Here is a 72089-nt window from a genome sequence, read left to right as displayed (position 1 = left end):
TAACAAATTTGTACATGTTTCCCAGTCAGAGGGGAATTATGAACTAATGTAGCTAAAATTTTATGATGCAACAGGAATAGCTAATCAGACTCACAGTAACATCAGTGGCTGTGTGAACCTCCCCTGCAGAATTTACACTTATAAAATAGATCCTTTTATCTGGAGATGTTTGTGCAAGTTTCATGACTGAAGACACAATGCACACTGCTTCTGAAAAAAATAAGCAAAGCGATTTTAATCCCTCTAGAGAGATCTATTTATACTGCTCTATAATTCATTCCCTTCCCAAAGGGAGAGTTGGGTATGTCATAACTGGCTGGGAGGAGATTTTTTCCACACACTACAATGCCATCGTTCTGAAGCCCCTAGAAGAACATGCCACTGCTGAATAATGGTACTATCACTGGCATTATTAATGAGATCCCATAACAAAAACAATAACAAAAACAGCATTAATTTAGATCACTTAGAGGCCTGCAGATGCTTGTCAACGACTTAGGTGTGTTACTGAAATTTGTGAACTTTACATGTATAATTTAATGAATCCAAGGGGGGGGGGGTGTATAATAACTATTTGAGATTACACAATGTAATACTGCACTCATATTACACATAACATCAAATGACACCCCTCATGTAGTCTAAATTACAAAGTTTAATAGTGAAGTTCAATAATTCTATTCAGGGCAGACCACCAAGTGAGTGCCCAGGTGATGAGTGTGAGTGTGATGAGTGTGAGTATAAGGGTGATGAATGTGAGTGAGATGGTGATGAGTGTGAGTATGAGGATGATGAGTGTGAGGGTGGTGATTATGAGTGTGATGATTGTGAGTTTGGGGGTGATGAGTGTGAGTGAGGGTGAAGAGTGTGAGTGAGGGTGATGAGTGTGAGGGTGATGAGTGTGTGATCAGTATGAGGGTAGTGAGTGTGAGGGTGATGAGTGTGAGTGAGAGGTTGATGAGTGTGAGGGTGGTGAGTGAGGGTGATGAGTGTGAGTGAGAGGGTGATGAGTGTGAGGTTGACGAGTGAGTGAGAGGGGGATGAGTGTCAGTGAGAGGTTGATGAGTGAGAGCGTAATCAGTGTGAGTGAGAGGTTGATGAGTGTGAGGGTGATGAGTGTGAGGAAGAGGTTGATGAGTGTGAGGGTGATGAGTGTGAGGGTGATGAGTGTGAGGGAGAGGTTGAGGAGTCTGAGGGTGATGAGTGTGAGTGAGAGGTTGATCAGTGTGAGGATAGTGAGTGTGAGGGTGATGCGTGTGAGTGAGAGGTTGATGAGTGTGAGGTTGACGAGTGTGAGTAAAAGGGTGATGAGTGTGAGGGTGATGAGTGTGAGTGAGAGGTTGATGAGTGAGAGGGTCGTGAGTGTGATGAGTGTGAGGGTGATGAGTGTGAGGTTGACAAGTGTGAGTAAAAGGGTGATGAGTGAGAGGGTGATGAGTGTGTGATCAGAGTGAGGGTAGTGAGTGTGAGGGTGATGAGTGTGAGTGAGAGGTTGATGAGTGTGAGATTGACGAGTGAGTGAAAGGGTGATGAGTGTGAGGATGATGAGTGTGAGTGTAAGGGTGATGAGTGTGAGGGTGAGGGTGTTGAGTGTGAGGGTGGTGAGTGTGAGTGAGAGGTTGATGAGTGAGAGGTTGACGAGTGTGAGTAAAAGGGTGATGAGTGTGATGAGTGATGAGTGTGAGTGAGAGGTTGATGAGTGAGAGGGTGGTGAGTGTGATGAGTGTGAGGGTGATGAGTGTGAGTGAGAGGTTGATGAGTGTGAGGTTGACGAGTGTGAGTAAAAGGGTGATGAGTGTGAGGGTGATGAGTGTGAGTGAGGGTGAAGAGTGTGAGGGTGATGAGTGTGTGATCAGTGTGAGGGTAGTGAGTGTGAGGGTGATGAGTGTGAGTGAGAGGTTGATGAGTGTGAGGTTGACGAGTGTGAGTAAAAGGGTGATGAGTGTGAGGGTGATGAGTGTGAGTGAGAGGTTGATGAGTGTGAGGTTGACGAGTGTGAGTAAAAGGGTGATGAGTGTGAGGGTGATGAGTGTGAGTGAGAGGTTGATGAGTGAGAAGGTGGTGAGTGTGATGAGTGTGAGTGAGAGGTTGATGAGTGTGAGGTTGACGAGTGTGAGTAAAAGGGTGATGAGTGTGAGGGTGATGAGTGTGATGAGTGATGAGTGTGAGTGAGAGGTTGATGAGTGAGAGGGTGGTGAGTGTGAGTGTGAGGGTGATGATTGTGAGTTTGGGGGTGATGAGTGTGAGTGAGGGTGAAGAGTGTGAGTGAGGGTGATGAGTGTGTGATCAGTATGAGGGTAGTGAGTGTGAGGGTGATGAGTGTGAGTGAGAGGTTGATGAGTGTGAGGGTGGTGAGTGAGGGTGATGAGTGTGAGTGAGAGGGTGATGAGTGTGAGGTTGACGAGTGAGTGAGAGGGGGATGAGTGTCAGTGAGAGGTTGATGAGTGAGAGCGTAATCAGTGTGAGTGAGAGGTTGATGAGTGTGAGGGTGATGAGTGTGAGGAAGAGGTTGATGAGTGTGAGGGTGATGAGTGTGAGGGTGATGAGTGTGAGGGAGAGGTTGAGGAGTCTGAGGGTGATGAGTGTGAGTGAGAGGTTGATCAGTGTGAGGGTAGTGAGTGTGAGGGTGATGAGTGTGAGTGAGAGGTTGATGAGTGTGAGGTTGACGAGTGTGAGTAAAAGGGAGATGAGTGTGAGGGTGATGAGTGTGATGAGGGTGATGAGTGTGAGTGAGAGGTTGATGAGTGAGAGGGTGGTGAGTGTGATGAGTGTGAGGGTGATGAGTGTGAGGTTGACAAGTGTGAGTAAAAGGGTGATGAGTGAGAGGGTGATGAGTGTGTGATCAGAGTGAGGGTAGTGAGTGTGAGGGTGATGAGTGTGAGTGAGAGGTTGATGAGTGTGAGATTGACGAGTGAGTGAAAGGGTGATGAGTGTGAGGATGATGAGTGTGAGTGTAAGGGTGATGAGTGTGAGGGTGAGGGTGTTGAGTGTGAGGGTGGTGAGTGTGAGTGAGAGGTTGATGAGTGAGAGGTTGACGAGTGTGAGTAAAAGGGTGATGAGTGTGATGAGTGATGAGTGTGAGTGAGAGGTTGATGAGTGAGAGGGTGGTGAGTGTGATGAGTGTGAGGGTGATGAGTGTGAGTGAGAGGTTGAGTGTGAGGTTGACGAGTGTGAGTAAAAGGGTGATGAGTGTGAGGGTGATGAGTGTGAGTGAGGGTGAAGAGTGTGAGGGTGATGAGTGTGTGATCAGTGTGAGGGTAGTGAGTGTGGGGGTGATGAGTGTGAGTGAGAGGTTGATGAGTGTGAGGTTGATGAGTGTGAGTAAAAGGGTGATGAGTGTGAGGGTGATGAGTGTGATGAGTGTGAGGGTGATGAGTGTGAGTGAGAGGTTGATGAGTGTGAGTTTGACGAGTGTGAGTAAAAGGGTGATGAGTGTGAGGGTGATGAGTGTGAGTGAGAGGTTGATGAGTGAGAAGGTGGTGAGTGTGATGAGTGTGAGTGAGAGGTTGATGAGTGTGAGGTTGACGAGTGTGAGTAAAAGGGTGATGAGTGTGAGGGTGATGAGTGTGATGAGTGATGAGTGTGAGTGAGAGGTTGATGAGTGAGAGGGTGGTGAGTGTGATGAGTGTGAGGGTGATGAGTGTGAGTGAGAGGTTGATGAGTGTGAGGTTGACGAGTGTGAGTAAAAGGGTGATGAGTGTGAGGGTGATGAGTGTGAGTGAGGGTGAAGAGTGTGAGGGTGATGAGTGTGTGATCAGTGTGAGGGTAGTGAGTGTGAGGGTGATGAGTGTGAGTGAGAGGTTGATGAGTGTGAGGTTGATGAGTGTGAGTAAAAGGGTGATGAGTGTGAGGGTGATGAGTGTGATGAGTGTGAGGGTGATGAGTGTGAGTGAGAGGTTGATGAGTGTGAGGTTGACGAGTGTGAGTGTGAGGGTGATGAGTGTGAGTGAGAGGTTGATGAGTGAGAAGGTGGTGAGTGTGATGAGTGTGAGTGAGAGGTTGATGAGTGTGAGGTTGACGAGTGTGAGTAAAAGGGTGATGAGTGTGAGGGTGATGAGTGTGATGAGTGATGAGTGTGAGTGAGAGGTTGATGAGTGAGAGGGTGGTGAGTGTGATGAGTGTGAGGGTGATGAGTGTGAGTGAGAGGTTGACGAGTGTGAGTAAAAGGGTGATGAGTGTGAGGGTGATGAGTGTGAGTGAGGGTGAAAAGTGTGAGGGTGATGAGTGTGTGATCAGTGTGAGGGTAGTGAGTGTGAGGGTGATGAGTGTGAGTGAGAGGTTGATGAGTGTGAGGTTGACGAGTGTGAGTAAAAGGGTGATGAGTGTGAGGGTGATGAGTGTGATGAGTGTGAGGTTGATGAGTGTGAGTGAGAGGTTGATGAGTGTGAGGTTGATGAGTGTGAGTAAAAGGGTGATGAGTGTGAGGGTGATGAGTGTGAGTGAGAGGTTGATGAGTGTGAGGTTGACGAGTGTGAGTAAAAGGGTGATGAGTGTGAGGGTGATGAGTGTGAGTGAGAGGTTGATGAGTGAGAAGGTGGTGAGTGTGATGAGTGTGAGTGAGAGGTTGATGAGTGTGATGTTGACGAGTGTGAGTAAAAGGGTGATGAGTGTGAGGGTGATGAGTGTGATGAGTGATGAGTGTGAGTGAGAGGTTGATGAGTGAGAGGGTGGTGAGTGTGATGAGTGTGAGGGTGATGAGTGTGAGTGAGAGGTTGATGAGTGTGAGGTTGACGAGTGTGAGTAAAAGGGTGATGAGTGTGAGGGTGATGAGTGTGAGTGAGGGTGAAGAGTGTGAGGGTGATGAGTGTGTGATCAGTGTGAGGGTAGTGAGTGTGAGGGTGATGAGTGTGAGTGAGAGGTTGATGAGTGTGAGGTTGATGAGTGTGAGTAAAAGGGTGATGAGTGTGAGGGTGATGAGTGTGATGAGTGTGAGGGTGATGAGTGTGAGTGAGAGGTTGATGAGTGTGAGGTTGACGAGTGTGAGTAAAAGGGTGATGAGTGTGAGGGTGATGAGTGTGAGTGAGAGGTTGATGAGTGAGAAGGTGGTGAGTGTGATGAGTGTGAGTGAGAGGTTGATGAGTGTGAGGTTGACAAGTGTGAGTAAAAGGGTGATGAGTGTGAGGGTGATGAGTGTGATGAGTGATGAGTGTGAGTGAGAGGTTGATGAGTGAGAGGGTGGTGAGTGTGATGAGTGTGAGGGTGATGAGTGTGAGTGAGAGGTTGACGAGTGTGAGTAAAAGGGTGATGAGTGTGAGGGTGATGAGTGTGAGTGAGGGTGAAGAGTGTGAGGGTGATGAGTGTGTGATCAGTGTGAGGGTGATGAGTGTGAGGGTGATGAGTGTGAGTGAGAGGTTGATGAGTGTGAGGTTGACGAGTGTGAGTAAAAGGGTGATGAGTGTGAGGGTGATGAGTGTGAGTGAGAGGTTGATGAGTGAGAAGGTGGTGAGTGTGATGAGTGTGAGTGAGAGGTTGATGAGTGTGAGGTTGACGAGTGTGAGTAAAAGGGTGATGAGTGTGAGGGTGATGAGTGTGATGAGTGATGAGTGTGAGTGAGAGGTTGATGAGTGAGAGGGTGGTGAGTGTGAGTGTGAGGGTGATGATTGTGAGTTTGGGGGTGATGAGTGTGAGTGAGGGTGAAGAGTGTGAGTGAGGGTGATGAGTGTGTGATCAGTATGAGGGTAGTGAGTGTGAGGGTGATGAGTGTGAGTGAGAGGTTGATGAGTGTGAGGGTGGTGAGTGAGGGTGATGAGTGTGAGTGAGAGGGTGATGAGTGTGAGGTTGACGAGTGAGTGAGAGGGGGATGAGTGTCAGTGAGAGGTTGATGAGTGAGAGCGTAATCAGTGTGAGTGAGAGGTTGATGAGTGTGAGGGTGATGAGTGTGAGGAAGAGGTTGATGAGTGTGAGGGTGATGAGTGTGAGGGTGATGAGTGTGAGGGAAAGGTTGAGGAGTCTGAGGGTGATGAGTGTGAGTGAGAGGTTGATCAGTGTGAGGGTAGTGAGTGTGAGGGTGATGAGTGTGAGTGAGAGGTTGATGAGTGTGAGGTTGACGAGTGTGAGTAAAAGGGAGATGAGTGTGAGGGTGATGAGTGTGATGAGGGTGATGAGTGTGAGTGAGAGGTTGATGAGTGAGAGGGTGGTGAGTGTGATGAGTGTGAGGGTGATGAGTGTGAGGTTGACAAGTGTGAGTAAAAGGGTGATGAGTGAGAGGGTGATGAGTGTGTGATCAGAGTGAGGGTAGTGAGTGTGAGGGTGATGAGTGTGAGTGAGAGGTTGATGAGTGTGAGATTGACGAGTGAGTGAAAGGGTGATGAGTGTGAGGATGATGAGTGTGAGTGTAAGGGTGATGAGTGTGAGGGTGAGGGTGTTGAGTGTGAGGGTGGTGAGTGTGAGTGAGAGGTTGATGAGTGAGAGGTTGACGAGTGTGAGTAAAAGGGTGATGAGTGTGATGAGTGATGAGTGTGAGTGAGAGGTTGATGAGTGAGAGGGTGGTGAGTGTGATGAGTGTGAGGGTGATGAGTGTGAGTGAGAGGTTGATGAGTGTGAGGTTGACGAGTGTGAGTAAAAGGGTGATGAGTGTGAGGGTGATGAGTGTGAGTGAGGGTGAAGAGTGTGAGGGTGATGAGTGTGTGATCAGTGTGAGGGTAGTGAGTGTGAGGGTGATGAGTGTGAGTGAGAGGTTGATGAGTGTGAGGTTGATGAGTGTGAGTAAAAGGGTGATGAGTGTGAGGGTGATGAGTGTGATGAGTGTGAGAGTGATGAGTGTGAGTGAGAGGTTGATGAGTGTGAGGTTGACGAGTGTGAGTAAAAGGGTGATGAGTGTGAGAGTGATGAGTGTGAGTGAGAGGTTGATGAGTGAGAAGGTGGTGAGTGTGATGAGTGTGAGTGAGAGGTTGATGAGTGTGAGGTTGACGAGTGTGAGTAAAAGGGTGATGAGTGTGAGGGTGATGAGTGTGATGAGTGATGAGTGTGAGTGAGAGGTTGATGAGTGAGAGGGTGGTGAGTGTGATGAGTGTGAGGGTGATGAGTGTGAGTGAGAGGTTGATGAGTGTGAGGTTGACGAGTGTGAGTAAAAGGGTGATGAGTGTGATGAGTGATGAGTGTGAGTGAGAGGGTGATGAGTGTGAGGGTGATGAGTGTGAGTGAGGGTGAAGAGTGTGAGGGTGATGAGTGTGTGATCAGTGTGAGGGTAGTGAGTGTGAGGGTGATGAGTGTGAGTGAGAGGTTGATGAGTGTGAGGTTGACGAGTGTGAGTAAAAGGGTGATGAGTGTGAGGGTGATGAGTGTGATGAGTGTGAGGGTGATGAGTGTGAGTGAGAGGTTGATGAGTGTAAGGGTGATGAGTGTGAGTGAGAGGTTGATGAGTGAGAGGGTGGTGAGTGTGATGAGTGTGAGGGTGATGAGTGTGAGTGAGAGGTTGATGAGTGTGAGGTTGACGAGTGTGAGTAAAAGGGTGATGAGTGTGAGGGTGATGAGTGTGAGTGAGAGGTTGATGAGTGAGAAGGTGGTGAGTGTGATGAGTGTGAGTGAGAGGTTGATGAGTGAGAAGGTGGTGAGTGTGATGAGTGTGAGTGAGAGGTTGATGAGTGTGAGGTTGACGAGTGTGAGTAAAAGGGTGATGAGTGTGAGGGTGATGAGTGTGATGAGTGATGAGTGTGAGTGAGAGGTTGATGAGTGAGAGGGTGGTGAGTGTGAGTGTGAGGGTGATGATTGTGAGTTTGGGGGTGATGAGTGTGAGTGAGGGTGAAGAGTGTGAGTGAGGGTGATGAGTGTGTGATCAGTATGAGGGTAGTGAGTGTGAGGGTGATGAGTGTGAGTGAGAGGTTGATGAGTGTGAGGGTGGTGAGTGAGGGTGATGAGTGTGAGTGAGAGGGTGATGAGTGTGAGGTTGACGAGTGAGTGAGAGGGGGATGAGTGTCAGTGAGAGGTTGATGAGTGAGAGCGTAATCAGTGTGAGTGAGAGGTTGATGAGTGTGAGGGTGATGAGTGTGAGGAAGAGGTTGATGAGTGTGAGGGTGATGAGTGTGAGGGTGATGAGTGTGAGGGAGAGGTTGAGGAGTCTGAGGGTGATGAGTGTGAGTGAGAGGTTGATCAGTGTGAGGGTAGTGAGTGTGAGGGTGATGAGTGTGAGTGAGAGGTTGATGAGTGTGAGGTTGACGAGTGTGAGTAAAAGGGAGATGAGTGTGAGGGTGATGAGTGTGATGAGGGTGATGAGTGTGAGTGAGAGGTTGATGAGTGAGAGGGTGGTGAGTGTGATGAGTGTGAGGGTGATGAGTGTGAGGTTGACAAGTGTGAGTAAAAGGGTGATGAGTGAGAGGGTGATGAGTGTGTGATCAGAGTGAGGGTAGTGAGTGTGAGGGTGATGAGTGTGAGTGAGAGGTTGATGAGTGTGAGATTGACGAGTGAGTGAAAGGGTGATGAGTGTGAGGATGATGAGTGTGAGTGTAAGGGTGATGAGTGTGAGGGTGAGGGTGTTGAGTGTGAGGGTGGTGAGTGTGAGTGAGAGGTTGATGAGTGAGAGGTTGACGAGTGTGAGTAAAAGGGTGATGAGTGTGATGAGTGATGAGTGTGAGTGAGAGGTTGATGAGTGAGAGGGTGGTGAGTGTGATGAGTGTGAGGGTGATGAGTGTGAGTGAGAGGTTGATGAGTGTGAGGTTGACGAGTGTGAGTAAAAGGGTGATGAGTGTGAGGGTGATGAGTGTGAGTGAGGGTGAAGAGTGTGAGGGTGATGAGTGTGTGATCAGTGTGAGGGTAGTGAGTGTGAGGGTGATGAGTGTGAGTGAGAGGTTGATGAGTGTGAGGTTGATGAGTGTGAGTAAAAGGGTGATGAGTGTGAGGGTGATGAGTGTGATGAGTGTGAGAGTGATGAGTGTGAGTGAGAGGTTGATGAGTGTGAGGTTGACGAGTGTGAGTAAAAGGGTGATGAGTGTGAGAGTGATGAGTGTGAGTGAGAGGTTGATGAGTGAGAAGGTGGTGAGTGTGATGAGTGTGAGTGAGAGGTTGATGAGTGTGAGGTTGACGAGTGTGAGTAAAAGGGTGATGAGTGTGAGGGTGATGAGTGTGATGAGTGATGAGTGTGAGTGAGAGGTTGATGAGTGAGAGGGTGGTGAGTGTGATGAGTGTGAGGGTGATGAGTGTGAGTGAGAGGTTGATGAGTGTGAGGTTGACGAGTGTGAGTAAAAGGGTGATGAGTGTGATGAGTGATGAGTGTGAGTGAGAGGGTGATGAGTGTGAGGGTGATGAGTGTGAGTGAGGGTGAAGAGTGTGAGGGTGATGAGTGTGTGATCAGTGTGAGGGTAGTGAGTGTGAGGGTGATGAGTGTGAGTGAGAGGTTGATGAGTGTGAGGTTGACGAGTGTGAGTAAAAGGGTGATGAGTGTGAGGGTGATGAGTGTGATGAGTGTGAGGGTGATGAGTGTGAGTGAGAGGTTGATGAGTGTAAGGGTGATGAGTGTGAGTGAGAGGTTGATGAGTGAGAGGGTGGTGAGTGTGATGAGTGTGAGGGTGATGAGTGTGAGTGAGAGGTTGATGAGTGTGAGGTTGACGAGTGTGAGTAAAAGGGTGATGAGTGTGAGGGTGATGAGTGTGAGTGAGAGGTTGATGAGTGAGAAGGTGGTGAGTGTGATGAGTGTGAGTGAGAGGTTGATGAGTGTGAGGTTGACGAGTGTGAGTAAAAGGGTGATGAGTGTGAGGGTGATGAGTGTGAGGTTGATGAGTGAGAAGGTGGTGAGTGTGATGAGTGTGAGTGAGAGGTTGATGAGTGTGAGGTTGACGAGTGTGAGTAAAAGGGTGATGAGTGTGAGGGTGATGAGTGTGAGTGAGGGGGGGGGGGTTGCACATGAAACTTTCTTGTCCCGAGCCCCAGCAAGACTGTCAACGGGCCTGCACACGATTATAAAGGAGTGCGTGTATAAAACATGGTGTGTGTATAAAACACATATGGTATATAAACCTAAAATGTTTATGTAATTTTTTTACCCGAAGATCAAACAGGAATAAAAAAAAAAAAATCATAACCAATAATAGGGTATATGCTAATTTATTGCAGATGTTTTTTTAACAAATGAACAGTATTCCCTCCAAAAATAAACATTTTGTACTGTAAATAAACAGTGACACCTCGTAAAGTGCGGGACATCCAGAGACACCCACTATCAATCTCTCCTCCATTTTGCAATCGGAACAAACAATCAGTAGGAACCAAAGTCAGAGGTGCGGGTTCGGAGGAGGGTGCAAACATACTTTCTGATTGGTAGTCGCCGCCGCGCGTCACTGCTCATTTGCATAAAGTTGAGCCGAGCTCAACTTGTTTGCGTCGCTCGATTCGCTCACTTCGCAACGCGACCGTCGCTGGGTGTCACTCACTCTCATTGAAAATGAATGACTTCCGGTCGCCGTGTCGCTCTCGTCGCTTTCGGTGTAAACGCACAGTAAGAGGGTGATGAGTGTGAGGATGGTGAGTGTGAGGGTGATGAGTGTACTCCTGAAGGTCACCAATACATACAACATCTTGGTGGATCTGTTACGTGGCCCAGAGTCTCTAGATGCTACATCCATGATCTCTTTATTAATAACCCAGAGGAAGAGAACAACCAAGCAGGAAGGTGTAATAATGTACCCAGATCAGTACGATCACACTAATCACCTCTGGATACAGCATCAGCCTTAGAGATCTTGATACCATGTGTAATATAACCTGGTCATTACCAAGAGCGAGCACCATTTCTCGTTTCTTCCTGTATTTTTCTTTCTGTACCTCATTACACATGAGGTTCTGTTTAGTTCACTCAGTAGAAGCAGTTCCAGTATTAAGGCACTAGGTGTTGTGCTAATCTCCCGCATGCCCTTTTGAAAGAATGCTTATGTAGCTCGTTCTACTACAGTGTATAAAAGATGCTCAGTGCCATTACGTGGCAAACATTTCATGGCATAGTGGTGAGCATAAGGCAAAAAATGTTTAATTATACAGAATAATAATAGCTTAATAACAATTTAAAAACGTTTACCAATTGAGCAGATTTGATTAATTTGTACAATGGTACTTTAGTGAGATTTCTGTGTTAATTAGCTAACTTGGATGATAACTAGCTAGTTAGTGGTATATGAATTAGCCATACACTGAACAAATGTATAATGAGTAGCCAAACAGCAAGAGATACCCCACCCCCAGCACCCATTTGTAGCTTGTGTAGCTAGTGCTACTGCAGTGTATGAAATAAGCTGTTATGTGGCTTTGTCTTTCAATTTCCAGCAGTACAATGAAGACTGTTTACACACATGGAGGCCCCTTTTAATGAGTGTAACACATCTATAAGAAATAGCAAGCTAAAAGCAAGTGAAGAACAGTGCTCACCTGGTTTTGAAGGGAGTGAGACACTGGGAGTGAGACATTGGGAGTGAGATATTGGGAGTGAGATATTGGGAGTGAGACATTGGGAGTTGGACATTGGGAGTGGGACATTGGGAGTGAGACATTGGGCTTGTCTGATACCCTTCAGATTCCTGTGGTTTGTGTAAGTGATGACAGGATGAAAAAATCCTTCAAGCCAGGGCCTTCTCACTCTTACAAGACTATCACTAAGAGTTCCCAGTTGCCTAGTATTTCATTCTGCATTGGCGAGATTTTAAGAGAACAAGGCAATCGCCAAGCTGCTGAGACAGCAAACACCAGATCCCCACCTCATTATCCAACTCAACCACAAAGGGCTTTGGCAGACCAGCTCTAGCCAGAACTGAGTGGTCGTGAATTGACATTTCAGGAGTTTCAGGGAAAGGTGCAACCACAGTGCTGAAGTTCTTGCAGGAAGCCTTGTAGACCTGCACTAAACCTAAGGTAAGGTTCAGTTGCTCTACTGCATCTAGGACCAGAGGAAGAGGACAAACGTCAGAACTTTTAGGCCTCTGTACTTCACAGTAGTTTGCAGTCTTCCATGTCAGAGATGGGCATTCGAGTGAGAGCTTCAACTCAAAGTAGGTCTTGAGTCGCCTACACAAAGACATTAGACTCGTCCCTAATAAATCTCGACTTGAACTCCTCCAAAATTACTTGTGAACAGTCAGTCTGTTATCCAGACACTGTGTGTGTGTGATAAAGAAAAAAAATAGTTTATTTCTGTGTTTATTTTGCCATTATTCCTTACATTTGGGATGCAATCCCTTTTCTCATTGTTGCATCACAACATCTGCTTATCGTGAGCAGGAAATCGGAGAGAATCATCAAATGTCAACAATGTAAAATGTGTTGCAGTTCCAGTGTTGGTGTGATGGCAGTTCCTCTGCAGTGGTTTTGCTCAACTCTGAAACCCTGATCCCAAGAAATGAGTCCCATTCTCTAAATGGTCAAACTGTTCAAGGAAGTGGAGTTACACTTGAATTGGTAGTGGTTCTTGTGTGTTGACGAGAGACAATTATGAGCCGTGACGGTCCGGTGGGTTAACCCTACCTGTGTTTGAATGGGATGGGGGACTTCCTGGCCTTGAGCCCAGAGGATGGTCATTCACAGGATGACTGAGAAGTGGTGGTGCACAAGAACGAATGGGAATTTAAGGCCACTCGCTGCTGAGTACAATTCCATGCACTTCCACAATCTAAACCTTGAAGAGAAGCATCATTGTTGCTCCAAACAGGCATACAAGCCCTTAAATGAAGCATTTCGGTTGCTTGGCTAACCACACTCACACACTGAAGGCAGTCCATCGTGGCACAGCAAAAGGCACACAGTGGTGCAAGTCTCCACAGTACAGAGTTCAGTCTGTAATCTTTATTATCATTCTCTAAAAAAGGATCTTGTGCATCCTAATTCCATGTGCGTAAGGCATCCAGTTGGCTGTGATATTGAAGAACTTCCTGAAGGGTGTGACTTTCTCTCACACAGCAAGTGATCCAGCCAAACAGCCAAGGGGTGAGCTAGTCTAGGGATAGAGAGTCATCGCAGCTGGTGAGTTTAGTGAATGCTTCTTTGTACTGTCCTAAACAAATAGCAGTGATCAATACACGGTCATTCCACCCCAACATCGCTGCCAAGCTGTAGCTTACTTGACAGTGCTGTCTCCTTGCTTAATTTCATCTGATACATTATCTACCAGCTAGATGTAACAGATTAAACAGTATCTACCAGCTAGATGTAACGGATTAAACATTTAAAACATTTAAAACATTTTTAACGGGTGTTAATTGCAGACTTCTCTGTTTAGTAAAATGTAACCATTCATACACTGGTGGCTGACAATGTGGTTTGCTGCATTTTCAAATAGGAAAGACACAAACAAACTACATTTTCATTCACTGTTCACGTAAAACATCACTTGTCAATGTATCGGGGTAGACATTGTTGCCGTATGTTATGATGTCACACTGAGTACTTCCAAAAAGCACAAGGAACTGTGTTAAATTGTGGGAAAAGTGTTAAATATGTCTTTTTATTTAATGTCTTAATATTTATTCTCACACATAAGTAAAGGCAATAAAAGACTTCATAATTCATTTTAAAAATTGATTACCGGTAATTAAGAATTAGAATAAAACCTCTCACATAACTAATGGAAGACAGTGTTAATGAACATGAGCTTGTAGTTTGCTGTTGTAGCATACATATTTTTAAATGAACACACACACACACACACACACACACACACACACACACACACACACATACACACAGACATATTCCAACTGAGCAAAGCACACACTGGACCCAGACAGCACGGACGGTGAGCAGCAAGGCTCAACTCTGTACAGTGTCTATGGCGGGGGGCCTATGGTGAACTCCTCCATTCCACACCATGTCACATGTCACAGTACGTCATCCCACATTGGTGATGTGTTTTGGAAGCGCTTGAACACCATTTCAATACGTCAGTGAGGTGCTCTGAAGAGCAGCATCACACCTCAATAACAGCAACAGCAGGATTACAGGTGCTATATCCACACTTCCATCTGAAAAGGCCATTCTGCGGACTTAAAACTGTGGCCTTTCAAAAGGCCCCACAGATCCTGATATTACAATACATGCTCCTTAAGGGGAACCTTTAGCAGCTATGTATAGATCACAGATACACACACCCAGCCTTTACCAGTGCGTCAGGGGGAATGTTCTGACAGCTGCAGTAACACAGCCCGTGCCTTCATCGACCTAATAGGATAGGTTCCTTACACCAACACCTGTCATCAATTATAGAGCAAGACGAGGCAGGAGAGAGATGCTCACGACATTACTGTACCACAGTGGCAGTTCTGACAACAGGAGACGCAGGATAGCCCGACTCGCAGCAGAGCACCGCGTTTACACTCTTTACCCAACCAGCAGCTGAACCACCATCATTCTGGCAGAATGCATTGCAGATCAACTAGCTGGTTCGTGTGTGTTCTTGTGTGTGTGTGTGTGTGTGTGTGTGTGTGTGTGTGTGTGTGTGTGACATCAAGCTCAGAGCTTTGCCTGCGTGTTCAAGGTTTTAATGAGCAGCTGATTTCACTCACCGTGAAAGGCAGCAGTGGGTGGCGTTTAAGGAACGATGGACCATCATTAACACTTTATACATTGTGATCATGTAGCCCACAAAGACCTCTGACATCACCACTCTACGCATCACTTTACACATGACGACAACCTTGCTGAAGAAATGACGTCCCTCCCTGAACCGGATCTATGATTCACCGATACGATCAATACCAGCTGAGACAGAAGGTACGTGGAGTTAACGCAACTGGATCTTCCAGGGTTATGTAAAGCCTAAAGTTTTATATGCAAACACTGTTGACCCAACCTGGAAAGCAAGTAGCATGTCAACGTAGGAGCTAGTACAGAGGCGTAACGTAGCGTTATTTACGTCTGTTATTAAAGGTATAGGTACGCGATCAAAGTCGAGAGTGCGAGAGCCATGCGTGAGCACACACACCCTCATCTTGCTAATCTTCCAGGCCCCTCACAGTAAGACGAAGTTAACCATTAGTGACTCACCGTGCAGGTACCTCTTCATGCGTCATTTGATTAATAGATTAATTTCCGTGTAACATGCTCTTATTCATTGTTTTCTCTGCTGGGACTCAACGGGGAAGCCTTGATTAATGGGACTGAGCGTAGAAATGGTAATCTGCACTTTTGAAATTCATGACCTACTTTTTTGCACTAGTTAAAAATTCTAGTGTTTCCTCTGGCCCAAGCCTTTCATATCACACCCTTGGTAACTATGCACCACAATGATGCAGAATGTCTGAGACGGAACGATGCATTTAGGTAAGCGTTCATTCCTTCAATCCGGTTTTATATAAGGTGTCATTTGTAAATATGCTGGACCACAGTTAAGAAGACAATTCTGGTTTCTAACTTGGCTCTTGCTATGAGCAGATTCTATTGCAGCAGTATATCTTGAATTGGTGCTTGTTTTTGCTATTCTGTAAATACGGAGAAAGCAATCAAAACCCAGAATGGTGCACAATAAGTTGCGTCCTCAGGACAGGTTTTGATTTAAAGCGTTTTCTCCTAGCACCTGTGTTTGCTCATCTTGATTTGAGAGATGTTAATTTCCTATAAGCAATTCAAACAGATTTGTGCTGTAAAATATATTTCTGACCTCCTTCAGACGTCAGTGGTTGCCAAGCGGTCGTGATTTCTCTACAGGACGCACAGACTTTTCTGCCCTTCAGGTTCAAACCGTTTTCTCTTCAGCCCCAGTTCATGGAGAAATCTTCAAACAGCGTTTGTGTGTGTGAGAGCAAGGGCAGCCAGCGACTAATTCCTCCACTCATTACCATATCAATTATACGAGAAGCCCGAGATACTATGGAGTTTAAAGAAAACATTTTTTACTGCAATGACTGAGCGTTCCATAAAGGATGACGACGAGCATTCAGGAGACGTGGCTTTCTCCTGACCTTGGACAGGAGACCCCTCCTGAAAACACGCGTTTGCTTCTGTGAATGTCTCCGGCATTACCTACAGCCCATGTCTTTCATTCTCCACAAGACTTCAACCTAAGCAGTGGTGGCTTTCTGCAGAGCTGAAAATGTGAAAAGAGTCCTACCAGCTTGTTTAAACATCTGAGGCTATACCTGGGTAAAGCACGGGCCAGCCAACAGCATTATCTTCCAGTCTTATATAGCATATTTGCCACAACATACAGTAACAACCAATTTATTTGACAAGTTGACATGATTAGTGTGTTTTGTGATCATAATCATAGTTGTTTAGTGTAAGTGTAGTTGTTTAGTGTAACTGTAGTCCCATTGTGTCAATACCTAACTGAGGAGAGGTTTTAACCTGCCAATCAGTTTTTATTTTTAGAAAAACCTCTTATGTATTTTGTCTTTGTTCTCTTCAGTGTCTGCGCTGCCAACCACGAAACCTTCCCCACGGCGGACACGTGCTCCTTTGACTAAAAGAGGAACAAAGCTCGATGTCTGCCGAGCTCACTGATTGTCTGTCATTCAGAACATGGCTGTATCGATGGGAGCAACGTTCACACAGCACTCTTCTCCCAAAAGCTGGCCTCTTTATAGAGGTGTAGGAAGCGCAATACATTCAAAGGACTGCTTCATATACACCATGCTTGCCATAGATTGCCTAGACAGAGATCGATACTTCCTCTCTGAGGCTCCCAAGCATTTCAGAACTTGGAGCTAATTAAAATTCCCCAGAAACTGCCTTCTGACATCTGCGATATTATTTTAGATCAACGTAACCTGCTTTCTGCGACCTTTTTTGCAGCAGAATATGGTCTGAAATTGATTCTGTTTCTCCGCATTTGAAGCTGAGGTAAACAGGAATTGCATCAGCTGAGGATGATGATAACTTTCAGTGCTGGCGAGGACACTTTGTGGTCTGAATATGTTTTCAAAGTAGTTGAAGAAGCTTGCTGGAAATTGCTGTGCTATGTTTTAGTTTTTCTCAACCTTTACCTAAAGGAGTTATTATTCCGTTGTTACTAGTTGGTGTTTGAGAATCATACTGTCAAGTAAATCAGGTTTTGCTTTGCAAATGGAATACCTTAAAATGCAATAAAGCACATTTTTAGAACTTCTAAACTACACATTTTAAAGGTCATCAGTTGTAGCTCTGGCCACGCTATAGCCCAACAACAGCAAGCGTAGGCAACAATTTATGCAGAATTTGCACCATAGGATAATATATGACCTTTGTGTGTCATGTTTACAATAGATGAGGGGGGGCTTTGATGTTGTACTATTTATTATTTTTTCTTTTTCTGACAGCTATTTTGGCTAATGGCTCCAAATGCTAGTGATGGTTTATAATGAAAGTAAAGGGGTTAAATAGTGCACATAGTTCATAAAGGGCAACTTGTGCTGGTTCGGCAGAGAAATGGGCGGATTTTACTTGTTAATTCGGAGATGTCTGTATCAACTGGGATTTTTTAGTTTGGACTCCATAAACTTAAGAATATTTAAATATTAAATATTTAATTTGTAGTTTTACCAGTGTTTGGCTATACATTATTTTCGATATATTATTTTATATGTACAGTAATAATTTGTATAGAATACTGTTTATCAGTGGTGACAGGGATGAGTTTTAGCTCTTAATCTGAGTCTTTACACATCACCAATTAAATTCACGACAACAGCCAGGTGAGACTTGATACTATAAAATTTTATTACATTAACAAAATAAAATGTTCATGATAGATCTGTTTCAGACATCCATTAGGGACCGTGTTCATAACAAAACGTATCATATCATTTCTGGCTTATTTTTAATGGAATGACAAACCTTGATGTGCGGCGTTTAAATTTTTCCCAGATGGATGCCCAAATGCTTCCGTATTTATAACAGGAACAAGCTGCCAAACACGTCTCCCATGCAAAAAGCATGAAACAAGTTTAGCAGCGGCATATTACCATTACTGCTGCGTTAGAGAGAAACAAATGGTGCCAGTTTAGAAATGTTCACTACTCAAACAAGTGTAGCATGAGAGAGAAGATGCCTACAAACACCTCATACGCACATTCAGACTTTCTCTCAGATGGGCGTAGAGTGTCTTTGATAGGAGTGAAAGTGCTCTGATGGCCCAGAGATGACAGTCACGGCTGGCGGGAGACGGAGGATGAGCACACCAGGTTCAGGCATCCGTGCATCACAGCAGTGTCTCCTACACAGAGAAACACGCCGTGAAAACACAGGCTGCTCCAACCAAAGCAGACGCTTACCCGTGTTCAGCAGCTCTGCGTTGAGTGATGTTACGAGTAAAGTTGTAAAAAGCAGAGATGGTGCTGATGGAGGCGTGTTCATCTGCACTGAATATGGCATCTAATTATGGGCAGGAGACTCCTGCAGGCAGAGCGGATGGCATCCCCACCAGTCTGGCTGTCAGCTGAATGTGCTCAGAGCCTCTAAAACAAACTCATCTACTGCCAAGGCTCTGCCTGTCACACAGGCCCCTCAGACAACTCCACTCAACACTGTTATCAAGTCCTTAGTTAGCGGAGAAACACTCCTGCTCTCCAGCAGAGCAAGAACAAAGCATCACGCAGCAGGGAGAAAGATGCTTCTACTCACAACAAACTCACGGCTGGCCCAAGCAGATAACGGCTAGATTGACCAATCAATCGTGGGGATGCTGTTAAGCACACATACACACATACACTGCGGTTGGTCAATAAGGAGATTAGGCCACAGGGGATGGGCTGGCTGTGAAATTAGCGCTTCAGTTTTGTCACTGTCACAGAAGTAGCAGTCTCAGCTGCAGTTCTTTAACCAGACCCACAACATCGGGGAACAGAACACACAGGTCCTCAATGCTGAAGCTAATCCATCTCAGTGCCTTTGATTAAAGTCATTTGAATATGCTCCCCCTAAACCTCTCTTATCAGCTTTATTGTATATAAACTGTTTTATAGTAAACTATCTCTCAGTCTTCACGTTTTAAATATCTGATACAGTGTTATGTGTCAGTTTGTTTTTGTCATGGCTTAGATGGTAATCCAGACAAATATATTTAAGCAGATGAAAGATGTATTTTAGTAATTACATGGATGTTAATGCTAGCAAGGCTGAATGCAATGCAAATAATGTGCAGAAACCAAATTTTTCTTTGTCTTTTTGCATTCTGTGTAAAACATTTTTAACATGCACAAAGGCAGTGTTGTGTTTGTGTGCAGAGGAATCTCATTTCAAAGGTTCCTATCTAGATTTTACAGCAGCTGGGCATGAAGCCCAAGGAGAGAAAAAGTAACACCTTGTTTCACACAAAATAGCAAATCCAGCACAATCTTGCTCATCACTTCATAAAAAGATGTCAAAAGAACATCTTGGATTATTTCCATCTAATCAGGGAAATGTCGTACTGATCCTGCTAATCTGTAAACATGCTGAAATGCTTTCAGTTCAGGTTGGTTGAAAAGTGAAACGCCCAAATCATCTTATTGTTCAGTGTAGTTGTAGGAGGAACTGGGTTGCTCTCCTTCGTGTTCCTACTCTGCAGGTCTTTGTATTTATTTCCAGAAGCTGTCCTAAAATAAGAGTGACATCCATACGAGCCATGACAGGGGAAATTTCCGGGCAGCGTTGAGCAGGGCGCATGGGGATTGGTTGGCTGATTAGGTCCATTCTATCCGGCTTAGATCACAGCACACAGCATTTACGTCATGGTGTTAATGCAAGAAAGTCAACACAACCGACTATTATCTCAGCACAGGTGATGTAAAGTTTTCCTGGCTTATTGTTAATGAGTCATTAACAACGGTGTTCAAAGTACATAAAGGTGCTTGCGCCATTTTGTGGACTTTAGCGCTATATTTAAAATGTTTAAATTTTGTGACTAAATAAATCTAAACTGTAGCTGAAATCAAACTAACATGCCTGCATTGGTATGTTTGATATCTAACTAAACTCAAATGCATGTTAACTAACTACCCAAACAACCACCCCTACACATTACATGCAGTGCACATGGTGCCGGGTTGCTTCATGCTAGTAAACAAGCACAACAAAACCAGGAAATAGTTAACCCAGCTTTTACTTAAATAATGCAAAATGAAACGGTTGAGGCATAATCCCATGTTTCTTTTAAAGCCCTTGAAAGAAATCTTCCATGAACTAGATTAAAGGGATGACATCTTGACCCTTGCAATTTGCTGACAAATTCACTTGCTGACAAATTCACTTGTATTTCTGCTTTAAATATTAACATTCTGATGAATTATTAAGAGAACAGAAAGAGCAGAGCGCTGCCCATGAACTAGAGAGCCTCCGTTTAGTCTTCCACTGATAATGCTCAACACCACAGTGCCAGTGGAACTAGCATTAACAGACGCAGGAGCACTACAGACTTGTGCAGCGTCCTCTGTGACTGTGAGCACAAGAGTCTTCAGCCCATTAACCTCGATGGTAAAACGTTATGATGGTATTCACAGGTATTCCCCTGCAGACTCACAAATGTCCATGCACAGACACACACACACACACACACACACACACACACACACACACACACACACACACACACACACACACACACAGAAACCTTCACGGTCTACATGGATCAACCACCACCACTCTGTGCTCTCCCACCAGGACTCTACCCAAGAGACGATCCTAATTACTGATATCTGATTATTTGGAGGGTGGGCCACACAACCTATACACACTTGTCTCTAAAGTGAAAGTACTATGCTAGTATAAATGTCCCACATCACTGGTGTCACGGTGTGCTGAGCATCCAACTAGAGGGACACACACAGTGACACACGCACAAGCACACGAATACACACACTGCATCAACCCCACTGCCAATCACCTAAATCAAAAGCACCTGTCCCTGTTTGCTCAGCCACACAACACTACAGACACCACCGCTCTTCATCGTCTACGCACGGTCTTCTGTGTCCTTTGCTCATCTTCGTCTCGTTTGCCTGGACATAAATGGAGAGCAGAGCCAGTCCTCACCACACCGGTGTCTCAGTCTCCTGCCCACGTCACAGTGGGGCTCTGCCCCTTTGCTTCTGACCTCGCCTTCCCTAATTATCCACTGTCCCTTTACGTGCCGCTGCCTGTTCTTCTGTGTTTGACCTTGGATTGTAAACAACATTGATAACAAGAAACGTGGAATGCAGTGCATGCATCCTGTTTCTCCAGGTTAAAGCACATGATGTAACACATATTTACCCAAATTACACTTCCACAAACAGCCAAAGGGTCTTTTTCCCTCATGCATGTTTGATTCAACTCAGTACACATTAAGATGAGTTCAAATACAGCAGCCACTCCCATGATACCATGTGCCTCCCTGCATGGCGTAATTAGTTTAAATGTACCATCTTAAATGTGAAAGAGTCTGAATGTGTCTGAATGTGTGTGGTGGGTCTGAATGTCTGTGGTGGTGGGTTTGAGTGTGGTGCTGGGTCTGAGTGTGTGGTTGTGGGTCTGATTGTGTGGTGGTGGTGGTGGGTCTGAGTGTGTGGTTGTGGGTCTGAGTGTGTGGTTGTGGGTCTGAATGTGTGTGGTGGTGGGTCTGAATGTGTGTGGTGGGTCTGAGTGTGTGGTTGTGGGTCTGAGTGTGTGGTTGTGGGTCTGAATGTGTGTGGTGGTGGGTCTGAGTGTGTGGTTGTGGGTCTGAGTGTGTGGTTGTGGGTCTGAATGTGTGTGGTGGGTCTGAATGTCTGTGGTGGTGGGTCTGAGTGTGTGGTTGTGGGTCTGAGTGTGTGGTTGTGGGTCTGAATGTGTGGTTGTGGGTCTGAATGTGTGTGTGGTGGGTCTGAATGTCTGTGGTGGTGGGTCTGAGTGTCTGTGGTGGTGGGTCTGAGTGTGTGTGGTGGTGGGTCTGAGTGTGTGGTGGTGGGTCTGAGTGTGTGGTTGTGGGTCTGAATGTGTGTGTGGTGGGTCTGAATGTGTGTGGAGGGTCTGAATGTGTGTGGCGAGTTTGAGTGCAAAAGACTGCATGCGAGAGGAGTTGAGGGGGTGTGCACATTTCCCCACACCAGCCAGCCTCCAAGTAGCCAACAGCATAGTGAACAGCATAGTGAACACCATGGTGAGCAGCATAGTGAACACCATGGTGAGCATCACGGTGAGCAGCATACTGAACAGCACGGTGAGCAGCATAGTGAACAGCACGGTGAGCAGCACGGTAAACAGCACGGTGAGCAGCACAGTAAACAGCACAGTGAACAGCACGGTGAACACCACGGTGAACACCACGGTGAGCATCATAGTGAACAGCATAGTGAACAGCACGATGAGCAGCATAGTGAACACCACAGTGAACAGCATAGTGAACAGCACGGTGAACAGCACTGTGAACAGCATAGTGAACAGCATAGTGAACAGCATAGTGAACAGCATAGTGAACAGCACGGTGCTCCATGGCTTAAGAGGCTCCACAAGGAGGCGATGTGCATGTGGCCCCTGAGAGAGGCGTGTTTTAGTTTCAATACCATTTTGCTCACTTGATGGGAGCATTGAAATAAGAGACGTACTCACTAATAGCTGCCTGTTCTGCTGCTCAGACACCGCAGTGAGTATTAACAGAAAACACGTCTGTATGTACAATCAAAGCAATGTGAAAGAAAAACATGCAAGTGTCAAAATGCTGATAAAGGAATGTGTTTCATTCAGTAGACTGTTGCATGGTGTCACGGTCAGTGGTGAAAACTGGAACAGATACAGAAGTTTCTATTTCCACACACACTACAGAGGTGTGCTTTAGATAATAGCTGTTGCTGCTATGACATATTTGCCATGGAAACAAGCCAGAATGTGTAATACTGCTGATGGCCTGTGACAATGTGGTTTTAAATGCCAACAATTCATTTCATACCGTTGCTCAGGAAATTACAGCCCCTGTCCCCGTGCTTGTTACGATACAGCCAGTGTTTGAAAGCACCGAAGTTTGCAGGACACAGACACTAATGGGAGGAAAGTTGTGATGAATGAGATGAGCTTTTCATCAGTTCTTCTAAGCCACACTCTTAAGTTTTAGGGGCAGTTTTGGCTTCTTGGCATCCAGAGGTAATTTGCATCATTATTTCTTCCTGTTCAATCACTCTATAATTCCGGCACAGGTTCTGTTGAAGACCTCAATTTCAATCATTGCACTAGTGATAGCAATCAGAGACTCCGCTCTGATTAACTATCCACCAACTGCATTTAATGTGGTTTCAACAAACACATTCGAAGGTGAAGACACTTTGTAAGCATGGTGTACTGCCTTCGTGGACGCCGTGTGATGTAAAAACCCCTCTCCGATCCCTCATTAATATGTAAATGTAGGCAATAAGTGTGTCTTCCTGTCATTAGTGAGTCATCAAACTTCTTTTTACACATTATGTTAATGAAGCGTGGAAATTACAAAAGAAGAGGAAACAACATTAAGCAGCAAGGGAGAAATGAGCCTATTCAGCCTTACGTGAGGTGTTACCCAAAAGTGCAAGTCAACACCATAATGGCTGCGTTTCCATCAGGAGACACGAACCTGCCTCACGCAGGACTGAAATGCTGTCAAGTATGTGCATCACCTCAAGCTAATACCACACATGACATTTTCCCCTCATTGCTGTCATTTAGCTGTCTGAGATGAATGTAGAGGCACTTGCAGTGAGTGGAAGGTGGAAACAACCAATGGTTGGTGATTGCTTGGCCTGACATATGATGTTAATGTTATACATTAAGAATTGTGGTGATGTTCGTGTATTCCTGTATCCTGAGACATTTAAACCATAAATTCATCTTCTATGTCTTGTCTTATTGTCTCGTCTTATTAGTGCTCAACACTAAATCCACAATCACAGATAAGACTAGTCAAGTCCACAAGAGAGCAATTTCATTCATTTCTAATATGCAATGATGGTAGATAGTCATTGGTGGTGAGAGCTACATTGCATGGTAGATTCATCACCTTAATCTTAACCTCTGGTAGACTCGTCTCATTGTCGGCAGCAGTAGAGAAGGCCTTGCTTACACTCTCCTTCAGTTATCCTGCGGGGAGCTCTTGTAGCTGCTGACGTGCGGAGGTAAGTGATCACAGGTTCTCCTCATCAGACTGGGGAGCCACACTCTGCAACCACATAGGGCCCAACGTGGGTGCTGAAGCGTACTGAAGGATGAGACTTCAGCACCATGGAGAGCGGCCAGCAGCCCTGGAGCGACGGTGATCCATATTTCTGAGGATGGCACTCAAACCTGCTGTCACAATATATATTGCCTCAGGGTAATGTACCAATTTTTACTTTAATACACACAAGCAATAGATAGTTTAGACTGATGAAAGGTTAAATATCCAGCTAAAGTAGCTCTGGAAATATGCGGTGAATTCATCAATTTATTTATTGATGTCAAGCTTTTCATCCCTAGTGATTCTGGCTCAGAAACACATATCTGACATTTTTGGAGAAATTAGTTTTTAATCAGCATGTACAACATCGTTCATTTCTCAGCAACAAAGCGCTCAGCTCAAAAGTTACTTGCATAATCACCTTTAAGCCAGAAAGCAAATGTGTCAAAGTCACACCTTGATGACTAGAGATAAGGATGACGATGACGATGATGACGATGATGACGATGATGACAATGATGACAATGATGACGATGATGATGCAAAGGACAGCAAGACACCAGGGTTGGGGTCAATTCCATATCATTTTTACCAGAGGAACCTAAATACTCCCTCCTTGTCTTTTGAGATCACATCTAGTCTCCAGTCCTCAGGGTAGTATACAATTTAAAACAAGTATTTGAAAAGCTGATTACATAGTTGAAAGAACACCTCTATATATGGTTATAAAATGTGTAATGGAGGTTTGGGTAATAGGACAGCAAATGTGTAGTCTTTTTTCTCCGCGGTTTTATAGAAAGGACACAAATACGTATTACTTAGATAATTAGGTTCAGTTAGATATATGACATTGTACTTTTTTAAAATGTAGGTTTAAGTTAAGTGCAAAGTGGCTGTGACTTAAAAATCAGAGAGAGAGCAAGAGAGAGAGAGACAACAAGAAAGAGAGAGAGACAGCGAGAAAGAGAGAGAGCATAAAAGACTAGACAGACATTTTCTGCGTTGTGTTGCTTTCTTTGTCACTTTTTTGTGTCTCACAAGGTGTCTCTTGCAGAGCAAAGATAAGATTATCTAAAGATCTCACCATAATTATGTGAGCACTGGAGATTGGAGACTGGACTTCTCCACATCAGGAGATCTCTATCTGCAGATTACAGGAAGGTAATCAGCCCACAACCTGCCTTTGCACACAGAGATCAAACCCCAACGGTATAATGTTGCTTGGCATATAGAAGTATTCAAAGTGTGCAGTTATTTAAAATATGTTTGAAGGAGCTTCATATATGTTCAGTCTTTGGTACTTGTTGAAGAAAATTTAACTGCTCAAGCATTTTGTCATCTTGACAGTTTGCCTCAATTTCCCTCAAGCCTATTTTTGAGCATTCATGCATAACCATATTGAGGATGCCCAGCTGTGAGAGTTACACCTTCAACATGTATGAGTGACAAGCATTCATGCTTTTGTGTGTACCTCTCTTACCTGGAGCCTGTGGACTATTGGACCATACTGCATTCTCTAGAATCTTAAATATTACATGCTTTATACATAGAATAGTTAGAATATTGTTTAAAGATGCACATGTGATTAATATAAACACTATTTCACTCACTTAGAGACCCAGTATATGCATCTAGCAACATCTCTTCTGAAGGACATCCACAATGCAACTAAACTGGTTTTTAATTTCCTCCCTGGGTCTTTCAATCACCAGTAGTTCACCAGTTTCACTATAGTAAATAATTTGTTATCCCAATACATGTACCAAGAATGCATAATCTCTTAGAGAGGAAGACGATGAAACATTTTTGTTAGGGCACCACAGTTGTTCTCATAGTTCAGAATGCTGAATGTAATTTGAAAGACTTGTCACACTGCTTTAACTCCATAATTACATAGTAGACTGACACTAATAATTTCCGACTAATGGGAATAATTTATGATGCATATAAGTAGAGCTCATTGATTTATCAAGGTCAGGAAGTTGATGATCTCTGCTAGTCAAGGATTGGTGGCTGTCCATAAAGACCCAGTTGCAGACATGTCGCTTCTGATCACCATGGCAAGCTGTGTGAACAGTCACGCCTGCGTTTCCCTGGGGTGTTTTACCACTGTTTATCTGGCTTAGACTTTTTTTCCCTTTTGAACCGTTACAGAACAACTTGTAGCCTTATTATGGACATTAGCAGTGCCTCATTTGTTTGGGGCATCCAATACCAGAGAGAAAAGAAAATAATAGAGCCCAACTTACTGTGCACACACAGGAGAGGCATTATTACTTTCTAAAAATAAGAAAGAAATGTTAATTGCATTGTTAGTAAATCCATACTGCTGGTTAAATGTGTTAAACCGCTGTCCCAGGTCCTAGATTTCAACATGACTTGGAGATCTGATGGTTGCACAGGCATTTAAACACCCCTCACATACCACCACCTTCATAGCATCAGCCATTCCCACCCACAGGCTACATGGAGAATCACAAGATTCCTTATCAAATTTGGATAAATATATTAGTAATAGATGTCTGTTAATTACAGTCAAAGGTCTGCGATTCACTGATGCTAAGGATTGTGCTACACTCAGATTCAGGTTTTCTCACATCATTAATAAAAACCGTGAAATATAACAAATAGCTTCAAGTAGTGAACTAAAGTCCTGTGATAATTGTTTCATTTGTCCTTAATTTCCCCCAGAATGAGAAGAGAGGAGAGGAGGGAAACGCTATTGTCGGTGATGGTGCTTTAATAAGTCTCACCACCACTACCTCACTTGGATGGGTTTGGAGTATTAAGCCCTACAAGCCCCTATCCCTTCAGGTTCTCAAATCAATTTATATGCAGATGATGTCCACTCTGTATCTTTCTCTTTCATAATTGGGCCCGTAATCTATAAAAGAGTGGGATGTACACTGGCTCCTATCACACTGTAGTGTGTGTGTGTGTGTGTGTGTGTGTGTCTAAGGAGGCCACTTCACTAAATACACACCAGAATCCATGGGGAGATAACACATGTTATATAAGAGACATGACTCCACATGCCTCATGAAAAATGCAGAATTATTGGGATTTTCAAAGGATGCCCTCTGCAGTGTTGATTTAAGAATGAATGACGTCTGTGAGGGATACTCATCTAATTTCTGCCCTGCACCTGGCCAATGAAGCTTGAAGTGAAACCTCCACATATGTAAGGGAAGTCTTTATTTATTTGTGGTCTGAAAATGGACATCTATTTTTTCCACTCTCATTGGAGCATCCATTTCATATCTGTCCAACATCTGCAGGCACTCTCCTCAGCATTAAGGCTTCATAAAGACGCACGTGTGTTTAATGCCCTGTAGACTGTAATTCCACTGCGGGAAGACGTCCTCCAGTCTTGATTTTTAATTTGCTTTAAATTGTCATCAAATTTTCTTTTTTCCTGGGTTCGATATCACTTAACTGTGTGCTCAGGCAGTTCCAGTGTTGAAAATCAATAGGACTTAGTCATCCCCACAAAAGGCCACACACCATGGCTCAATAGCACGCTGGTTTTGTTTGCCCATTCATACAGCCGGCAAAGACTTCCTCTAGAGCTTCAGTTCGGGAGGCCTAGATTCCTCCTACATGTATGGAAAGGTTGCATTTGAATGTTTAAAAGTAACTTCTGCTCAGGAATTTTTGCTAGATTGTTCCATTCGTACATTTTGTAGACTGTGAGAATCTCTAGAGCCCTTTTCAGAGTTCTGTGTGTCAAGTGTTCAAAATGAGTTTTCATAGATTGCATTTTCACTACATGACTCTAAGGGAACTTGACATGAGTCTTTGGGAGGCAAACGCATTTGTCTGTGCCAGAGTTTGTTAAGGCTCTATGAATGCTGCTTGTAGTGTCCCAAGGTGTTAGAAATACCTCAAGCAAGTAAATCTGTATGGTGAAAAAAAAATGACAAGTCATCTTGTTTACCTGTTGAAATTGTTTACTTCTCTGACAAATGTTACACCATCCATAAACCTCACTAAAATGCATCATTTGGGTGGGTTTCGTGTAAATAATGAGTTTCTCCAAATAGTTCCAATCGCTAAAGAAATGGTCCAAAGTGGCTAAACCGTGAGAGATGAAGGGTGAGATAAGTACTGATCCTGGAGGTCTTAGGAAGGAAAGGTGAATAACCATTATTGTTTAACGTGAATGTTTTTTTTTTCTTCAGTGAACTCATGTCACTGAAATTAAATGCTCCAGTTCAGAACAGTTTGAAATTAGATTCTTCAATTTGGACCCGCTTGAAACTAGACTCTCCAATATGTACCTTAGTTTAGTGTTATGTGATGTCTGTATCTGGTACAGCCTTACAGGGGAAATAAATGGAACAATGAGTAGCTATATGCACCATATACTGCTGGAACAACAGTAGAGGTGGTAGCTAAACCAGCTGCCTAATAGAGTTGCATCTCATCAAGGCCACAGTTTGAATCACTTCCTTGGCTGGTTGTCGAAGACAGTACAATATGTTCTGCTCTCTCAAAATGATTGCTTATTTATTAAATACTAACATAAATTCAACCAGTCTAATATTTGCAGATCATGCAGAGCTTGAGGTGTTCAATTGTGAGAAGCTCACCCCATAACATACTGATACAGAACTATTATGTCTTGTTTAATTGCACAATTAAACAAAAAAAAAATTAATTACCATTTTTGTTCAATTTAAATGACAATCATTCTAGAGGGAATTGTACTTATACAGTGATGCAATGAGCAGCTAGACATTATTAAGTTTTTTTTTTTTCAATTTCTTCTCATTAGTTAAGTCTTTCATCAGTGAGACTCTACCTAATGTCAAATTCAAATTGCCCAATGCTAAATTTGCATGAAATTATCCAACAAAATTCTTTTCTCTTTTCTTCAGGCTTTCTCTTCTAGTCAACAATTGAACAACGCTTGGATTTGCAGTTCAAAATGAATTTGTTAAACTGGTGACCTGACCTCAGCCTTGACCCCGCCCCCCAACGCCCCCGCCTGCCCACTAACCGCCCACTCCCACCATTGATCCCCATCACCTGTTTTCAGCGCTGGCTTCCACAGCTCTTATTGCTTTAGTGCGAAAACAGCCCACGTATGTATATTCACAAAGCAGTAACGCAAAGGGAACCTATTCAAGCATGCAGCCACACCACTTCTAGACCCCAACCACAACCAGAACAGCTGCATGGAACCTAGCAAGCAATCAGCAAGTGATCCCACTAAACATTTGTACAAATTAAAAACACTAATCGCTCAAATCCATGCGAATGAAGAAATTTCACAACAAAAAAAAAAGTGGCATGAACATGAAATCCTACACTGGCCCTAATCTTCATCATTTATCATTTTATATGAGTTGGAGTCATGAATTTTTATGAAAATGCATTCTGAGACCATGTTGGAATAAACCCAAACCAAATTTATTATAAAGGGCATCTAATGTATATATCACCCTGGTCTATTCATCATTTATATCCTTCTACCCCACGTCTATAGCTCATATGTGGAATAACCAGCATTTCTCAAATTCTGACACTTTTATCCTTGGAGAAAATAATCAGTACTCACACGTAGCCAGTTAGCTAGAAATTAGGTTTCTATTGTCCTACATGCGGTGATAAAGCCAAGGTGTCAGCATAGATGTCTGTATTGCTCTCAATCGGCAATAGGGACGTTTAAAAAGTCCTGATTTCATTCCAATCTCCCAGTTGTGTTCACCCTCACACTGACATCTCTGCCTCCCTCTTCCCAGGCTATTGTACGACACCAGCGTGAATAATAGTTGTCACGGATCCTTCTGGTGTTATTCCAGCTCTGTGCTGTATTGTGCCTCATGGTCTTTTGTACGTGTCTGCTGTGTGGGATGTTACCTCCAACAAATGTGTTCTTAATTAGACGGGCTCTTGGTTGGCTGCTGTAGTTGTGGCTGGATGTCCTCTGAGCCTCAACAAAGCCTGTACAGTTCACACAAGACAAAAGAAAGCTGTGTCTTCACCCTGGGGTTTCTCACACACTACACCGAGCGTAGCTTGAACACTGGCACAAATGAGAGCAATTGAACAAGTGTACAGTGAGGAAGCTAATCAGACTAATCAGACTTGTCGTTCATAGGGGAAGGCATTAGGCATGCAGCATTCTAAATTTTTGTATGTTGTATATTGTGCATAAATTTTCAATATAAGCTTTTCTCCGTACTCATTGGCCAACCACAACAATACAAATTCTGGATCGGTGTGACTGGTTTTATGTTCTCCAGTTCATAGGGTGGGGGGGTAGTGATTGTGTCATATTGCAATTACAATAATATTGTTGATTCATTATGTAGTGGGCAGACATCAATTTGAATGCAGCGTTGCGTCACATTACATGCAGTATTTGAAAGGAGTACTCAGAAAGGAGTGTTCAGAAAGGAGTGCACTGATAGACGTGTTGAGTTCACCACAGTGAGGAGTGCTGTAGTGTCGGTAATGTAAAGATCCATCATCTATTTACAATTTGTTCTTCAACATAAAAAGGGTAAAGATTTAAATCTACATTCAGGGAGGCAGAGTTACATAAAGAAGTCAAGAGTTCATGACAAGAGACCAAAGCATAGCTGAACAGAAGACTTACATGACATTAATGTATCTCGAGTAAACAGAGAGATATGGTACTGTAGGGGAAACACGAGTGAGACATCTGACGTGATCACAGGACGCTGACGTGTGTCTCAGACGTGTGCCGCTCTCTTTAGTAACTGTTAGAGGTGCGTAAAGCAGACTCCCAGCTGCAAAGGGGGGAGACGAGACATATTTCACATTTCTCAGGAACTTTTCAAAAAAGAAAAAAAAGCTTGAATGCTTGAATGTGAGTAATTGCGATATCAACACTAAAATAGTTCGCATTTTCTTAAGATGCAATCCATCACTATTTATTTACAAAAAAATGCCTTTTTCAAAAAGGAATTGCTCAAAATGTTGGCTTTGAGTGAAGAAATGAAGTGTGCGTGGACAATGTGTGCATAAAAAAACCAACCACATTAAGTTCTTTATTTAAAACTGTATTCAGTACAGTGCCTCTAGTAGGGGCTCTACTGATCAGTTATTATGTTCTTGTGGTGCACTGCAACTGGTAGAACGTGGCATGAGAATAAATGTAAGCACAGCTTTAGTGGTTTTAGCTTTAGTAGGTTTTTTTTTGCACTCATATCACTACTGCTAAGGCCTACTATGGCATAACAAATAAAACACCCGGGTTAAAGAAAGTGGCATTTCAAAAGGATTAGGTTAAGGGCATCACTGAAAGAGATTTATTTTATATTTCAGTTGTACAAGTTTTAAAAAATTTAAATCATCTTACAGGCAACAGGTTCAACAACATAAACCATGATCATCACTGTTGTTGATGATGTTCATAATGCTGATGGTACAACCATAAAATCTTTCATATTGTTCAAACCATTTTTGGTTTATGAATCCTCTCTCAATAAAATGCAATTTCTACACAAATATTTAGTCAGCTTAAGGTGAAAAGCTCAAACCAGTGGGCAAAAACATGATATCAAACCATGCAGCTGTGTTAGTGCCACACCTCATATACTGCAAAACTGACTTTTAGCTGGGATTACAGACTTTGGCCTGTTTGGAACACACATTTTGTGTCTGAGGGAAAATAATTGTGGATTCACTCCTTTAATACTCCACAGTAATGTTTGACTTTCACATGGTCCCAGCCATAGCACCATAGTCATAGTCTTTTATCCTGTTAGGCAATGTTTACCGGTGAGATTGTCTGCTTTTTCTCTGAAGCTATTTACACTGACCAAGCATTTGACTTATATTAGTTCATTAGCCAGCAACATTGCAGGTATAATTCCTAGCATGTCACACTATTTTTATGGCCTTTCAGTTTTAGTGTTTTTCAGCCGTGCATTTATGTCCTGCCTCCTGGGAGTTGAAGAGTTGCTCATTCCATTAACATGTTCTTTCCTCAATAACTTTGACTCAATTACCGGAGCAGTTAGCACCACCTTGGACTCTATTATCGCTAAGTGCTGAACAACTGAACACGGTCCGGGGAGTGCTGACACTTTCCGAGATGAGTAAAGATTTGTGATGACACACGGAAGAGTTATAGTCACCGAAGAATGGGCTAAAAGCATATTTTTTCTGAGAATTCTTGAGACAGTTGGAAATGCTGAGGTCAATATACTGAGGGAGACAGACATCAATATAGAAACCGGAAGAAAAAAAAAAAAGATCCACCGAAAAGCCGTCATTAAACTGACGTTGACAGCTGTTTTTACTGACTTGTGTTATCTAAAAGGAGGGTGGTGCTTAAAAAGCTATAGTTGTTCATTTTTATTGTTTCAGATGATTTTCTGTGTCTGCCTGCGACAAACTTTGTGAGCAATTGCATTGTTGAAAGCACATGAACTCAACATGGGGAGGATGTAAGTCTGCAGGAAGTAAATATTCAGAGGATAATTAAACTACGATCTTTGTGCCGCTTTCAATATGGTGGCAATCTGCTGTGCATTAACAGTTAGCCCTGGGTGATCATTACCCAGACTCCTTCTCAGCGGGTGTCTAGTGCTGAGTAACTGACATCTTTACAGAAAAAAGATGACAAAGCTGAGGGAAAAGAATTGAAATCAAATATATTCAGCATTGTCTGCCTGTATCTCCGGAGCCAGTAGCTATGAGCTGGTGTGATGCAATTCATTTCGTAAAGTTTTGGAAATAACAGTTTCAATCAAAGAAATGCTGAAATATGAAAAATCTGAATACCTTGTCTTTGTTTAGAGAGGCATCCATAATTAGTCATACTGTGTGACTGGTCATATTGTGTGTTGGAGAGCTCTGGACCAATCAAGAACGTTTTCCTTTCAGGCCTCTTTCCTCCACCTGAGAAAGAAACTCAGAAACGGGTGCTGATCAATCATTATGCCACAACCAGACTGCAGGTGACAGGCATGCCAGGTGAACCTTAAAATATACATGCAGCCATATATCAAGGGCATGACAGGTACATTACAGAAAGGCACCGGGGTGGCAAAGCCCATGTTCGGCTGATCCCAAGTCACAGACTCTGTCAAAAACAAACTTTCTCTCCCGCTGGCTGGACTGCATAGCTAACGGAGAAGACATAATGAATATGTCCCACTCGGCTTTTATGTTTCAGTCTCCTCACATGTAATTAGGAACACAACGCACACAGGTTGGGCACACGTCACACCAATGTCTATTGGACACACATGCTCAAATATAGGTGCAGATCACTTAACAACAACCAAATCAAATGATCCCAACGTGCTAAAGAATTTTATGCTAATTTTATTTTGTTTTTTTTTTTTTTTGGTAGCTGTACTGAATGCTGTTTGAATATTCCCTGCAGAGAACATGTTTTGTCTTATAGCTTTTGGCATTAATATTACCTTAGCAATGATAAAGGTTGACACCTGACCCCCTCCCACTCCCACGTCTTCACCTTCCTTCTGTCTCACATCAATCATGTTGCGTTCCATTCTCTGAGTTTAAATCACCACAGTCCCATTATACCATCAGAAAACATCAATCAGAAAGACTTTTAGAGTCAAATTGCTGCTAAAAAGAATTACTTTTCCAATATGGCACATTAGCATAATAGAGAAATATTCAATGTGATTTAATTAAGGGTATTACTGAGAGAGGAAATTACTGAAAGCATCTTATTCCATTCAGGGGTGACAGATGTGCGGTGATTGTGATGGCGGGGCAGGAGTGCAGGATGCGTGAGGGTGGTGGGCGTGAGCACTAGGGGGCGTGAGCACGCGGACGTGGAGGACTCACTCTTCTTCTGCCCTGCTGCCAGCTCCTGAGCTGTGGCCTCCAAGAACATCTGAGTGATGTGGCCTCTTTGCAGAAGAGACCAACTTCTGCTTTACTCCCGCAGGTATGAGCGCTGGGCGTCTTTATGAGCACGTGAACGGCTCCGTTTACCGTGCAGCAGCGAGATTGGAATGTCACCCAAAGAGGGAGACTGAACTCAGGCCAAAGGAGTCTGATGGCAAGGGGAATGTCAGCTTAAAACCTCATTCCTCATGTGGAGTCAGATATAAGCGCAGTGTTATTAATCTACAGGTAATTTTGGTTTGGTGAGCATAATTTTGCCATGCCCCGGTATAAATCCACTTCCCTTATGCCTCAGTTTTTATGCCATTAAGGTATATGGCCTTCAAGCAAGAGATCGATGTCACATGCTAGAATATTACCTTTTCGACATATTCGTTATACAAATAACTGTAGCATCGCCAGTGTAAACTTTAGGACCTGCCTTTGCTACAAGGAAATGACACCAACCTTTACACTCTTAACAACTAATTACCACCAATAGAGCACCATTATCTGCTGACCTGGGTGCACTTCTAAAATATATTTCTTTTTCCAATGCAGTAATCTGTTTTAATGAGTCCTTATAGACTTATTACATCCATTGGCTGTCTCATGGGCCTTGAACCACCGTGTTCACTCAGAGGAGAAAAGTACACAAAAAGTCTAGCATGTAATGTCAAGATAAATGGTGCTTTAGATAGTGTTTGATATATAGAAAAAACACATAACTAATGTTCTATGTTACTGGAGCCACAGCCACACTTTTGAATGGTAATGTATGCAGGTTCTGGCATTTGACCATGCATGCTGGCTTTTTAAATGTAAAACAAACTAGCAAGAGGCGAGATTTTATGCAAAGAAGCCGTTTATCTGCTGAAGGGCTCACTGTCAAACAGGCTTCAACCCAAGCAACAAAATGTAATACATGAAGTTTCCTTACAAAAAAAAAAATCTCCTTTTTCTTGCGTATGAAGTAATATTATACCAGGCAGGGAAGACATGTCCCTTTGTCCAGAGTAAATCTGTTAACTCACCTGCAAAAAAAATCTGAAAATGTAACGTTTGTATTGACAGGAAGTGACCGATATTTAATCTCAGTCATCTGTTGCTGTTTTATCGAGGGATACTAGATCCCCCCCATCCCCCTCACCCATGGGACGTTCCATGTGACTTTTCCTTTCTGACAGTGTATCTCCAAGTGCCTTGTGTATAAAACACTACATAATAAAAGCCCTCGATAGCACCATCGGTTTTCACAGAACAGTTGAAAAGGATATCAGTTTCTCTCCTTCAAGGGGTCAGGAAGCGTACTGCCTACTAATGTACAGAGTGGGACTGAAGCGTGGAGCGGTTCAGGAGCAAGTTCACCGGGATGCACCTCTACTTCTTTGTGATGGTGTGAAACGTATGATTATCTAATTAAAGGTGTACATTTGCCTCATCAGTCAATCGCTCGCATCACCACCAGGGAGTGAATTGCAAACCTGTGTGATGCCATGATGTAAATTTACTTGTGAAATCTTCAGCAGAATAATTAATTAAGGGGCGAAGGATTACAGTGGTTATGAAACCTCGTCATGCTGGAAGGGTAATACCATAGATCTGCAATCAGCTGCAAGAACAGAGGCCTTAATTACTGGTGTGAAGACGGCAGACTTGCCAGCTCCTTTCAACACAACTCAAACCCCTCTGAGAGCTAATACACAGCTGGCATTATATTGTTGAAGAGGAAGAGAGTGTGAACTAAGAGACTAACAAGAGGACCACATCTGCTGTGGGACAGAGAAAGACACGCTCGGTGACCTCAGCACAGAGCCGTTCCTGGCTGTCTAGTCAAGCAGGGCCTGCTTGAGATCTGCTGTATGAAAATCAGGCCTTAAACGCGGAGACACAAACCTCAGTGGGGCCTGGAGGAGCACAGACAACCTCTGCTCCTCCAGGCCTGCTGATTCTGTTTACACTGTGGCCATGGTGATGAGAGATAGTGGAATTTATTAATCTGAGGAATTCTATATCCTGTATAGAACTGGGGATATCAGAAATGTACATGTACACGCGCACACGCACACACACACACACACACACACACACACACACACACACACACACACAGGACAATAGAACGAGGGTAGCTATAAAAATCAAACATGGCTAAAACGGCACCATGTGCACACAGAGCAGAGTGTTGTATCTTAGCACATCCTTTCAGTGCTCTGGTGACTAATATAAATACGATTCCATTTGTATAATAGATTTACTAAAACAGCTCTACCTTCATGAAAGGAAATCAACTGTAACACCCACGGAAAGCATGACGGCACGAGACACGGGGAGGCAAAGAACGGCCACAGATGAGATCTCGCCCGACAACTTGAGGGGGTGTGGAGTATTAATTTGAACTTTATGTTAGATCATTTATTACAATCTGCACATAATAAGTCTTTTCCAGAAGAGGTTTGGATTCACCCAGAGGCAGTGGCCTCATTGTCCCACGCCTCATTGTCGGTGAGGCTCTTTTGTACTGCGGCACATTCAGTCGTGCATCCAGCCACTGGCTGCATCCTTCATCATTAAGCACCCCCCCCCCCCCCCCCCCCCTCAAGTCCAGCTCTAACGCTTTTACTCCACAACATCCATTTGTCGCTTCAGCGGTCAGCCATGTGTGCTGCATTTGCATGGGATTATCAGCTAATTGGATTCCCTTTTGTTTATTTGTGGTCTGATGAACGGACTGGCGGTGAAGCCGGCCGGCTGTGCTGCCTACCCCGGAGAGTCTCGCACGGGGCAGTAGCACAGCTCGGGCCGGGGCAGCACCTCTGGACGTGAGTGCACGTCGGACGCAGCACTGTAGCTGCGCGCTCTGAAAGCTCTATTCTGTTCCAATGTATGTAGCTGTCATCGGAAGAAAGCGTCCTCATAAAGTATCTACAATAAGCTTGCACAATAATAACTGTTTAAACAGCATGTCAGGAAATCTTTAAATCTATGAACCTGTAGATAAAAGGACACTATTTTGCATGTCAGTGGAGACCCAGATTCTCACAGGTGCAGACATTTATAATTTATAATATTATTCATTCAGTATTATTCATTTGTAATTCTATTGACCATCAGAGAAGAATAAATTTGCCTTTTGCCAGAAGGTTTATCACAAGAAGCCAGTCAGTAAGATTTTGCAGAACTATATATTTTCAGGTGAATCTGTAAACTGGCTCTTGGACATAAGCTATATTTTGATGTCATTAATTTAGAGGTTTGTGGCCCAAATTTGTTTCCTTATGTAACATGTTGGAGAAATAGGTTAGTCCCCATTCAGCCCTCATAGAAGACAGTTGGGGAGCACGCGGGGGGGGGGGGGGGGGGGGGGGGGGGGTCAATGGATATCCATCTATCTAAATTAACACATCATGTAGCATTCAGAGTTATAATCAATTTACTGACCCATGGGATTATGCAATGCTTAGCAATACTGTATGTTTGTGTCATTCCTATTGCATATTAAATATTCCCAATGTCCTAACGGCTAATTCTCAAAAAATTCACTTTGATTGCAAATATGTAAAAAATGAAATCAATCAAAATAATATTTATGTGTATATTTTATTCTCATTTTTATCATGTATTATTAAGAAGAATTATTATTGTTCCAACCTTCGACAAATCCATTATAGTCTGCATACAGGCAGTATGCTTTATGCAGTATGTAATATAAAAGGTAAACTATGAGCAATATATTTCTCTAAGATTCATTTTCATTTGTTTATTGGTCTTGTAATATATATTTGCTGTAAAAGCACCAACCTGGTCTAAATACCCTAAGCCCTAAATATTCATCCAAATTCATCCAACACCTACATTATGCCTACTAGGAGACATATCAACCATTAGCACAACACCACAAAGCAATAGAACAATCCTAATGTCACTAGTCATTGCCAAAAAATTCATCCCTATGAATTGGAAAACAAAAAATAACAAACATCAATCACTGGAAAAATCTTTTAATATAATATATACCCCCAGATACACACTTAGAGCCTACCATGAATACAGATACAGACTTAATCTAGACACAACTAACTCAAATATTACATCACAATAATTCAACATAAGCAAATTCAACTGTAGCAAATAAATCACAAGTTCATGATTCTAGTTCATTACTATTTTTTGATAAACAATATGGTATATTATATAGTATTGTATGATATTGTTATATTATATTATACTATATTGCATCATATTATACCATATTATATTATGTTTGTATGTATGTATAACCCCTCTTCCTTTTGTTTCTGTCTCCCTTTACACCCCCCTTTTCTTCTCCCTTTATTCCCCCCCCCCCACATTTAAATGTATAAAATTTATATATGTTTATATGATTGAATAAACAATAAACAATAAAGTATCAATAGTCCTCCGAAGAGAGGGGGTGGGGGGGAAAAAAAAACACCAACCTGGTGTCATTTTTGTAAAGTGTGAATTTGACTTTTTAAACTTTCCTCAGTGAAAATCCACGACAGGGCATAAGACACTGGATTTAGCTCTTAGAGATGAAGGGTTTATGTTGTCCAACATATTGATTAAGTGCCTTGGAAAGCCAAGGAGCCTCTTCAGTCCTGCTGTGCCAGTGAGGAGCAGTGCGTCTGTCTTCAACTCATGCGCCCTCATAGATCTTTCCAGTTTATTTTTACACTGATAGATCTTTCCATTGCATTTGGAGAGCTGACCCTTGTTTCATCCGATGATTGCAATTAAAACATGCTAAATGCATGAGCAAATCTCAGTGATCCTGCATTCATTCGAACCTGGTAGACTGGAGCGAGGAAATCAAATTTCATATGAGAAAGAAAACGTCAATTTCTGAAAGGTGACCAAGTCTTTGCAAATGTTTGTTTACTTCATAAAGACTCTTAGAGCAGTATGTGTGTGTGTGTGTATGCATAGGTGCGTGTGTGTCTGGCTATTGCTGAAGATGAAGAGAGGTCAGTGTTGTATAATTCATGTGCTCTAACTCATCTTGCTTTGCCTCCACTGGTAGGAAGGCTGTGGCCTTCAGAAACACACTGGATGCTCTCATAGTTCACAGGTCATGGTACTGGTGAGGTATTATGTGCATTTAAGTGCATTATATAATACGGGTCCCTATAAATAATCTAAGAACTGATGAGGTGGTCATGAATGTGCAGTATGACATTCAGCTGGTGCATTTGGTAGCACAGGTCCATACAGCAGCCTTAAAAATGACTGATCAAAGAGAAATAGAGAGGGACATATAGATGGATGGACAGATGGATGAATGGATATACACTACTCACAAAAAGTTTAATATTTGGCCTTCAGATGAGATTTCAGGATGAACCTAAAATGCTCTCTAACCTTTACATATTAATTTAATGTGATCTACATTTTTGAATGCACATTCAAAGTTCAGCTGTTCAAAGTTTCTGTACTTTTTGCACAACTTGCTATTCTCCAACAAGGAACTTAATGGCAAAATTCACAACAGGAATTTGTTCTATGAATTGACCAATACATTTCTGGTTTCCTGGTACATTTCCTTAGAGTGTCAGTATCACCAACAGGTTGCAGCTGAGATACAAAAAGACTGGAACCCAGCTGGCACACGACCGACCTTCAACGTTGAAATGTGGTTGAAATATGGTTGAAATACTGTCTGTTGTTGTTTCAATGTTGAAACGTAAATAAAATCATAAAAGTGAGTAGTGGGTATTGAGGTCACCCATCACACCACACAAAAAATGCATACAATGCAAAGTTCATCCCTATGTGAATTGTGTGAAGAAAAAAAAGAAAAAAAAAACACTATTGTTGAGCAAATCAGGATCACGTATCAGTGCTTTTCAAATTGAGAATTCACCAGCATAACCAGTAACTTCGTGGGTTTACCAAAAAATTGAAATGATCACTGCTAAGTCTCGTGAACACAGGCGCGGTTACTGTTTTCTAGATCAGGTGAATCTCTATCAGAGTGATCAAAAGTGAATGGTTCTTTATTCTTTATTCTTTATTAAAATGGTTGTAGGGGGAAAAGTGTTCATGATTCAAAGCTCAATAGCAAATCTGTGAGGCGGGATGACTTTTGCATGAATGGCTGCTAGTGGAACTGGCCCTCCTGTCTTCACTGATGATGTGACCAGCAGTAGTGGAATGAAATGTGAATTATACAGAAGAAAATTCGCCTGAAGTCAGTAGATGACACTTCACCTTGCTGCAGGACAATGATCCAAAACATACTGCTACAGTAAATATGGAGGTTTCAGGGTTTAAATGTGGCTGGTCTGTGTCTGCTCAGTCACCCTTTCCGAACCCCATTAAGAATTTTATTCATTTCAGTTGCTAAAGACCTTAGAAGACTCAAACGTCACAGTAACTTCACAGCTACTTGGGCCCACCAGACCATCACCCACATGTATTTTCAGGTCTGGGTCAATGTTATTTTTTCCTGTCATTTTCTATTACTAATTTGATGCTTTATTGAGTTAATACATTTTGTACAGTGATGTGCTGCATAAGCTGATTTTGCAAGCACAGCATGTCAGATAGCCACCTTATGCCAGATTACCACATTAGGCCAGATTACCACATTAGGCCAGATTACCACACTAGATACCACATTAATGGTCTTCATTCCAGTCACTGTTTTTTCACTCTTCAAATCATTTTCTTCAGGAAGAAAAAGAAAATATTTCCATTTCACCTTTGCAGTCTGATCTCTGATCAGTGGCCACACAGTTTCAAATAGCCATCCAAACATTTGGTCCACTTCCTGAAACATATTTATCCAGCACTTGCAACACAAACCAGTAACTTTTGATTTCAGTGATCCATGTTATTGGCTTGCACTTGCTCTGACAGGCTATTAATCTTGGAGGGTTTTTTTGTTCACCGCTGCTCCTATCAGTTGCTAAATTAGCAGTCAGGCTTTGTGTCCCCACTTTAGCATGAAATTGAGCATCACTGTTGTATTCATCATCTTCAAACTCCTTATCTTCTGTGCAGCACTGCCTTCAGAAACAGTTTTTTTTTTCTTCAGGAAATCCACGATAAGGATTTCCTTTCCCCACCAAAAACAACACTGCTCTATGGCTACAGGAGCTGGCCTCATGCACCGTGTTCCCACCAAGGCCTACGGCTAAGTCTTTATCCATAAAGTGAATCCGTACACAATCCAGAGGGGAAGATACAGCTCAAGAAAGAATGCAAAACATTCCCTTTTCTCTTCACCTTAAATGTTTACAAGCTGCTTACTTGTAGCAAATATCAATGCTGAGTTTTGAGCAGAATGCATTTTTGAGTGAATAAAGCATTTTTGGGGGTGGGGGCGTTGGGTGGGGACGTTGAGTGGAGGTAGCTACACCTACAGCGAATATTAAAATGAGTTCCCTGTTCTTGATGGTGGAGGATTTCACCCCACAAGCCCCTCTCATTCAATATGAATGTTACGCGACAATCATAAGCAGAGCTATTGATTATTTCTGGGAGAGACACCCCTGGGTGTAGTTTAATCTGAACCTTGATTAAAGCTGGCGATATGGCAAAGCCGATGGGCTCCGGGAGAGCAAGCATTAAACATGCTGCACCTCGGGTGGGGCCTCCACCCGCTTCAAGGAGACACAGCAGGCTTTGTGCAAGGACAAAATGGCAATAAATCCGTACATGGGTGAAAGCTGTTAAAAATGAATCAAGTCTCAGCTGATGACAGATAAGGCATTTCATGACAGATAGGTTCCTGGAGAATCACCTGCACACACCAGCAGGACTCTATTCTGTCACTCAGATAAGTGACGGGTGACGGGCGATAGTGATCTGTGTCAACATACCAACTAAAATGTGAAGACTTAAATGTGAAGACTTAAAATTGTATACTATTTGAGCATATCATTCAATTTACTCCGCTAATATTATATATATTCAATGATTATGGATAAGAAAGGAAAAGAATATAAGTTTTTGATTCAAGGAGCAAAAGACAATGATGTTCACAAGGACAGGACAATGAAATTGTGTTTAAAAGGTTATTTGAAATTCATAGCTGCTTTAGACAGACCTCGCAAAAACAAAGACGACAAAAACCCTTCTGAAGTGTCACAGTGAGACATCTGATGGTGAAATTAACACTATTTGCGGACTGAATCCTCTTCCTCCATTCATATAAAAATCCAAACATAAGCTTGGTAGTGTGTGTTGAAGTGTTTCAGTTTGATAGTTATACACTGTGCTTTTATTGGTGAACTTTCAAGCAAATGTACTTTGGAAATGTTCTTAGGAGTCATAGATTTTGTGTTTATAGAGAAAATCATCAAATTAACAAAAATAATTGGAAAAAGTACGTTCTTTATTGATCTTTAATTTGAGTTGCAGTTTATTGTACGTCCTTTCATTCAGTCATTTACATATTCCCATAAGCAGAATCATCCTTTTTCTGTATACATGTGTAAACCAAAATGTTTATATAAAAGACAAGTGGTTGCCAGGATCTATCAAACTAGAATCTCAGTCAGCCAAGGATAAATGACAGGAACTGACATCTACCTCTACAGGGCATCTCTGTGAACCTTAAACGTATTAACTGGGACAGAGAGAAAGTTAACAGCGTCTGTAGAGATTTTACATATTCTAATGACCTTTAATTGTTGAGGCTTAATCAGGACAGTTAATAAACTGAAAGTGTGGTCTGTGCTGAGCACAGATCCTGCTTTGGATCTGTGATGGATGGTTTTTGTTTGGGCCCATGTTGTCTGACTCCACGATATGAGGCCCAGTCACAGCCTGACAAATCAATACCTGTTTATGGCCCACCATTTTAGGGCAGAAGGCTGCACTGTGCAACACTGCCCAGCTTCTCATTTCTGCCTTTGCGTCTACATAAGAAGCTATTGATTAACTCCACCTCCAACTCCGGCTGGGTGATTTCCTTTCACCTCTAGTCACAGAGTTGGGACAGAGAGAGAGAGAGAGAGAGAGAGAGAGAGAGAGAGAGAGAGAGAGAGAGAGAGAGAGAGAGAGAGAGAGAGAGAGAGAGAGAGAGAGAGAGAGATGCAAGAGACCTTTACAAGTTCATTTTCTTTCCTCAAGTACCATATTCTCGCAGAGCGATGTGATGACATTAAAAGCACTGGGTGAATAAAATGGCATCTGTGGTACAGGACTGCAAAATCCATCAAAAATCACCTAGCCTCGCAGGGAGACAAACACGTTGCTCATCATTTATATTCATTATATAATACGTTTTCACAGTGAAAAATTATGTTCATTCAGATAATAATGAGTGGGCTTAGAATAAAAGCTTTAATGAAGGACACATCTGACTGATTGTTTGCAGTTTTTAATGACTGCAAATGTTTTACTCTAAATAATATGTTTATATTTTATATGTTATATGTTAGGAATCTAGTTAGTTAACAAACAGTGAAATTCAGTTACCATATAGAAAATAAGAAGTGTGTCTTTGTACCAGGTCATGTTGGTCAGTAGTGTGTGAGTGTGTGCACGTGAGTGTGTGTGTGTGTGTGTTCATAAGCTTGCAACGCAGGCTCCACTGGTGTGCTGGGTTTCATTAGAGGAGTCTGGGAGGTAAATCCACAGCTTTTGGTGTGAGAGAGGATGAACAGCTTTACTGCAAATGAGCTCCCTCGACTCACACACAAACACACATACATGCACAAACACACACACACACACACACACACCCGCACACACACCAAAAAAAGACACACGCGCACCAGCAGAAATACTGTCTCGCGCTCAGACATGATCAACCATCCCATTGTTCTCAATATAATCATGTTTTTAATAGAGTGCTTACTTCATATCTTCCCAATAGAGGTATTAAGTGCTATTATGATTCAGGTTTTCAATCTGTCTGTCTGTATTCTATAATGTGATCTTGGAAGAATGATAAAAATACAAACAAATCAACTGAAACAAAACACGCCCCAAGCCTAAAATTTGTGTTTCCAAACCATGTTAAGAAGAGTCATGCTGCAACATACGAACTCCCGCTGCCTGACGTTAAACTTTGTTTTAAAAAGAAGAAATCCTGGTGTAATGCCAAACTGGTGTAGTGCCATGTGTTGGTGCCACTGGTGAAGTGTACATCTATGTGCATCCACTAGACTCACCTGTAAGCTTAGACTATCATAATGGATCACAGAACCTTGTTTGGCAGAACTTTGTTGTTCACAGCAGACTCAATCTAGGCCAATAACTAGTTATTTTAACTCAATTTTCTCATATGAAGCACTCTAATAACATCTAAGGCAACTATATATGTATGTATTATGTATGAAATTTAGGATAATCAGTTTATTTACTTATCTTTATGAAAAGGAATTTTTATCAAGCTATTTCATATCGATAAAAAGAAAAAAAATTAAGTATATTATTGTTTTCTTGATTTACCAGCATTTTAAAGAAAGTTTGCATGCAGTGTAAACAGTCTATTTGAAGCACTGCACCCCATTAAGCAGAATAATTGCCTGGAAGTAAATGTGACTAATGTATCATTATTGCCTTGTTACAGGTCATGCATTTATTGTCAGTTTATATTTCAAAACTGAGGAGAAGACCTTACATTAAACCCACTTAATATAACCAACATCTGCAAAAGTTAACTAAAAACTGCTATCATGTTTAATGCAGCCAGTCTTTAAATGTTACAGACAACATTCATCACACACACACAAGTCACACACAAGTCATGAACAAAAATGCCTTTAATTGACTCTAGCTGACTTTCCTGGATATTGGTGATATACACTTGTGCTTTCAGTGTCCTATCAGCTGTATCACCTATCAGTAACGGTCCCCTTACGCTGCCTGCCATCACGCCAGTGCAGACATTTACATGAATGCAGGAGTGTATGAGGGCGGGCAAGGTTGCCAGATCCCCAGGAGAATCCTCTCTCCAGCCAAACATCAATCCATGTGTCAGCGTGAGGACCTTCAACTACCTGTGAATGCTGCAGTATGAGCCCCAGGCCACCAGATGTTGAACCAGCACCAGAGAAAATACATATAGTATTTTGGGACTCAGGAATTTCAACTTTAATAACAACTTAATTTTTGTAAAGTTAAGCATACACCAAGGGCCAGACAACAATATCACAAATGAGGTTGACATTACAGTACTCATATTGTACTCATATAATGCTAATATTGTGATGTGGACATGACAATTACTCATATTACAAATGAGGTTTCTGGGTCTTTAGATTAAACACATCTTTTGCCCACACAAACAAAGAGCTTACAGGTTTTTACTAATTTATTCATCGATCTTAAATACTGGGCCTTTACAGTGGTGGAAAACAACCGGTGACTCACACTGACCTTTCAACACCTCACGCTCACCTCAGGCTGCTGACTGGTAGTTGGACAACGTGTGTATTTACAAGAAGCCCAGAAACAACAACAAAAAAAAAACCTTAAACCAGGTGAACACCCACATACACAAGCCAACATCCAACGTGGTGAACTTTAGTTGTTATTCAGATGACGGTGAAGCTGCCTGAAGTTTGTTGAAGTGGGAGGTGATGGATGAGTTGGTGAAGACGGCCATTTACTGCAGATGGACTGCGGTACTCAAGGAGATCTGAGAGCACAAACTTCAAACTAACAGATGCACACAAACACTCACTAAGGAAATATATTATATATCTACCATTTAAAATGATGAGGAATGTCAATAATGTACATGACTCCCAAACAAGCCCTGTCCAGCTCTCCAGAGTCTCACTACTGCATCACTCCCACATCTCACTACTGCATCACTCCCACGTCTCACTACAGCATCACTCCCACGTCTCACTACTGCATCACTCCCACGTCTCACTACTGCATCACTCCCACGTCTCACTACTGCATCACTCCCACATTCTCACTACTGCATCACTCCCGCGTCTCACTACTGCATCACTCCCACATCTCACTACTGCATCACTCCCACGTCTCACTACAGCATCACTCCCACGTCTCACTACTGCATCACTCCCACGTCTCACTACTGCATCACTCCCGCGTCTCACTACTGCATCACTCCCGCGTCTCACTACTGCATCACTCCCGCGTCTCACTAATGCATCACTCCCGCGTCTCACTAATGCATCACTCCCACATCTCACTAATGCATCACTCCCACATCTCACTAATGCATCACTCCCACGTCTCACTACTGCATCACTCCCGCGTCTCACTAATGCATCACTCCCACGTCTCACTACTGCATCACTCCCACATTCTCTCTAACTTATTGCAATGTCTCCCGTTTCTAATCTGAAGTTTAGAATTGCCATAACCACAGTGCTTCAAGCCCTAGCAGTCTCCTTTCTTCTCTCCCTCACTGTGCATTACTCGTGTCCATATGGATTCTGTATGTCTGGGCTTGTTTGACTTTGTCTGTGATGCACTGCCAAGAACAACTCGTCAGCCCCTCACCACTGCTGCCCTAGAGCCTTACACGCCAAAGGCAAGATTCACTTATGTTACTCCACCCCACCCCTACACTCCACCACCACGCTTGATGTCCAACTCTATCGGCTAAAATGTGCAAAACAAGACAACAAGATTGCATCCCACTATTCATCTCCTCCATCAATGCCTTCAGACCAGCGCTCCTTACTGAGGGAGTTGGGAGAAATGGCCACGGTGATGTGTTCAATGGGCTGCTGGGTGTTCTGCTGAGCGCATGTGAATCAATTCACAGCTTGATGAAGTGGTGCACCCTTTACAGCGGCCCCTAGGAACTTGATAAAGTGGTGCACCCTTTACAGCGGCCCCTAGGTGCTTGATAAAGTGGTGCACTCTTTACAGCGGCCCCTAGGAGCTTGATAAAGTGGTGCACCCTTTACAGCGGCCCCTAGGTGCTTGATAAAGTGGTGCACCCTTTACAGCGGCCCCTAGGTGCTTGATAAAGTGGTGCACTCTTTACAGCGGCCCCTAGGAGCTTGATAAAGTGGTGCACCCTTTACAGCGGCCCCTAGGAGCTTGATAAAGTGGTGCACCCTTTACAGCGGCCCCTAGGAGCTTGATAAAGTGGTGCACCCTTTACAGCGGCCCCTAGGTGCTTGATGAAGTGGTGCACCCTTTACAGCGGCCCCTAGGAGCTTGATAAAGTGGTGCACCCTTTACAGCGGCCCCTAGGTGCTTGATAAAGTGGTGCACCCTTTACAGCGGCCCGTGTGTGCGTCACCTGAGAGGGCGGCACCTGAAAGAACGGCACTGCTCACGAGTAACCTGCAGCTGGACCAGCATGGCAGCCATTCATCTATTCACCATGTGAAATGAGGTGTTGGTTGGGCTGAGCGACACAGTGTCAAATGCCATTGCTTTTAAATGACAGAGGGACTAGAAGGAGATTGTTGTCTTCTGTGGAGCCGGAGGGAACAAGATGGAAAGTGACAGAAACAGAGAGCGAGAGAGAAAGAACATTAGAGAGATGTGGACAAGAACAATAAAAGCTACAAGAGCAGAGAAAGCTGAACTAATGCTAATCTATGAAATCCTTGAGTAAACATACCAATGACCTGAAAATATTGTGTTTTCCTCTGTTAAAGTGACCAGCAGGAGTCATTCTTCACTACACGCCTTAGAAGAGTGTGAAAGGTCAGGACAATGACAAGCTTCTAATCCAACGTCAATGTCTTTGAACACACGTGGCACAATTAACAACGTGGAACAAAAATATGACCCTGGGCACACCATCATCACTGACATGTATCTTCTAAAGTACTTTTATTCAAGGTAATCTTTTGCCTTCATTTATCATTTATAGAGTTGACAGTCTTATGACCACTACACCACTTTATCTCTTGTACAAAAAAAAAATTGCCATTTGTGTACGTGTGTATGCTGCCATCAGTTCTTCATGGCTTCAAACAAAGTCAATTTTTGACAAGGTTTTTGGTCTTAATTACTTTTTAGATCATCGTCTGACCCTTCCTCAGTCATACAAGGCTGGTTTATTCATTAATCATAGAAACAATGACATGTTCAAAACTACCCATGAGTGTAGCCACGCTCGGTGCCGTAACCTTGGAGAAGACGCCTTGGAAAACGTGCAAATTTGGAGCTCCAGTACCACAAAATGCCCCCACTTATATTTTGAACACATAAACAATGTACCGCATTTGGTTTGGCAACCACAGGAAAGAGGCCAGGCAGGTGAAGATGAGGAAGGTGAAGGTGAGGAAGGTGAGCCTATAATTTTTCTCTCCTTCGCTCCACGCTCATCTTCCATTTTCCCTTCCTGTGGGGAGTGAGGTGGGGGGCGGGGCCAGCCGCAGTCACCATGGCAGCTGAGCGAGGTGAAAACAGTCCCCCAGCGTGGAGCTTTTCACTGTACTCTCAGCCCCCCCTCCGCCTCCACTCTACCTCAAAGGTTACGCTCGGAATAATCAAAGAAAATGCCCCCACTGTTGTGCCACCGAGCACTGGACTCCGCCAGAGAGAGAAGATGAAGAGGAAAATGTTTAAAAAAAAAAAAAAAAAAAAAAAACATTAAGAAAAAAAAAAATTTAATGAACAGTTTCCAGAGCTACTGGGGACGAGTGTGGGTCCATCTGGCTAGATAAGCACCCCTACCTATATCTCTTGACTTGGTGAAACAGAGGCTAGGGTCACAGTCAGGGCCAGGAATGACAGCTCATGCCGTGCAGGGGGGCCACAGTTCCACTGTCCAACCCCTCCATTTACACAGACACCGAACCCGTTCACTGAAGCTCGTATCATTTTGAACATCACCGAAAGCACTTATGAGCGAAATTCACTTGATGTTGACGAAACAAGGCACTGAGTGGTTTGGAGCGCATGTTGCTTTTTTGAGGTGACCGGCTCACGCTACAAAGAGAGCAAGGCCTCCATGTGTGTGTCCATCACAGCAGAGCACTGATACCTCCACAGACACAAACACATTCCCCAATACAATCGCTTGTTGACTGGGTTGATTTTAGCTGCGATTACAGTACAGTGAGCATGATGCACACGGTGTAGCTATGGAGACTGCATGTGTGTCTGTGAGCTTGTGCTTAGTTTCTACAGCAATAGAGATTCACTGTAAGGTATTCTGGCGTGTGCGCACTCGCATGCAAATACGTAAGGTGTGTGTGTGTGGATACTGTCTTTTATAAGACACTTTTATTAGAAAGCTCTTTTTATTAATGTCCATAATTTCAAATCTGAATGGCTGCAAAATCTGAATTGTTCCTTTCCCACCTGTCAATTACATCTTTGTTTTTGTTATTCCATGTGCTTCGTAATTTTGATTCTAGTTTTCACACCGCCTGGTTTTGTTCTCCACTCCTCATTATTGTACTCACCTGGTTCTGTTTTGTTGCCTTGTTAGTCTGTGTATTTACACCCTACATGTTCTAGTGTGCTGGTTTTCATTTCTACTGCCTCCGTGGTATGTTCATCGTTCATTTATTACATACTGCTGTTTTTCTCTTTAGTCTGTTCAAGTACTGTATTTTTTTGTTATTATGTCTTCTAACTATCTACAATTTGGTAAACTGGATTTGGACCATCGAAACTATTCAGAATATGGATCAGCACCGAATAAATCTTACTTTTTTCAGCAAATGCGCCCCCCCTCTTGATTGCTGCCCGTTACAAGATCTGCGAAAGAAAAGGACATGATCAGGCAGGAGATATGCTATGGTGATGGTCAGTCAGACCTTTGATGCAGCCATTTCATTTCCTGTTATTGACCAGTTAAAAATACTGTTATAAAAATCTCTATTTTTGCTCCATATTCTGGGTCAATGTCCGGCAGTGCTGTCCAGTGGGCTGGAAATGTTAAAGATGTTTCTGAATACTTCAGAGATTTTCTCGCTGCTGCCGTCAGCAGCCATATAGTTAATAAAGACAAGTGAGCCTCTTCCCCTGGCAGATACACATGTCAATGTCACCATGTTTCACATATGAACTATACATCAGGAACAATAGCTATTTTTTTCCATCACTCTGGTACAGATTCATACTTTGAATGATGGTACTTTGTCTCATCTTCTCATAAATCCTTGTTCCAGAATTCTAAATGGTTGTTCTCAGAGTTGCGCAAAGTATACATAAATAAAACAAAAAAATATCTTTAAGGTAAAATGTTTTAACACATACAATTACAAATATAAACAATGAAAAGGCAGACTGTGACTGTAAAATGTTCTCAATCAGGAACAAGGCACAAGAAAACAAACGGAGTCAAGAAACAGGGGAAAAAGAGAGACTGTATCCCAGCAGAATCCCAGCAGAGCTGAGCATGCTAGCACAGTCTCCAGTCTGGCTTACAGAGACCATCACGGACAAGCACTGCACTCTGCCACTTTTGGGGATTAAAGACGTGAAAGCCATCGAGAGGCAGGTGTGTGCAATAATCAATAAACTGCTGATTGTGAAGGGGAAAGTGAGAGGGAGCTGTGATTGGTGTGAGAGGCCAGAATGGCCTGAACCCGAAACACAGACCTGGACCCGACACACAGACCTGGACCCGACACAGACCGTTACTGGGCTCAATTATCTAGCTAGGGACACAAACTAATTAACCTGAATCTAAAACAATGTGTGCATTCAAATCACTCTTGAATTTCTCTGCATAGTGGAATACACTCAAAATTCAGCCACTTTATGAGAAATTCCAAACCACAGGGAGTGAAAACTTCAGTTTGTAGAGAATTTCAAACTACACAGGGAACAGTGAAGCTGACGCACACATTTACCCATCGCAGCACAGAAACTAACTGCTCTACTATTGAGATAAAATTTAAAAAACCATGACAAATAGAACGTCTTCTGCACGATGACTTTACAGGGCCTTCCAAATAAAGGGATTTAATTAATTGCAGTTCCCTTGACTTGACCCACATCATGTGATTAGTGAGTAGGGGGTACAAGGTCACAGCTTGTGGGTCCATGTCAGGACATCACTGCTCCTGTGTTGACTAGCTAGCGTATTACCATTAGAGAGCTTGCTGGCTGATACTAGAAAGCCTGAAATTATAGAGGTGGTAGAATCACCCGAGAGGCCTTCCGTCTTCATTGTGTATTCCTACGTAACTGTCTTCATATCTTACTCAAACACAACAGCCTAGGCTGAAATGGATCTGAGTTGTGCTGGGAACATTCATTCAGCACTGCAGAGCTGGACATAACCTTGGTTACGCCACTGGGGGGGGGGGGGGGGGGGGGGGGGGGGGGGGGAATCTGGGGGATGTGTTTATCACATACATCCTCCTCATAAATGTTTTTTGGTCTGCTTGAGCGTTCTTGATCTATTTAACGGTTTTCCTTGAGGTTTGGATGTTTTCTTTCTAATACACTTGTTTTTCAAGGATCTGCCATATGACTGTTGTTTTTGACATGGTCAATTTATTCTGATTTTTCTACCACATCTACTACAAAATGTACATTTTGGAATGAACTCAAGAGCTTTTGTTGAGATACTGAACAGCTACACCACACAGGACAAGAAGCCAGCTGTATCCACTTCTCCAGATCATTCTTGATCACTAAAACAGGAGAATCTAGAGGGAATAGACTTTAAACATCTAGAAGCGCAATTGTAGCTAAATCAAGGCTTGGCTGCTAAAGCCTCCTCACAGATAATTTCCATAGGCAGACAAAATGTTAAAAGGTCAGTGAAAAGTAGTACAATAGCTTATACACAGTGTGTTGAATGTGGCTCCAGAATGATGACCATGATTAGGGTTATATATATATATATATATATATATATATATATATATATATATATATATATATATATATATATATATATATATGTTTCAACAGTGTTACACATGTTTTGATCAAAATGAACACACCAGACTGCGTAGAGTAAAGCACATAAAGTCCTTCCCAGAGGTCAAATTGCAGGATGTGTATTTAAATGCAACTTCTTTTCTCTTTTCTCAAGATGATACAAACTGAAAGTGACCCATTTAAAGTGGTATAAATAAGTGCAGTGTAATTCAATTAGGACTAAAGCCTACTGACAGATAGAAGTGTCTACTGCATGCAAATAGATACAAACGACTGGGTGTCTAATGAAAATGGCCCATATTTCTGTCTGCAGCGAGGCAGCAACTCTCCGAGCTTCCAGCTGGTCACATGGGCCGACTGCAGCAGGCAGTGGGAGCGCTGTGACAGAAGGATTCTAAATACGACCGTAGGCTGTTCAGCTTGTCCCTGTAGGTAAGTGAACCCGTCGCGGGTGCCAGGTACAGCCCTCTTTTTTTTTTATAAACGTCCATTTAAAGGACAGTTCAGCACGGCCGGCTAATCTCTAGCCAAAGGCATCAGTGTCATGCTATTGTTGCATCATGACTTCTGGACATGGGGTTTGAAGGTATGCAGTATTGAACCACGCGGAAGGGCACAACCTGGGAAACGTAAAAGCCATGGAAGTGCAGAAGCATTCAAACACTGCAAGGACTCTGTGGTAGTTGTGTGTGTGTGTGTGTGTGTGATAGGCTCCCTTAAGCTTGGGCACTCTGCAGTCCAGCACTGCAGGCTGGACATGTCGGAGAGGAGGACACCCTGTGCAGGAGAAAACAGCAAGGACAGGAGTGTGGTAGCCTGACTCCCTCTCTCTCTCTCCCTCTCCCTATTTCTCCCCATCTCCCCCCCCCCCCCTTTCTCTGAAGCTGACCTTGAATCTGTCCTCTACTCTCCCAGCTACGCTTTCAAAGAGCCCTCTCTCTCTGTATGCTAATGTCTAGCATGGGCACCGTGGCAGGGAAAAACAAATGTTGCAATGCTCTCCTATCTGTGCCTTTTCCTCTAATCTTTTCTGCTGTATTTCTAAAGTTGATCTTCCTCCTGCTTGGCTGTGGAGCATCAAGAGGCATATATTCATTATCTGTCATCATATTCATTTCTATGCTAATGAGAACCATGCCCGCTGAAAATCTGTTTCAGTCCTTCAAATCAGAATAAGTGGCAATCAGGTTTTGTTTGTTTCAGACTTTCTTTTGAAATGAGTGAAGACATATCCAACATCCACTGATTTTTGCAAGCTGTATTCAATAAATCCCAATGCATAAATTCCAGATAATGCTATAATAGTCTTATATATTCTCATACAATGAGAAATGCTATTTTACATTAAAATGTTCAACTGTTATACTCTGGATACAAGAAAACACAAAAGGTTTATAGAAATGGAACATTAAAATTGGTATATGGAGTAGAGTTAAGCCACTGTGGCTAATGTTAACCCACTTTTCTCATGTGTGGAATGGTAGAGAACAGTTTCAAAACTACACATATGCACAAACATTTTTCTCGATAACGTTATTGATACTGTCACAGTAAGAATGAAGAGTGTGTCATGACCTATACGAGGCTCAGCAAAAGAAGGGTTCATTTAAGCATCCGTATGGACTACGTTTCAACTTAGGAGTCATAAGCAATCAATGTATTAGTGCAATTTCAGTGTGATTATATCAGATGTTGTAGTGACATTAAATCATTAGTGTTGAATGAATGGTTGTGAGTGATGTATTATAATCAAGTGCACGGTGACAACAGGAGGTTCCAGTGTGTATGGGTGGGAGAGGCCATGGAGTTCTAGAACTAGAACTATCTAGAACTAGAACTATTCTAGAACTAGAGTTCTAGTTCTAGAGTTCATGCTGCCGTCCACTGGCTAAACCAACACCTTGCTAGGTTGCTCCATGTAAAGCATGCTGTTTTCCTAACTCATCAAGAGCCCCCCCATCTCTCTCTCTCTCTCTCCCCCTCTTCCTCTCTTTCCTCCTCTCTCTCTGTAATTATTTCAGTAGCACTTGCACTCCTCAGATTGCAAGAATGAATATCGGCCTATATTTCCTCTGAATCACATCGTTTAAGAGGCTTTTTATATGTTTAATAAAGCAGAGCTGCCACCCTCTGTCACTGAGGAGCGACTCGTTTCCTGGGAAGGGAGGAACAGCTGTTCCCAATTGAAGGGTTTGCTGACGAAAAATAATGCTTTTTCATATTATAATTTACCACAGAATAGACTTAAATAGTGCGGTGGCGGTGGCACAAGCTAGAGGCGCAGTGGCAGGGCGATGAAGAGGCTTCCAGCACCAAAGGAGAGGGTATACACGGCTGAGTCCCTACGTAAGCGTTTGCCCTCGGCTTCCAGAGCTGTTTAACAGTTATTTGCCCACCTGTTCCTGCGAGGTTTGGACCGTGCTCTCTGGAGGTGTGCAGTCGGCGTCGAAACAGCTTGCGATCGGTGTGGTACATCTCTGTCTGTGCCACACTCTCTGTGCTCCCGTTGTTTTGCATGGATACGTGTTGTGCTGTCACCGCTAGCTAACGCGCTCCTGCTGACGACACCAGGCCCATGTTTCTTTTGTTCTTCTGGGTTTTTATTTATTTATTTATTTATTTGTTGTTGTTTTGGCAGTGAGTCAAGTAGTTGAGCAGCTGCACTGTTTATTTTATATATTTATCTTTGATAGCAGTGAATGGCTTTTAACGGCGGTATTACCCCTTTACCCCCTGCTCGGCTAGTCTGAGCGGAGCGTCTTGTGCACCTGCACAGAGAGCTGGACTGTAAATCTCAGCCATATAAAACGCTTTCTTATGAGAGGCAATCATTCAGGCCGGTCAGTGGCCCACGCTTTATCCCGCCTGCAGTCACCCTCTCACACTCTCTCGCCCGCCGTCTCTCTCTCTCTCTGTCTCTCACCTGCTGTCTCTCTCTCTCTCTCTCTCTCTCTCTCTCTCTCTCTCTCTCTCTCTCTCTCTCTCTCCTCCCCCCCCCCCATCTTCTCTTCTGGTTGCTTTGCTTCGGTTCCAGCCTAAATGACTGCTGGCTTTGTAGCAGAAGCTAAACTACACCTACAGGCTTGACTGCAAAGGTCAACAAGCTGCTTAAAATGAAGAATAGCGCAGGACAGACCAGAGTAATCTGCTCTCCGATCTCTCCGCATCTCCCACTCTGTGCTTTCCCAACCTGCAGAGGATATAGTGGTGTCCTTAGTGTTTTTGACAAACTGAAAGAATGCACTGTATGAATCCACTGGACCGAGAACATTCATTGCTTTACCACTCTGTACTATCTTATGTTGGTCTCCTCTTTCATGAATTTGTGCACTAAACTCATATTTACCTTCTTCCTCTCCCGGTTTTGTCTCTAGCTGCTGGACCAACTGTGAGGTGAATATCAAGCAGCTGTCCTCTCAGCTCCACTGCTCGGTCTCCACAAATAATAGGAACAAAATATATAAATGGCACTGATTTGTTATTCCCTTTTACATATTCTGTTCCATCTCACACTCTCTCCTCAGCTGCAGCATGCACACACACACACACACACACACACACACACACACACACACACATGCGCGTGCGCGCTTTCTCTCTACCTCTCCATCTCTCACTCACATGCTTACATAAACCCAGGTTAAAGAAAATCACAGCCATCACACAGAAACCCAAAAGGCAGCAGATGACATTTTATAAAATGTAAGCAACAAGAAATTAGATGGAGAAAGTCACAAATATATCCAGATCATTCATTGGTGGAAGGCCCTGCCATGTGGGTAGAGATGTCCACTCATTTGTGCCATGCAAGAACAGAAGGATGTTGCCCCCTAGTGTAGGGACGGCTCCCTGCAGGTGCCTCACGCACTTCAGCACAGACACGTCTGACACTGGCATCCTCACAAATCCTCACAAGTCTTTATTATGCATTAGGTTTTAAAAGGAGCAGATGTCTGTGGGGGAAAGGTCTGCCCATCTGAGTTCATGGCGTAGTCACAGGGGTCAGAGTTCAATGGCAGGATTCTCTTAATTGGTTTTCAAAAATGAGAAGAAATACACTCTTCATAAAGATTACGCCAAATAAAATGATAGAATACATCGCATACATCCTGCCCATGTCCCACCGCGCAAGCACACACACACACGTATATGCATCCACATACTTTATGCGAGCTTCCCTCCCTTAAGGGAACTTGTGACAGGAGTGTGAGATCACAAGTGCACACCTAATTCTCTACATCCATCTGCTTTAACAGATTGCATCAAATGTGACTGCAGGTGAACCATTCTAGAACCCCCACCCACCTCCACCCGCCACTGGTCTCTCCTCCTCTCATCTTTCTCTCCGTAGACACACGCTGCCTGTCCGGTGCACCGGGGCAAGACGTGGCGACACCGCGAATAAAACAAGCTGCAAGAGAATCCATCACATGCACCACCCTAAATAATGCGCTCCACCCGCCCCCCAACCGTGGCATCTGCCCGTCGCACCCCGGCCAGCTGTGATTTGTGTTCAATGACGTGTGAAAGCACAGCCCATTCCTCCAGTCACCCCCGGCGACACGGCGGAGGCAGTCGGCGCCGTCCACACACCCCGTCGCCCTGGCGCCGGTACCCTCCCCGCTAGCCGTGCAGATTTACGTCTCTCTCTCTCTCTCTCTCTCTCGAGCCCAGAGCAGGTGTTCAAACAACACACGGGCTGCTGTTTAGAACTCATAATGCGTCCACGGCAAAGAAAGCCGGCGAGCAAATCCGACAGCTAGAAGATCCCTCGTGATGGAGCGCCGCTCCACCTGGTCTCGTCGCCGATTGGCCAACGGAAGTGCAAGAGCTGCAGCAATTTATTAGGGACGCAGGTTTGATGGTGCGGGACGCCTTCTGTGTGGCTGCGGAGAATGTCACAGGCATGCGGGGGGCTGGTTCAGACCCGCCTGGCGCGTCTGATGATGGCTAAAGACGGCCTGTCCTCACCAGCATCTCCGCCGTAACTCTGGCACCCACGGGGAGAAATGTGGCTTTTAGTATCCCGCCGACCCACTTTAATTGCACTTCGCAGGAATTTGGAGCAGCATCACAGGGCGAGCGGCTCCAATCAGCAGTCGCAGTGCAGTTGCAATTAACATGGAGAAGGTGGGTGTGATCCAGGTCCGGTTTGGAGGAAGCCCAAAAGACGGCCTCCACACAACAAACAGACTCTAGGGCACACCTGGGCACACTCGGGCCTTTAAGCCACCTCTCTAAGAGCATACTGGTTTGTTGGTGAGAAAGCCCAAGGCCAATAGCACAGAGAGTGTGGGATGAGCTGCTTAAATGTGTAAAGTGGAAGCCTTTACAGAACTGGGACTTGTAGTGTGATGGGTGTAAAATATATGCATCCACCCCAAAGTTACCAAGACTTACTAAGACTGGTACAAGTGTGTGAGTGATAAAGCCTTGGGCAAAACAACAGCCATTTTTTCCCCAATTTAGTCCCAAAAATATCTGTTGAAAATATGTGCAACCTTATGTTGAGTGGAGGAACCGCTTTTGCCGAAACTATGAAACCTGCCCTTGAGTCCAAATACATGCGTCTCTGTACAAGCTGTACAGCACACTGAACAGCATTCTACAGTCTGGGCTGCTTTAATTTGGAGGCTAAATGCTTGAAAGCTTTGGATCAGAATGAATCAGAAATTTGTGCCACTTGCCCTGCATAGAAACCTAACACTGCTCTCTGGCTGGCTGAGAGACACAGTCGAGCTGAAGCAAAACACTGAAAATATCTCCTGCCCACACCAGTGTGTGCCAGGTATGTGTTACATGCATGCCTCTGGGGAAAACCCTCTCACAGAGCTTAAGACTTTGGAGAAACCCATTCCGCAAGTGATGCGTGTATAAGTGTGCTTATTTTACCATGTGATGTCCACAATCAAAAGTGTCTTGCAAACTCCATGTTCAGCTCCCATTCGATTCTCTTGTGTCCCCGTGTTCAAATGTTTGTCATGAAAGCTTGTTTGGCACATGATGGCCTCTGTGGGTAGACAGTAGGAGCAGCTGTGCACCATCTCTGACGGGCTCCCCAGGGCCACGCTCAGACACACCTCATCTATGGGCCGCTCAACGCTCCTGCATGTGGGTCAACGTACGTATCAATATTGCAGAGCTAGGAGCTTATAGCACTGTTTCCCGTCCCTCAGGCCGGGCATTCAGCAGAGGCAGAAGTGAAAAGTGCCCCAGTCAACGTCGCATGACTGACAGCCGACATGAGTGAGTTCGCTGGCAGTTTTTAGGAAGCGTTTTGCCGGGGTGTCCGTCAGAGAGAACGCCGCGGCTCTGTCCGTGTCGGAGCGATCAGCACACGAGAGCGTTGATGACTGACGGCACAGGCACAGCCACACCGCTGCCCCCCCCCCCCCCCCCCCCCCCCCACACACACACACACACACACACACACACACACACACCAGCGGCTCAAATCCACGGGGCCATTTCATATGCAGCGGTGTTTTTGTTTCACACACTTTCAAGCGCATGTAGTTCAGGGGGATGATTTGATGCTGACTGCACGGCTGCGTGGCCCCTACTCGCCCCCCCCACTCGCCCCCCCCACGCGGCCCCGCACGCGGCAGACTTCATTGTCGTGGCGATATCCTTTCGTCTCACCCTGCCATCCTTGTAATTTCAAGCGCACACTTCTTCACAGCTTCGCGCGATTCCGATATTGAGCCGAGGTTCCGCTCACTGTCTGCGGACCTCTGAGTGCAGATGAGAAAATGGATTCCGGGCCTCTGGGTGAGACGAGGCGGAGGAGTCCGGGCATGTCTGGAGGAGGACGGCGTGCGGGAGAGGTGAGGCGCTTCCGTCCGTGTGCCTCCCAAACACGGACTCTGAGCTCCACGCTGCGTTACAGCCCTTTGCTTATTCCCCCCAATCGTTCGTGATCAAGACCGTGTCCCAGCTGCGTCTCCTCCAATCAATTACCACGGCACCAAGCCCCCGGCCCAGACCGTCGACGGAGCGTCCTGACCGGGCCGTGGAGCCCCGCGCTGACGTGGACCTGATGGCTCTATCCAGTACTCTGCCAATGACAGGGATGATTTGTTTGATTGGTGTTTTATTTGATCAGCGGGCATAAGCAGATATGGGGAATTGAATGAAACAGATGTGATTGAATCAGCCGCCCCGGGGACGGCGGGGCAGGAGGGGAGACGGGCCTGCAGACGGGCCTGCTCGGGGCCCGGAGTGGCGAGAGCCTCCAGTGACAGAGGAGAGCTTCGGCGAGGAGAGTGGTGCCATCAGCCTAATGCACAGTGACATCACATTAGCTGTAGCACTCAGCACCTCTCATCTAGCACTGCGGTGCTCCATTAATTAGGTCTGGGCCTGCTAATGCTGCATTCCCCCCCATTACCCCCCATGAGGCAATGCAAACAGCACCCTGACCCTCGCACACTCTCTCATGCATATGTGCCAAACATATATGTGCACGCACACACACACACACACACACACACACACACACACACACACACACACACACACACACATACACACACACACACACACACACACACCAGCCTGATTGGGCTATACCCTGTCAGCATCCTATCACATGGATGAGGTGCAACATCTCCTTAGCTGAACAGAGGACAGCTGCGAAATCAATACTCTATTCCTTCTCTTAATGGCTATTTTATCAATGAATTATAGGCCGTTAGGTAGGTGTGTGTGTGCGTGTGTGTGTGTGTGTGTGTGTGTGTGTGTGTGTGTGAGTTTATGAGAGAGACACAGAGAGGTTTGGACTGATGGGGCTCACCACCTCAATAGCTGCTGGCTGGCAGGTCTGATTAGCAGCCTGGAAAAGGTGGAAACTCCTGCTATGGATTAGTCCTGAAAAGCAGATTATTGTGTTCCAGAGCCGTTAACCTGCCTCTCCAGAAGGGTCACCTTCATTACAGACGGGTCACAGAGAACACAAATATGTAGATTAAAGGAATCTCTTTATATTCTCACCCAGTCAGTCCCCTCATGAATCCTTGACAATTAAATTACAGCTCACACAAATACGTATGTAAACACCCCCATCATAAGGCTGTTACTCTACAACGTACTCATTCATTTCAATGAGAAGAAAAATGATGATGCCTCATGGCCTGTTGTCACTACGAAGAGCAAAACAATCATACAAACTATACTTGCTGTAAAATTTGTCCTATTAATAATTTGCCAAACCAAAACTCACAGTGCTTACATGACTTTAAACAACATGTCTGTCATCACTCAGAACCAAAGTAAAGTAATCTTCAAACATACTGAATGTTGTGTGCTCTTGGGCAACACCCTTCTCCACACGTACACATTAACAACTAAAAGTGTCAAAGACAACACAGCTGACATCTAATTCTCGGACCGACACCATCATCATTTGGCTTAATGTTTTTTTTACAGGATTTGTGCACTTTTTCCAAGGTCAAATTCAAGCCCTTTCAAGGTCCATTTTCGATATTTTCCAGCACCTTACAGCTGTAGTAAATTATATATTTATACAAATGCAAACTCAAAACGATTAATTCACTTTTTTTAATCACATTAAAAGAGATGGTACTGTGTTTGATGATAGCACAAGAATAAGTGCATTACTTAAGCTTGTTGGTATATTAAGCTAGATAGCTTAATATTGAAGCATTTTCAAGGATTTTAAGCACCCATACTGAACCCCTATTTACTGAGTGGATAACACTGCACTACTCACAAAAAATTAGGGATATTTGGCTTTAGGCTGAAATTTCAGGATGAACCTAAAATGCTCTTTAACCTTCACAGTTGAACTTAATGTGACCTTCTCTAATCTATTGGATGAATGTCCCACTATTCAATGTTTCAATACATTCTGGACTACTTGCTGTTCTCCAACAAGGAAAATTCACAACTGGTGCTTGATCCATGAATAGACCAATACAATTCCTGGTTCAATTAGAATTTATATTTAAACAGTCCTCCTCATCATGCTGTTCACATTTGACATCATGAGACCAAGATGACACTTTACAACCTCACCTTTGCGAGGATTCAAACAGGATGTTCTCAGAAGTGGACACTGATCTTAGTGTCACAGAGTGTCATCAGCAGGTTGCAACAGAGATACAGAGAGACTGGAAGAGTTCAGAAAGGCGTAGAAGTGGACGTCCTTTAGCCACATCCCACACTGATGACTGCTTCATTGTGAACAGTGCCCTTGTGGAACCGGATGATGAATGCCACACAACTCCAGGCACATTTAAGGGAGTTGAGAACCACCCAAGTGTCATGTAAGACCAATAGAAACCATTTTACATCAGAGTGGTCTGTGTGCTAGACAACCTGCAAGGGTACCGGACCACACCACCAGGTACAGGTGTCATTGTGTTGTGTGGGCCAGGGAGCTTTAACACTGGACGAGAGACCAGGGGGCCTCAGTGCTGTTCACTGACGAAAGTCGATTCATGCTGAGCAGAAATTATGGTCACCAATGATGTTGGAGACATCAATGAGAGCACTACGCTTCAGCCACTGTTGTCACCAGATGGTGGTGGTGGTGGTGTTATAGTGGGTGCAGGTGTGTCTAGTCAATACAGACAAGCCCATATTACAGGAATAACATCATTAATCCAGTTATTGTACCTCGGCATGAACAACACAGGCCTAATTTCATCTTCTGGGGTTCCTCAGATGGAGTGGCCTGCACTTTCTCCAGACCTGAATCCCATAGTAAACCCGTATGATTAGCAGTGTTGCCATGTAGAGGCTCGTAATTCTGCACCCCAGAACCTCAATGACCTGAGGGCCCTTCAAGAACACTGGGACGCCTCAGCAGATAATAAATTGACCTGTGAACAGCATGAGACATCCTTGTCAGGATGTAATAGATGCCCAGGGACACAAGACAAGTTATTGAGACACTGACATTTTTTGTTGGGGAAAACCAACCACTGTTGTTGGCTTTTGTTTCAATAAATTGTTTGAGATGAAGTCGCCACTGCATGCTTCTACTTAAAGGCTCTACTTTCATGTCATTACTGTAGCATGAACTTTTTACATTTTCCATAAATTTCACCCAAGCATCCATAACTTGCTGTGGGTAGTGTATGTTCCGAGAGGAATACGCAGCATTAGCAGGTAGAGTGGTGTGCTCATTTCTTGTGGTCTTGATCATTTAGGTAATGTCCCATTCACTTTACCGTCATGGCTGCCTTGGCTATTCATTCAGTTTAGTGTAAATCTCTGCCAGGCCGTTATCGTGCTCCCACTCACTCTTCCTACCCTTTCATGTTTACTTTGAGGATAATTAACTCCATAATACTGCCCTGTGCTTCCTTTGCCTTGGAGTCTAACAGGAGTGAACAAAATTACCTTTTTTGTGCGTTGAGCCTCAATCTTAAGCTTTCATCTCGAGCTGAAGCAGCACGTGATTCATGCTCTCGCCAAATGTCATGTCATTAAACAAGGCGGGTCTGGGTGGAGGGTCTGGGTGGAGGGGCACGGTGGAGTCTGGGGAGAATGAGAAAAGAACTTGAGGCTACAGTAGCTGAAGAATCGACCTCAAGTTCTTCAAATGGTATGTCAAAACAATCCAAATCAGATCTGCAGTGAATAACTCATTCTGGATACATGTCGTGATATCTATTCAGTGAAATCTGAGAAATAATATAAACAATGTGGAATCGGATGAATTTATAGTTCATTCAGCAAGACATTTAATACACAGCCAAAAGCATTGGAGCAGTAAACATTTTAATCATTCAATATTCTAATGATTCGATATTTCATTCCAGCCATCAGTTTAATCTGTATTTCATCTTCTTGACTCTCGCCCAGGTTAATTCCAATTGAAATGAATACAGATTAGAATCATGTAGATTTTGAAGTGCTACTCTCATGAAATAGATTTAAAAGATAGTGTTACTCTGATGAAATAGAAAAAGAAGATATTGACTTTTTTTTTTCCTTTACAACTCCTCACAATGTCCAGGAAGCAGCAACACAGAAGCGCGCGAACCATCAGACATGACACGGACATGAAACAAATGCTTCAACAATGGCGGACGTGCGTGTGAAGCTTCAGACTGGGACCAAGCAATAAGCAGGAGACTGTAGCATAAAGTCGTCTGCTGTTGAACACTTTGCCCTTGAAATATTCATCCTTCAGCTCTCACACTCTCACAGTCTGTCCTGCCCCTTCCACGGAAGGGAACCCTTAATATTTCAGCATCGCATCAATAATGAACACGGTGGCACCATCCTTCTTATTATAGATTTTATTGCAGGAGATTTTAATAATGTATTTGACAAAATATTATCTTGCAAGTTTTGTATTTGCATACTGTGAATTCAGATCTTGGCTGGAGAACGGTGATCACCCGTGAAAGACTCTCTCCTTATGTTTGGGGCTAATATTATATGCATTACTCTCAGATGCTCATTAAACTAAGATGCTTCACATATCAAACCATAAAGAATTGATGGGATGGCTGAACTAATGGAATGCACTAATGACAAAAGACAGGATCAAAGGGGAGGAATCATTCTGGATAAAACAGCGCAGACGCAGACACGGAGCTGATATACATTTTAACACCCGTTATGTATAAGTCCCCTAATGTAGAGACGGGAGTAATGGCATTTACACGGAGGAAGGGTGGGGGGACACAGGTTTTATAGCATCATCAAATCCCCAGACGAAATGGAAGCATGGCCTGCCTGTGCAAGACGCTTGCCGTCTCCTAAGCCAATCCCTCACATTACCCACGAATCCACTGTGCAAAATCAAATAAACAGGAATGTAAAAGCAGGTACTAAACATGTAGGTCATCAGGAGACTCATTCAGATTGGCCTCATTAATGGAGGTCTAAAGGTTAATGTCTATTTCTTTTATCGGGTGTGACAGTGGCAGTGTGGGAGTGACCCGAGCGAAGTGGCGGAGACTCTTTATTGTCCATCGAACAGCGCACAGTGACCTCAAGAACAAAAACTGAATTCAAAATGCAGGCAGTGAGGCTCGTGGAGCAGTGCCATAGAAACGGATGTCTGCTTGGCACAGCTCTGAGGAGAGAAAACAAAAGGTGTGTGTGATCAATAATCAGGTGATTGAGAGTGGGGCAGGTACGATGTGTGTGTGTGTGTGTGTGTGTGTGTGTGTGTGTATGTGTGTGTGTGTGTGTGTGTGTGTGTGATCAATAATCAGGTGATTGAGAGTGGGGCAGGTACGATGTGTGTGTGTGTGTGTGTGTGTGTGTGTGTGTGTGTGTGTGTGTGATCAATAATCAGGTGATTGAGAGCGGGGCAGGTACGATGTGTGTGTGTGTGTGTGTGTGTGTGTGTGTGTGTGACATCAGGTACTTTTCAGGATGTGCCGTATTAAAAACTTCCACACAGTCTGCCGGAGGACAAAAGTAAACATGTAAATGAAAAAGAAACTTTTCTGTCTCTCCACACATCCAGATGTACTCTGCACAAAAAGGTGAAAAGTTAATTTAAACAGAAGGGCGTGGTGGTTAATTACTGTTTTCTCAAACATGTTAATCATCTAACACTTTTGAACCAGCTGCGGTAGCCTGCAATAGCAATGTGAACGATGAGTCAGTAATACCATGTTAATCCAGGAGCGATTTACAAAATATGAAGCAGGTGCTCCAGCAAGTTTGACATGAGAAAACATTTGGAAACACAATAATAATAATCATGTGTTTCTCAGTTATGACGGGGCATATGAGAGGGGAGCTGTATGTTCAGCACAAATGAGTACTGGACTCCATTCAGTACAAGAACATCTGAAATACTGTGAAAGCATCAAGTTTGCATACTATATAGTTTGGATTGATATTATCCTTATAAATAATTTATGGCAGATGCTATTTGCACCCGGGTATATGCAGCAGTATGTGTTATTTGCACCCGAGTATATGCAGCAGTGTTTGCTATTTGCACCCGGGTGTACATAGCAGTGTGTGCTATTTGCACCCGGGTATATGCAGCAGTGTGTGCTATTTGCACCCGGGTGTACATAGCAGTGTGTGCTATTTGCACCCGGGTATATGCAGCAGTGTGTGCTATTTGCACCCGGCTATACGTAGCAGTGTGTACTATTTGCACCCAACATTTTGATTTATCAAAGATTAGTACTATTCTTTTGTGTTCCATTTTACTTACAAATTATTTTACAAGAAGTGAAGATACTTTTATTTGGGGTTATGGGGTAGACCTGTTTGAATTTTGTTTTTCACTTGTGAGTCTTTTTCTTTACCATGCTTAGAATTTAAATGGCAATTTAATTATCCTAAGTCGCTTACCGCTAATGGCAGTAATCACATGGTAAATACTACATGTAATATACACTGCCAGTGATAAATAATGTTAAAACAAAATGTAACACAAGTTAATATCTGTCTGTAGCACCCTGATATGTACACCACATTGTATGTGTCACGTTACGGTCCCTGACCCCTCCCTTTGGGCGTGTGTTTACGTCGTCTGCGTCAGTGGATCTCCGTGGGTGCGGTTGCGTCCTGTGATAATTCGTTTTACCTGTGGCTCGTCTCGTCATCATGTGGGGTTTATGTAGTTTGTCTATTTAATGTGCGTTCGCGCAGTGTCTTGTGCTCGTCGTTGTTTGAGTCTACGTGTCTCTATATGAGTGTTAAACGTGCACTGTCTGCGCTATATGTGTAAAGACAAATAAAGTAACGTCTGTAGCGAACAGGATTCTGTGTCTCGTCCTTCACCCAGTCGCCAGCTTTACAGTATGATGTATACAAATATTCTTCCTGCCAGTACATTATCAGCCTCTTTAATTTTATTTAATTTCACAGAATGCAGAAGACAGATTTGACTTTTTAATTCATTTTTTCTGGATGGTTTGTACATTTTTTAAAGAAATAAATTGGGGTTTTTATTATTTACATCATGTTTAAATAAATTTTAATTTTGTGCATTGGATGGTAGCCCTCTTCACTCCATAATCTCAGTGCTCTCTGGAATTCCTCACAACTGTCGAAGGAGTATCCTTCACAAATGTTCTTTAGCTTTTCTTCCTTCTTGGGAGAAAACACAAATATTAGCTTATATAAAATAGTCATTACATTATAAGTCTGGCATATTGACTCTGTCATGCAAAAACCTTAATTCAAAAGGACTGTACATCTTTTGTTATACACATTCATGTCCTTTGTGTGTACTGAAACAACACAAAAATAGAGAACAAAAAGACAAAATTATATAATTTTACACAAAACTCAAAAAATAGACTGGACAAAATTGTTTTTGTAAGATAGCAATGTGACTGTCACGTAGGCCTACACCCCCCCTCTCTGTCACTTCGGGTTCCTGTCCTTGTGTCTGTGTTGTTCTCTGCGTGTCTGTCTCCATGGTTTCCCCTCGTCTGACACGCCCGTGTCATCAGTGTCTTCACCTGTGTGTCTAGTTTAGTTCTGTGTGTGTCTTGTTTAGTTCTGTGTATTTATAGTCCCAGTGTTTCACTTATCGGTTATTGGTTGTTTTGTTCTATTTGGTTAGTTTGTGCTCTTGTTATTCATGCTCTTTGGTCGTGTTGTGCTCTTGTTATTCATGCTCTTTGGTCGTGATGGGGACTAGCTACAGCCCGTACCGATGGGGACTAGCTACAGCCCGTACAGATGGGGACTAGCTGTAGCCCGTACAGATGGGGACTAGCTGTAGCCCGTACAGATGGGGACTAGCTGTAGCCCGTACAGATGGGGACTAGCTGTAGCCCGTACAGATGGAGACTAGCTGTAGCCCGTACAGATGGGGACTAGCTGTAGCCCGTACAGATGGAGACTAGCTGTAGCCCGTACAGATGGAGACTAGCTGTAGCCCGTACAGATGGAGACTAGCTGTAGCCCGTACAGATGGAGACTAGCTGTAGCCCGTACAGATGGAGACTAGCTGTAGCCCGTACAGATGGAGACTAGCTGTAGCCCATACAGATGGAGACTAGCTGTAGCCCATACAGATGGAGACTAGCTGTAGCCCATACAGATGGAGACTAGCTGTAGCCCATACAGATGGAGACTAGCTGTAGCCCATACAGATGGAGACTAGCTGTAGCCCATAAAGATGGAGATTAGCTGTAGCCCATACAGATGGAGACTAGCTGTAGCCCATACAGATGGAGACTAGCTGTAGCCCATAAAGATGGAGACTAGCTGTAGCCCATAAAGATGGAGACTAGCTGTAGCCCACACCGCAGGGTGCGGGAGGCTCTGGTGAGGGCGGGAAGAGCTGCACTCCTGCGTGAACAGCCTCATTTGACCTCTCAGACGACAGAATTTAATCTGCCCAACCAGCTCCCCTAAAGTCTCTCTCCGTCACACTCTGTCTGTGTTTGTCTCCATCTCTCTGTGTGATTTTTTACTCTGAAAGTTATCATATGTCAAGCATCAAATTTATTCATTAATTTATTAGCTTTTCTCCCCTTAATAGGCTGGCAAGTCTGGAAGCATAATTATGACTATTTAGTTGTATTTATTATTTGTAACCACAGTGATTAGGGAGAGAGAGAGACGAGTGGTTTGTTGGATAGTCTTCATTATCCAACTTAAGGTGTTAATGCAACAAACAGAAACGTTAAGTGCAGCGAAGGAGTTCGTAGACTCTACAAAAGACAAAGCAACAGGACAGAGTGCTGGCAGACACCGTTAAAGACAGGACTGTCCATCACGGCTCGACGTCAGGAGGATGGCAGGAACCTGTGGACTTTACATAGTGAAAGAGGACAAAAAAACACACTACGTAAAATGAACCAACAAGTACTGAGCAGGGCAGTAAGAGTGAGTGTGTGAGTGTGTGTGTGTGTGTGTGTGTGTGTGTGTGTGTGTGTGTGTGTGTGTGTGTGTGTGTGTAGTGTGTGTGTGTGTGTGTGGCAGTGGGCGTGTCCATCCAGGGCTGGGATCGGTGGACCGGGACACTATCCTTTAAGGATATCCACATTTTGCTCTTTTAGTATGAGCTTTAAGAAAATAGCAGGAGTGCTGAAAATATAGCAGAAAGGTTGAAATAATGGGACAAGCATCCACATTAGTAGAACAGGAGCTTCATTCAAACACTGCAGCCACATGCACAAGTATCTTGTGTAAATCCAACTAACCACATCTGAATGAACCATGGCAACGTTATAAACTATGATGTATGTCTAGATGGTCTTTAATCCTGCACCAATGAGGTAAACAACCATATATAATGTGTGTGTGTGTGTGTCCATGTCCAAGTGAATACACATTATATTTAGGCTCTTGACAGAAAGAGTCGATCTGATTCTTTACACAAACCATCTTTATCAGACATCTTTACCTATGTATATCCAGGTGAGTGGATTACTGAAGCCATTTCTATACTTGTGCCTTAATCTAACTTATCTGCAAGGCTACAGGTCACCATGCTGCGTGCACCATGCACCATGCTGTTTGTATGTAAGCAAGCAAGAGCGAGAGAGACAGACAGACAGAGAGAGAGAGAAGAGGTTTATCATACAGTGCACGCAAGTGAAACACCGCATCAAATAATATACAGAATCCAGAATCTCAAAAATAAGAAGGGTTCTCCACAGAACAATAATGGTCTCCAGATCAAAGATACTATCAGTTAGCCACAGAGCTGCGGATCCTGTGGTACTGAAGTGCTTTTTACAAATGGTTATTCCACAAACTACATGTGCCAAATTTTCTGTCAGAAGAAACAAGCTTTGCATTTTGCATCGCCTCAGCGCTTGCCGGCAGTGTTTCAGAGCAGGTTATTATTTCCCATATGGCCTTTTCTGTTTTACCACAAAAAAGGACCAAGTTAAAAAAAAAAAAAAAAGTTTCTGAGAGCAAAATGTACTCCTCAAAGAGCACTATACTCACACCGTTCCTCCCTCCCTGAGTCTTTCAAATAAACATTTACATTGTAATGGGGTGGCCCCTTCTGCCTGCAGGTGATGTGTTTGTAGTAAATATGTGAGGTGAATAATACAGCGGACTTGTTTACAGAACAAGGACGTCCTTTGGCACTGCGGTCCAGTCAAGTCTCCGGCTGACTTCACAAAACGAACCCTGAGCTTAGACGAGTCCTGCTGGGAATCTTGGACGCAGACTCTCTGGGAGAGGATCGTGATTGCATCCATCGTACACTCGGTCAGACATCTGCCTTTCCACATGGTAAAGGCAAATGGCTAGTGTTCGCTTCTAAATACTGTGAAGAACCCAATGACACTCGGCCAATGGTGAAGTGTGTGGTAGACGGATATGCTGCAGAAGTGTATGAAGTATTGGTCTTGTGACCACTCGTCTTGTGATACGACATGATGTGTGTTACGGCATAATTTTCATCTGTGCTGAAAAGATAAAAGTATGGACAGAAATGACAACGTAATCAAGTGTATTGATCCAGACGGTCTGTGGAGATCAGAGGAATCCACTGGAGATCAACGTGGATCTGCGGCATGTGAAGGACGTGCATCATGGCACGGTTTTTACTGAGTGGGTTCAATAGAGCAGAGGAATCAAAGCCCAGTCCTGGAGGAGCTTCTAAACCTGCCAATGAACCGAGGGGTTGGATCGTGTGTGTTTAAGCAGGGTAGACATCAGACTGTACTGAACTCATGGGTCACCTTTTAGAGGCCAAAGAAAACATAAGGTCAGATACAAGCACAGCAGCTGTAGCCCAGCAACTCTAGCCTAGCAGCTGTAGCATAGTAGCTGTAGCCTAGCAGCTGTAGCCATTTCTCAAGGATATTCAAGACTGGTCCTGAAGCAAAGCAGTGGGTAACATATAATGGTTTACAAGGTTTTTGCTCATCTGGTGACATCAACCAATTACTAAACATATCGTAGTTACAGTATCTATGGAATTTATAACTGCAGAATGAATTTACCAAACAAACGGGACAGCTTGTCTGCCACTGGGTGCGAAAGTGTTCAAACAGATTCAGCAGCATTCTTCAAAACTGTATTCATCATGTCTACCATTTTCTTAACCTGCGAATAGCACGATAATGTAGTTTAGAGGTACTGAAGACTCAATGACCACTCAAACTAGCTATTTAGCTTCCTAAAAACACTTAAATCAATCTAACAAATAATCACCAGATGCATTCTGGTTGCTTGGGGGGTCATTGTTCTTTTTTCCATCTCTATGTCGTAAGTCTTTGACATTTCATAACATAATCACCTCTGTAGCTGAATACAAATCCGTAGTCAACATCAGGTTTACAACTGAACACACATTGTTCATCGCTTGACACAAGACAGCTTGAATTTAGATGGCAAGTGTAGTCACTGCCAACACTGTGACACGTTCCGCACCCAACAGTGTTTTTCAATTTGCTGGAATGATGACTTCAGGCTAACATTACTTCACTACAGAGAGCGAGAGAAAGTAAGCACTTATATTGAATGCACAATCCCTTTAGCCTAATGGTATACACGGACAGTGCATCAGTAAAACCTTATAATAAAACCCTTTCCTTGTTTGAACAGTGACTAAGGTTTTACTGAAATCTGATACCTCGAACTTCTACTCAGTTCATTCATCATAGGAATAAATGTCTACAAACATATTATTTCTATGAGTTGGCCCATTTTTTATCGTGTGGAAAACCACATAATATGGTTGGCACAATTTATGAATCACAGTGTCGAGGAAAATTGACAGTGACTTCCAATTCTGCCCACAAAAGGCCCCTGTAGATTGAAATTCTAATGAATAAAAGATCATCACTTCTGCACAGCTTTTGTCTAGCATTCGCGGCTCATTTTCAATTACCAGCAAGCCTCTGTCGCACACTCCAGAAATGAAGAACACTGTGATATTTCAGCCATTCCCCGTCTGTAGCAAACCATGCTTGACACTGCACTGAACTCAGCACACACATTACTCCTGTAGGGTAAATGAAAGGCAGAGGGGATTAATACACACACAGCGCCTACAAGCCAAGGAGTAGCAGGACTGGTTACCACATCTATACTGTTGCTAAGAACATTCACTAGCACTTCTGTTATTTTGACACCCTGATTCATCGCTTTTCCAGCTTCCACAACTTCCACGTGGGTGTCTTGGTACCCTGGTATGTTTTACCCTGGTGAGGTCCCAGGTTAACCCTAACCTGGAGTTTACCATTCTGACACCAAAGCAGCTTCTGATTGGAACTTCAGAAGGTAAACATAAGTAAGGTGTCAAATCGTGGTTATTAGTTTATATGCCAGACAAACAAATGTGCATCAAAGGGACAGTTACGTTTACTTCAGTACAATTGACAAAAAATATCACAAATCTAATAAAACGATAGATGAATGATGAATAGGTTAGAAAGAATATTCAGCATATAAAAACACCTATTTCCTAATGTTTACATTATATCCGTGCAGAGAATATCCAGAAAACATGGACGCTGACAAAGGCCAGCTTGGTTTGGCCATACCTATTCAAGATCACTTATATAAAGAATATGCGACATTCATCGTGGCTCAGGCAAGGCCTTCCAGGGATGAAATGGTTGGCCACACTCCCTGGGGAGTTCTACCAAAGGAAATGACTCTTCACCTCAATATAATAATGTAACACACACCAGTTACCCCAAAACACATGTAAGTAGGTGAAGGCAGAGATGTGAATTTCACTCAGAGAGAAAAAAAAATAACTCAACAATTTAGTAACAAAAAAAAAATACAGCCACTGAAAAAGGCATCACTTCATTAACAATATCAAGAAAAACATTAAATGTTTGACTGGTAGCAGCTGATCAGATGATGACATTGTGGGTGAAAAGCTAAGTGAAGAGGAGGAGAGTGCTACTGAGTGCTCTCATGTCGACCACACATGATTGAGCTCACGCACACTGACAAACCACAAAAATGACCATACTAATATGAAAACCAGGAGGACTAAATGCTGCATACAAAATGAGACCCCCAGAAAATAAAGCCCCTCTTAACAGCACCTGGCACTCAGCTTCAGAAAGGGGCTTATACTGAACAACCAAAATGATTTTCTTTTTTAAATCAATGATTTAAGCAGACACCAGCACCACACGACCACAAGAGGTGCTGCTCTTGAGGACCAGGGTGAGATGATGCTCTCAGAACAACAGAACATACCCAGCCCAGGACATGCCACGACGGACCTGCCGACCTCCGAGCTGCCAGGACACCTCGCTGCAGAACCACTGCACACCTCAGCCCATGTAGCAAGGGCCAAACCCCGTCATCATCCCCTGTAACGTGTCCAAAACAGAGTAATCATCCCCTGTAACGTGGCCAAACCCCATCATCATCCCCTGTAACGTGGCCAAACCCCATCATCATCCCCTGTAACGTGGCCAAACCCCGTCATCATCCCCTGTAACGTGGCCAAACCCAGTCATCATCCCCTGTAACGTGGCCAAACCCCGTCATCATCCCCTGTAACGTGGCCAAACCCAGTCATCATCCCCTGTAACGTGGCCAAACCCAGTCATCATCC

General features: G+C 43.6%; 1 long non-coding RNA gene across 1 annotated transcript; it reads right to left on the bottom strand.

Moving 5' to 3' along the window:
- Positions 1-29443: 29443 nt before the first annotated feature.
- LOC143473251 (uncharacterized) lies at positions 29444-49478 on the bottom strand. Its single transcript, XR_013120492.1, has 4 exons — positions 49432-49478; positions 32759-32875; positions 30603-30756; positions 29444-29944 (listed from the first exon to the last, which is right to left on the bottom strand). It is a non-coding gene; the product is annotated as an uncharacterized LOC143473251 (long non-coding RNA).
- Positions 49479-72089: the final 22611 nt, after the last annotated feature.

This window comes from Brachyhypopomus gauderio, chromosome 13, assembly GCF_052324685.1.
Source record: "Brachyhypopomus gauderio isolate BG-103 chromosome 13, BGAUD_0.2, whole genome shotgun sequence".
NCBI lineage: Eukaryota > Metazoa > Chordata > Actinopteri > Gymnotiformes > Hypopomidae > Brachyhypopomus > Brachyhypopomus gauderio.
The sequence above is the reverse complement of the archived record's forward strand: the minus strand, read 5'-3'. Positions and strand labels throughout refer to the sequence as shown.